Source organism: Rosa chinensis, chromosome 5 (assembly GCF_002994745.2).
Source record: "Rosa chinensis cultivar Old Blush chromosome 5, RchiOBHm-V2, whole genome shotgun sequence".
NCBI classification, from domain to species: Eukaryota; Viridiplantae; Streptophyta; class Magnoliopsida; order Rosales; family Rosaceae; genus Rosa; species Rosa chinensis.
Genome location: NC_037092.1, coordinates 75412330 through 75483729, shown reverse-complemented (window position 1 = coordinate 75483729; position 71400 = coordinate 75412330). Strand labels below are relative to the sequence as shown.

Genomic DNA, 71400 nt, shown 5'->3' with positions numbered 1-71400 from the left:
TAAAGTCAAATGAGTCAAGTCAATCTTATTCAAGCTCGAGCTCGTCTAATAAATCAAGTCGAGCCGAACATGAAAAAAAAATTCGAGCTCGATAAAAAGCAAATGAGTCGAACATGATCACCTTGGTATTCTCTCCAACTCGGCTCATTTACACCCTTATACAACATGTGCATTATGTCTATTCTGCACAGCATGTTGAACTACCGACAATTAGGGAAGGTTTAGACTTTGTTAAACAGATGTAGCTTCAGCAAGTCACAATTGAAACTGATTGTTAGCAAGCTGTCAATGACATCACAGGTATTGTTTCGAATGTGGCTGAGCTAAGTGGTCTAGTTCATGATATTCAAGTTGCCATGCGCACTAATGCTGGGTGTCCAAATTACTTTTGCTCCTCTTTCCTGCAATCAAGTAGCGCACAGGCTAGCAAATTTGGTTTTCGAATATGAACAACGAGAGACATAGTTTGGAAATAACCCACCTTGTATTCTTGACATTGTACAAAAAGAGTGTAACTCTTCTTCAGATTCAGAAGCACCGATGTCACGGTGTTTCGCTGATCATCAATGCATCCCATGTGTAGAATATTCTGTAAATATTTAGTTTCCTTGTAGATGTAGATTACAGACAGGTTTTCTGTATAATTATAGGAGATCTTTTTCTATTAGGACTACTCTTATATCTCTTTATATACCTCCTATTTTTGGAGATGAATAGTATTGAAGCATAACAAACAAACACCGAATTCTTATTTTCTACTTGGTATCAGAGCAGGTTCAATCATGTGAACTTGCACTATACTTTGAAACCCGAAATCGAAAGCCGAAAGACACCCAAACCTTGAAGTTCGAAATAAGTCTTGAAGGTCACCATCAATTGCCACACCTTTTGTTTAATTAAAAGGTGTCGTACCCCCTTGTTTAATTAAAAGTTGCTGGGCACTTTTTTGTTTGATTGAACACCAGCCGACAAGACTCCTGCTGCACTATTGTTTGGTCATGTCCCACTGACAATTCTGTTGCAGCCAACAAGCCAAGCTGTAGCCATCCTAGCCAACAAGTTCTGCTGCTACTTTTGCTTGTCACGTGCAAGTTTCTCTTTTCTGCTAAATGGAGGATGATGCTGCCACTCTCGCACTCCACAACATGCCACCAATCATCAATCATTATCATAACACAGCTCAAGATAACTCAGCGTTTCCAACTGGCGTTGCCTTGAATGAATCCAACTACACCATATGGGCACCTTTTATGAAGATGAGGATTGGAGCACGAGGAAAGGTTGGCTACCTCACTGGAGCTAAAGCTGCACCAAATGTAGATTCTGCTGAATTTGAAATTTGGACCACAGAGAATGAAAAAGTGAAGAGTTGGTTAATTGATTCTATGAAGCCATCACTCATGAATCGGTATATCCGACTCCCGACAGCCAAAGATGTGTGGGAAGCTATTGAGAAGACTTTTTATGATGATTCTAATGAAACCGGGATTTTTGAATTAAATAAGAAGTGCTTTGGTGCAAAACAGAATGGCCAGACTCTTCCTACCTACTACAATGAATTGGTGGGAATGTTTCAGGAAATTGATTAGCGTATGGCCTCTTAAAATAACACAGTGGCTGCAGTTGTTCAAGAGACCAATGCTATGGCACGAATGCGAGTTCATATGTTCCTGAGTAGACTCGATTCAGATGGTCCTTCCTCAGGATTCTCAACTTCTCCACAACGTCGCCCTCCTGGTAAAGCAAACCCATATGCAAATACAAAGTGTCTGGTCTGTGAAGATTTGGGTCATAGCAAGCAACGGTGCTATGAAGTGATTGGCTACCCTGATTGGTGGGATCTCAATAAGAAACAGCGAAAGAACCCTGGAAAAGCTACCGTGGCTACTACAGAGGAAACACAACCATCTAATGCCTCCGCTAATGTAGCCCAGTCAGGTATGAAGGGTAAGGTGTCTATGAATAGTTCTTCGATAATTGATACAGGTGCATCTGACCATATGATTAATGATCCTAGTCTCTTAGAAAAACTAAAACCCTCTTCTCAAAATATTGTTTCTACTGCTAAAGGTACTCCCACTCAAGTTACGGAAAAGGTTCTGTTGTCTTATCTGATACATTAACCCTTGATTCTGTGTTGGTTGTTCCCTCTTTGGCATATAATCTCTTATCTGTTGGCCAAATTATTCTAGCACTAGCATGTATTGTGACCTTTATCCCTCTTTCTGCGTGTTTCAGGACATTCTGACTCGGCGGATTCTTGGTTATGGTGTTAGAAGGGGGAAACTCTACTACTTGGATTTGACAGAGAACGGAGAGCAACAGTTGTTAGAACAAGTGAATCAGGTCAATACAGTGGAGAATGCTAAGGAAATAGTGTGGTTATGGCATCGCCGTTTGGGTCATCTATCTTTTAGTTATCTTAAGAAACTACAACCTCATTTGTTTTCGGTTGTCAGTGATTTAGATTTTCGTCGCGATGCATGTGAACTGGCTAAGAGTCATAGAATTTCGTATTCACCTAGTCTTAATAAAAGTCCCATTCCTTTTATGAAGATTCATTCGGATGTCTGGGGTCCTGCCAAGATCCCTTCTTTTTCTGGAGCTCGGTATTCTGTGACTTTTATTGATGATTGCACTCGTATGACTTGGGTATCTCTATTAAAGAACAAGAGTGATGTGTGTTACATGTTCCAAGATTTTCATAAAATGGTGTCCACACAGTACCATCAGTCTATTCGTGTTTTTCAATCTGACAATGGTGGTGAGTATGTTAATGGCCCTATGTAGGAGTTTATGCAATCCCATGGAATTCAACATCAGACTTTCAACTCCTATACTCCTCAACAAAATGGATTGGCAGAAAGGAAGAATCGACAGTTGTTTGAGCCCAAAAGTATTTTTGGCAAGATCCTTAGTGGGTTTAGCAGAACAGGCCGATACCTGCGGCCCAAAAATAAAGTCTACTTGGGTTTGGGTTACAGCTTCACTAAGTCCAAAATCTATAAGGGAAACGAGCCCTTATAGGAGTCCAGTAGCAAAGGTTGAATAGGAAACTTCAACTAATAATCCTTCTATGGTAAGAAACAGTCAAAATCCTAAGGTATAAATACCAGGTTTCAAGGAGAAAGAAAGGACAACTCTTAACTCAACTAATCGCACAAATTATCAAGCCTCCTCGAAGCAAACCTTCAACCTCATTGAAACTCGGCGACCGTACTTCTAGTCTTAGTCTCCCCAAGAGCCGACTGTTAGTGCTACTACCACCGATACTACCAGCGAAGCAAGGGCAAGGCCCTCGCAACCCAGCGAAGCTAAAGTCACGCTTTAGCAAACCCTGTGCTTTCTCACAACTTCCCAGTGATTGCTCTGCTTAGTCTACAATACTAAGTATCGATTCGGTGAACGCAAAGAGACCACAACCAAAGCCCTTACCCGCGTAAGGCAAAGAAGTCCTTTTTTGAAAGGCAAGGAAAAGAGCCTTGTGATGAGGTTGGGGCTCTCCTCGTCGACAACTCTTGATTCCAGAAGTCAGGTCAAGGGATGCCCCGACGACTGCACCCCACAGTGCTGGCACACCTGCACACACCCTCAAAAGAGACAGTTTACAAGCCAACTGGTTTTGGAGCCAAACATTTTGGCACGCCTAGTGGGACCTGTGCATAGTGTTTCTTCATGAACGTAACCATTGGGAAGTCAAGGGCAAACCCCTACCAAAAGGTTTACGTAAACTGCCCTAAACACAAGACCTCAAGTTACAGACCGCACTCTCGTACGGACTGTCGTGGTCTTTCTGAAGAACAAGTGACTCAAAGGTTTTCTCGCTCTCTCCAGTCATCAGACATGTCAACTGAACAGGGAGAAAATCACTCGCTCTCTGCTGAGGGCCAGAATGTCACTGCTACTGTTGTCTCTAGTGCTGTAGTAAGTACGTAAACAGAGAATTTCGTTCCAAAGCCTATCCCAGAAGGAGCAACTTTCGAAGAACGGCTCGCGATCATCATGGAGAATCACGAGGAGTATCGTAAAAAGGTGGCTACTGATTTCGATAGGGAAATCGCGAGGATAGACCAACTCATACGTGAACTGGACAAGCGCATTGCCCAAAGTGCTGAGGATACTAAGTGACAAATCTCGTAATCAGAGAAGGCAGTAAAGGCTCAGGCCAGGAGTATTGCGGATGAGCAGAGTAAGCGACAACAGGAAGTCATGGATTCCATCGAGGACCAAGCCAAGCAAACTGCATCAGAGTTGGCAGGTCTTCGCAAGGATGGTTCTAACCTCGCGACAGAGGTCGCCATGCAGAGAGTCGAGCTGAACCAAGCTAAGGAAGTTCTGAATAAGGCTCTGGGAGATCCTAATGCTATCCTCAGATCGCTTGGTCAAACTTCAGGCTCTGGAAAATACATACATCCTAATGCCCGAGAAAAGGGTAGCAGCAGCACGGCCACACCTGCTACAACGGCTACTGCCGCGTCAACAAAGAGTAAGGAAAAAGCCTTGGTAATTGGTGGTACCAAGACCACTCCACTGGCTCCGCAAAAGAATAAGGTTCAGATAACCGGTGAAGGAATTCCTGCCGATCCTGTTGTATTTGCTCAACATGGCATCGATGGGGCAGAGAATGTGTATCAAGAGCTTCCAGGAAATTACTATGGTATTGACCAAACTGGCAACCCGGTCAAGATAACGGCTTTGGTAAAGGATGTGACCGCGTCGACGATGACTCTTCAGCAGCCTAACATCCCCCAGACCATTCGTCTCTGGGAAGGGACGGCGACTGTTAGCCAAGCTATCCTTGTGCAAGCTGCTCGCTAAACTATGGCGATACCTCCTCCTCCTGGACCAGAATATGTGAGGCGCGAAGAGGTTAACCCTAGTGCCCAACTTGATAGAGTCTATGCGGGACCTTTCCCACCGCATATAATGCTTGCACCTTTTCCCAGAGGCTACAAGAACATTATATTCTCTACCTTTTCTGGGGAAGATACTAAGAATGCGGCGACTCATCTGGCCAGGTTTAGGGTACAATGCTGCGGCCAGTATCAGAATGATGACATCCTCAAATGTAGGATCTTTGGCACCTCTTTATCTGGTGCAGCTTTCAGGTGGTTTTCTAAACTACGCTCGGGATCAGTGGCTGATTGGCCAGCAATGGAAAAGCTCTTCCGAGAGACTTTTGGAGCTATTAAGCCTGAGGTTGATTTGGCCTCTCTCACTCAAATGGCCCAGCAGCCTACCTAGTCTGTTGTCACGTATCTCCAACGCTTCCAGATCCAGAAGGCCAAGCTGAGTTTGATTCTCCCTAAGAAAGAATTAGTCAAGTTGGCCATCAAAGGCTTGGAACCACGCCAGCGGAAGAAGCAGCATGGCAGCATGATCCAATCCATGGGAGAACTCATCACAGATGTGGCAAGCTTTGAGCATCTCCTCAGGGAAACTGATTCCAGAAAGAATGCGTCCAAGGGAACGTATGTGCCAGGAAAACACCGTACAGTGGCGGCATTGAGCTACCAACCATCTACTTATGATCCTTACTACCACCACCAAGGGGAAGAGTTGTTTCAAGACGAGGACGAGGAGGATGAGAATGATGTCTCCGCGTTTGAACTGACTAGCAAGAAGATCTCAGCCCTCAAGCAATTGAAGATATTTAAAGAGCCCATCAAACTCAAATCGGTGGCCTTCACCAAACCTAAGTTCGCAACGTATACATATGACGCCAACAAAGCACATGAGATATCAGATGAAATGATCGTCGCGAAGATGGTGAAAACAGATTTTGGCCCTTTTCCTCGCCCAGATCAGCTGAAAGGAAAGAAATATTGCAAATTCCACAACCTGTGGAATCATAACATAGTTGATTGTGTGAAGTTGAAGGACCAGATTTAGGTATGGCTCAATAATGGTAGTTTACAGGTAGAAGCACCGGCGACTGCGGCAGCGCTCGTAGACCTGAACCCTTTTCCTGAAACCGGGGTCAATATGGTCGATGTGACCTGGACCAAACCAAACCAGAGGAAATTGACTCTAGACTTGACTACAAAAGGAAAAGGAAAAGGAAAAGGAAAAGGAAAAGAAGAAGAAAGCCAGGACGAGGCCTCAAAAAAGAGGAAGGCCAGATCTGTCAGCGACGCCTCACCAGTGGTCTTATGTTTGCTATGTAAAGAGAAATGTGGCATCCAAGTGTCCCATGAAGAGGTTGAGCAGACATTTCGTTTTGGCTCTTTCCCGCCAATCAAATGGGCCTCGCCATCGAGAAATTACCAGCCGTCGAGCCCTAAAGCCAGAAACAATATGGAGTCTCTGCCATCTCCAAAGGACTCAAGCTTGTTTAGAAAACTGAGAGCGGCTATGACCAAACAAGAACGAGATAGGAGAGCTAAGGACGAACACAAAGATGTCCTCACCAAACAGTACATTCCACCTGCTTCATCATCCTCCATTAAGGAAGGCAAATGGTACACCAAAGAGAGAGGAAAGGCAGTGGAAATTAGCCCTTCCAAGAAAAGAAAGCTGCAGCGCAGGTTTGGAGAGGCTAGGAAAACATTTGAGGCTCTTGGTCAAGACCTGATTAAACCCTCACAGTTAGTCAAATCTCCCAAGCAATACCAAAGGGAGATGGAGGCATTAGCTGCTAAGCCATTGATGGCTCCTCGTGTTTTTCAAAAGCAGGCGCGCTCGAAGTCTTCTAAGCCTAGTGTCTTATGTAGGATCACAAAGGAAAGGACGCCTCCTCCAGCTAGGGACGAAAGCTCGCCAACTAGGTGGCCAGTTGTCAGGCGCAGGTTGTTTCATGTGGAACCAGAAAGTAAACCCTCAGTTTTTGAGAGACTGGGGGGCAAGGACCATGCGGCGGGGGTTTTACAGTGGAGACCTAAAAAAGTCTAAAGTATAGTGATCACGCCCCCAAAGGAAAGCACGACAGGGGAACAATCGTTAGCCTTACCAAAGCAGGTCGCCGCGACACAGAAGCACGACCAAGTTGAGGTAAAGGGTCTTACAGAAGAGTCGTTGGTAGTCTCGCTGGCCGAACACTTCAACACCGAGATCCCAGTAGATGAGCCCAAACTCGACCTGGTCGCGGACATGGATGACATAGATGCGGTCGACGCATCCTGTAACATGGTTTACGTTCTCCCTGCAAAATATGCATTGTCAGTTGCCACGCAGGAATGTGTAGAAACTAAAGAGAGTAGTGAACAGCCCTTGCGAATCACTTCAGCAGCAACAACACCTCTAGAAGAGGCTGTATTCCTTGAAATAGAGGACGCTAACAGTAAAGAATTCTTCATGAGCTTTACAAGGCCTACACCTGCTATGGTTCAACACATGCGACCTCTATATATAACGGCAGAGATTGATGGCACCAAGGTCAGTAAGATCATGGTTGATACTGGAGCCGCGGTTAATGTCATTACTACAAGAACCATGCAGTTGCTTGGAATCAAGAAAGAGAAGATCCAGTCTACCTCTCTCACTCTAAAGAACTTCGAGGGGATCGTAACAAAGACATTGGGCGTGCTGTTCCTACGCATCAAGGTTGGCCCTGTAGAGGGAATGTATGCCTTCTTTGTCACCGATTATTATGCTGCCTACAATGCTATCCTAGGTCGAGATTGGATCCACAGGAGCTACTGCGTTCCATCAACTCTCCACCAGGAACTAATCGTACGGAACAGGGTAACTGATAAAGCAGAAGTAATTAAAGTTGATCCTCATCTATTCCTCGTTTCTGCAAATTACGTAGATGCCAGATACTATTTGGAGCCAATTACTCCATTACAGGTTAGTGGCATCGATAACAAGGGCCGCCCTACAGGGGTGACAGCCTCTGAATTGGCACAGTAGGGGCTTACACTCGCAAAGGAAGGTTTGGAGAGACCTGGCCATGCTGTGCCCAGTCCCCTTGATATTTAATTGATTACAACCTTCCAGAGGAAGGAATAGAGGCCTACTACTCGTTGTACGATAGATTATCTTCGTACTTGGTAGAAAGAGAGGCCTATGATCGTATCGCGACCTTAGAAATAGTTAATGAAGAAGTCTCTGATCGAGAAGAGGAAGAAGAAGAGATCCAGCTCGCTCCAGCGACTTTGGATGACACGCCTCCAAAGGTTAGGGATCCCACTGAGAAGGTCAATCTTGGAACAGCTGATGAGCCTATTGAGGTGGCTATCAGTGCTTATTTAAAGCCTAAAGAGAAACAAAGGCTCGTCGACTTGTTGCTGGAATTCAAGGATTGCTTCACTGAGAAATATGAAGACATGCCAGGTTTGTCACCGGACTTGGTATGTCATCAGCTCCCCACACTGCCTGATATGAGGCCTGTGAAATAAGAGCCGCGAAGAATGAACTCTGAGACCCAAGTTTTAGTCAAAGAGGAGGTCGAAAAGATGCATAAGTCAGGCATTATCAGAGTAGTCAAGTACAATCAGTGGCTATCTAATATAGTGCCTATTCGCAAAAAGAATGGCAAAATGTGGGTCTGCGTGGACTACAGAGACCTCAATCTCGCTACACCAAAAGACAACTACCCCATGCCGGTCGTGGATATGTTGGTGGACGCAGTAGCAGGACATGAACTGCTGTCCTTCATGGACGGAACTGCAGGGTATCATCAGATTCCGGTCGCGGAGGAAGATCGGCATAAGACCGCATTCCGCTGCCCAGGGTTCGCAGGAGTGTTCGAATATGTGGTCATGCCATTTGGTCTAAAGAATGTCGGGGCCATGTATCAGAGAGCTATGAACCTGATCTTCTACGACATATTGGGAAAGATCTTAGAGGTTTATATTGACGACGTGGTCGTAAAATCGAAAAGACAAGGGGATCATATCGCGGATCTCAGGATGGTGTTTGAGCGCATGTGCCTACACAAGCTCAAGATGAACCCAGCCAAGTGCGTATTCGGAGTTCAGGCAGGTGACTTTTTGGGATTCATTGTCCACCAAAGGGGCATTGAGGTGCCTGAGGATAAGGCAAATGCAGTTATCAATGCATCTCCCCTATGAACGAAGAAAGAGCTACAACGTTTGTTGGGGAAGATCAACTTTTTGTGCTGTTTTATCTCTAACTCCGCAGGTAAAATCCAGCCATTTTCTCCCATGCTAAAGTTGCAGGGACAAAGAGAATTCGTGTGGGAACCTAAACATCAAGAAGCTTTTGACAAGATCAAAGCCTACCTCGTGAACCCACCAGTGCTGGTTCCCCCCGAGCTAGATTTCCATTAAAATTATATATTTTAGCAGCTGAGGCTTCCATTGGCAGCCTGCTCGCTCAGGATGATGAGGAAGGCATCGAACACGCCATCTTCTACCTCAATCGGACACTGACGGATTGCGAAACAAGGTATACTCCTATGGAGAAGATGTGTCTTACTTTATACTTATGTGCATGCAAGTTGCGGCACTACATATTATCTTTTACTACTTGTATCATCGCTCAAACCGATCTTGTCAAGTATATGCTCTCGCGACCTATTTTGAGATGTCGTATTGGCAAATTGATGCTAGCTTTGTCTGAGTTCTCGCTCCAGTATGTTCCACAGAAAGCAGTTAACGGTCAAGCCATCGCCGACTTTTTGGCACATCATCCTATGCTGGATGTCCCCATGGTGAGAGAATTAGAGATCGCTGCTGAAACTGTGGGTCGCCCGAATTTAGCATGCTTGCCTGAATATGCCTGGCTGTATCAAGCCACCGTTTCACTTCAGCCCTGGGTATTATTTTTTGATGGCTCAAGAACAGAGACGTTAGCAGGGGCAGGGGTTGTTCTGGAAAACCCAGCTGGCGATCGTTTCTCATATTCTTTCCAATTAGAGTTCTGGTGCACTAATAACCAAGTTGAATATGAGGGCCTCATTATAGGCCTAGAGTTGTTGCTTGAACTAGGAATAAGAGACATCCAAGTGAGCGGTGATTCTTTGCTCGTGATTAACCAGCTTCGCGAAAAGTACAGGTGCGACAGCCGTTTGCTTGCTCCATATTTGGATTGCGCGCTTGAGTTTTTGGTCCAGTTTGAGGATGTGGACCTGGAATACATACCTCACGAGCGCAATTTCGCTGCAAACGAGCTGGCTCAGTTGGCTACTGGCATTACTCTGAAGTATGGGGTTCACGAGCGTATTCTAAAAGTAAAGCGGCGCACGCTGCCTTTGTGGCTCGCGCGGGCTGATCCACCAGATGCACCATTAGTCGCGATCTTAGAGCCTATAGACGCGGATTGGTGGATCCCTCTGATGGCTTATCTAAAGCAGCCAGGTGTTTCTACAGATAGGAAGATCCGTTTTCTGGCGCTAAATTACTTTCTCAGAGGCGACGAGCTGCGACGACGTGGCGAAGATGGCATAGACTTCAGGTGTGTCTATGGTCGTGAGGCAAAACGCTTAATGCTTGAAGCGAATGTAGGCATGTGTAAAGCCCATCAAGCAGGCCCAAAAATGCGATGGCTTATCCGGAGACATGGGTATTATTGGCCTAGTATTTTGAAGGATTGTATCGCATTCACAAAAGGGTGTCAAGACAGCCAGGCACATGGTCCCGTTCAACATATCCCTAATATCCCCATGCAACTTATTATCAAACCCTGGCCGGCGCGCGGTTGGGCATTGGACTTAATTGGCATGATCCAACCCCACTCTTCGCTCCAGCACAAGTTCATTATTGTTGCTACGGACTTCTTAACTAAATAGGTGGAGGCTGAACCTTTAAAGGAGGCTTCAGTTGCCACCATTCGTCACTTCATATTTCAGCATATTATCTACAGGTTCGGCATCCCAGAGGTGTTGGTTTCCTACAGGGGCAGCATTTATGGGCGGTGAAGTAGAAAAGCTTGTCAATGATTTGGGCATCTAGTTTATCCATAGTACTCCTTATTATGCTCAATCCAATGGTCCAGCAGAGGCTAGTAACAAAATTATCATTACCCTATTGAAGAAGATGCTTGTTGAGAACCCTCGTCAATGGCATGAAACACTATATGAAACGCTTTGGCCCTACCGTACCTCTAAGCGGAACCCTACTGCCACGACTCTCTATGCGTTGATGTTTGGCCATGACGTTGTTCTCCCTTTGGAAATTAATGTGCAATCCTTGCGCGTTCAAGAGCAACATCACCTAATCGGGGAAGATTATGTTCAAGCAATGTGGCAAGAGCATTATGCCCTCGGGGAGCAGCGCTTGGAGGCGTTGGACAGCTTAGTCATGGAAAAACAGCGGATCGAGGGAGCATATGATAAGAGGACGCGGGGTCACAGTTACGCGGAGGGTGATCTTGTGTGGAAGGCCGTGTTGCCCTTTGGCGAGAAGTTGACCGGCCGCGGTAAGTGGATTCCGCGATGGGAAGGACCCTTTGTTATTCACATAATTTTGGAGCGCTGGGCTTTTCACCTCAAAGATTTGGATGGTGACCTTCACCGCAACCCCATCAACGATTGTTTCCTGAAGAAGTATTACCCAAGCGTTTGGGAGTTTGAAGATCCTCCTGATACTTCCATTCCCGACACAGGGGGGCAAGCTTAGTCTTCCTTGGCTCTCCTCAACTCTCATACCTCGGCCAATTTCAGTGGCCTCACTCTCTGGTCTTCGTTCCCACAGTCAGACTAGGGGGAAACTCTCTATGACTTCTGGCTTGGTTTGAGTTCAATTTTTTTTTTTGGTATCTTTTTTGTTTATTATCCCTGACAACGGTGTTGGGAATGTATGTAAGGGCCTATCCCAGAGGCCTTATTATTATTATATGAGATTTGTTTGACATAATAACAAAGTTAGTATTCATCAAGTGGCTTTGCTGCCAAAGCAATACAAGTACATTCGCAACAATTAAACTTGCAAATTACAAAGCCAAATGTGGCTGAAAGACAGATTACAGATCTTCTAAGAGTTTCTGGATCTTATATTGAGGAGGAGGCAGGGAGGTCATCAACTCTACTCTTGCTCTCTTCACCCATTTCTCTTGAACCCGGACTGCAGCTGCTATCATTTGTACTAGGAGGAGAGGGAAGGAAATAATCCATCACAGCCCTCGTAAGGAGTTATCCTCCGAGATGGAGATGGAATCAGTGCTGGAGTGCAGCCCGGTTGCGTGATCTACCTCTAGGGGAAAAACGGAAGCCCGTTCGTCAGCACCCGGAGGTGAACCGCAGAAGAAGAACGCTCGGCCTCAAGTGGCCTTCCGCCCTTCTTCGAATTGCTCCACGTGAGGAAATCTGAGGAGAAAGAATCCCCAGAATCTGGTTCCCTGTGTTAGGAGCGCCACATGTTCTTCAGCCTAACTGAAACAGGTGAATCCCATCCAAACTTTCTGAGGCCAAAGACATGCGGCTGGACCTGAGATTAGGCCATGAGGCCTATCCAGGTATTGAGATTAAGCCATAAAGCCTAGGTGTTAGAGGCTGAGGGCGAGACATGAGGAGAAGATTTCAAGAATAGAAGGAAAAGAAGCAGGGCTTGCAGAGTTGTTTCTGGGAGAGCCATGTTTGTATAAGTTTTCCTTTCCCCAAAGTACAGCTATATATAGGGCCAACTTCAGTGGCTTCAACCATTTGATGGGTAGTTGAACTGGTTTCAACACTATCAATGGGAATATCAATGGAATTGAATGCTGAGATCTCCGAAATGAAGGAGGTTTGGAGACGCGTGGGAAGCGGGGCGGTCTTCAAGGAGATAACAGCTCCATTTCGAGGTTATCTATTTCAAACTGTTTTAATGGCAGTAAAGGCAAGTTTAATCACTTGGTTATCTATAAATTAAAGCGATATTTGGGCCAAACAAAGTGGGCCGAATATTAGATAAACCATAAATAAGGATATTAATTAATATTGTTTATACAAAAAGAATGGGCCTAATGATACAGGCCTAAAGTCCTCGGCCCGCATAAGTTAGGCGGAGGAAATGCTGATCCAGGCGAAAGCTGGCGTCGGCAGCGGCTCACTCTGCCTGTTGGGCGTCTGCATGAGCCTGTGCCAGGTTTTGAGATAGTGCCTTGGAGGCGGCCAAGGGTTGGTCCAGTTGAGGCTCTTCTTGGGCAAGTCGGGCGGTCACTGCAGCTAGTTGGGCCTGGAAATCTTGAATTTGAGACCGAAGGTGGTTCTGCGTGAGTCTCAAGTCTCTAATAAGGACGGCCCGATCACCCAGAAAGTCGCGAGAGGAGTCCATTTGATGGGCAAGCCCCTGTTAGTGGGCCTGGGCTTGCCTGGCTTGCGCGGTCGCGGTTGCCTCTGCATTAAGCCACTGGGGAAGATCATCCAACAACTTGTCTATGTCGCGAAATTGCTCTTCAGTAATAGCATGCTCGCTACATAGCACTCTAAGATACTCCAAGGCCCTTGTGATGGCACCAGGTGTCAGGATATCAGGACCCAGGAGACGGTGAAGTTCTTCTCGGGCATCATCTACAACCCCAGGAAGGGACACTTCAAGTGCGCGAGCCAACCTCTCCAGTCTAGAGGGAGGGGCAGGTGGGTTCGAAGTAGCAGTGGTAGGAGCCTCAAGGGGTTCCGCGACGGGAACGGCCTCCGACGCTGGGTCGAGGTTTAGGTCATCCCTTTCTTCAGAAATTTGGGGGGCATGTTCTTGGCCGGCCAAGGTGGGTTCAACGAGGTTCTCAACAACTGTTTCCTCAACAGCGACAACCACTTCCTCATTTGAAGCGATGTTTTGATCCTAGGAAGATGCGTTTATAAGATGACCAAGTGGAAATTGAAAAGGGAAATAGTTACGGAGAAGCATACCTCTTCAGCAGGTGGCTCGCGAGTACTTTCTGGTACTCTTTGTGCCAGGGTGGCTTCAACAATGTCTGGAATTGAGTCAGGTGCTACTTATTCCAGGAGGGGCATGGCAGTTAGCTGCTCGCGGGATGTATCTGGTGGTGGCACACTTTCTTTAACCTCCGGTAAACTATCGTCTAGGATCTGGACCGGGACCAATGCTAGTTGCAAGCCACTAGAAGTGTTGGTAGGATGTGGAGGAATCGCTGCAACAGGAAGCGCTTGGGAGTTCGAAACAGAGACGTCTCCGCCAACTGGAGCGGAGGAGGATCCTTCCCTAGCTGGTCTTGAAGACCTATGATGAACCTGCAAAGGGAAAGCGTTATGAGGTCGCATAATAATAAAAGAAGATATCAGTGTATGCATTGAGCGTATATTACCAGGCGATCAGTGAGTGGTTCATCTTCTTCCCATGGGTCAGTTCGAGGGTCAGCGCGACTGCGTTTGAGAGCCAGAATGGCTACGATCTAAGAAAAGGACAGGTTCAAGAAAAACCATGGAAGAAAGTATGCATTAAAGCATGAAGCGATTAAAGAGTGCCTTACCGTTTGTAGATCTTCATCATCAGAGGAGTCCTCAACGACTTCAGGCGTCAGCGCGATCGCTTTCTGTTTTTGTCTCGTGGCCTGCTCAGTTGCCGGAGCAGTAGCGCTCGAGGGTGGCATGCATCCCTGTTGTTATCCAAGTTAGAGGGAGAAAAGTAATAAGAAAAGGAGTGTTCAATCTGCCAAAAAAGGAATTACCTCTTGAGAGGGCTCTCGGATTACAATTCGAGCTTGAACAGGATGCGAGGCTCGCGTGAGTCGCAGAGTCCGTTTAGGTGGCGGAGATTGTGCTCCATCTTTAGGAAATCGAGCGAGCAATTCAGTATCAGCATCGTAAGGATGCCTCAGTTCTTGAAAGATAGTCGCAAAGAGCTCATCATCCCTTTGCCTCCAGCAGTTGACGGAAACTTCTGTCCACCATTGCTCATATTCTTCAGCGTTCCCATCAACGGAAGCGATTTCATTAGCCCAGTTGGGAAGATCGACCAGCGCAAGCATGCTTTGGGCTGGCGGAGGTCTTGATGGAGGGCCAATTATGCGCCAAGAGGTGTTATAATTCCAGGCATCGTAGAGGGGGAATGGTACTAACTGGATCAGGCCAAGCTGGCGAGCAAAATGATTAGGAGCATAAAGTTCATAACTGAGCTCTTCAGCAGCAAGTCTAATATCTGAGCAGGAAATCGCGCGGCGAAAAGCCAAGCGCGCGCGATCATCATATTGTGGGTGTCCAGGGAGAAACCCATTTTCAAGTGGAGGCGGGAATCTTCTTCCAAGTACTAAGTCGCAATAGGGCATTTCGTGCAGAAGGTACAAATATGAGAAACACTCGCAATAAGGAGGGGGTGTGTACCTTGCCTCGCGGTTGAGCCACTCGCCCAAAAGCTGATAAATGGGTGGAAGTGATGGAATGTCATCGCGGCGGAAGTACGGAAAGTAAGTTTGGATCCAGAAATCAAGGATCCAGAAGGGGCCAGAAATGCTAGTCTCAAAAGAATGCATGATGGCTTGGTACAGCAGGCAGTAGAGAGCGCCTAGTACTGGTTGGCCGAGTCCAACGCGGCGGCCATTGTAGAGGGCTGTTGCCAAGGAAGTCCAATGACCAGTGGGCTTGTTGGTGGAGATATAGAAGATGAATTTGCAGAGTCAATACTCCAAGAAAGCAATTCCCCCGGTCGGGTTGTGTTCTCTGCGATAATAGGACAACCACCAAGGTTAGAAGCTGCTATGGGCGTTGCGACCGGTTTGGGCCATGCTCGAAGTAAAGGTGGTAGAGTCGAATTGACCGTGCACATAGGGCTCGCCATCAATGGGTAAGCCGGTAATGGTGAGGATGTCTAATAGCGTGACGTTCATTTGGCCAAATCGGAAATCGAAGGTGTTGGTGGCAATATTCCAAAAACAAAGAAAGGCAGCAAGCGGCGAGCGATTGCCACCGCGCGGGAGGCAAAAGCACAGATCAATGGTGTGGGTGATACCTGCCGCGTTCCAACAGGCCAGATCTCGTGATCACGCTTCGCGATACCAGGAAAGCTCCCTGTGGTAATGTGCGATGGCCAGTACCCTATTTTGGCTCTTTGTTGTTGTGCACCCCAACTACTGAAATCTCTAGGAGTCCTTTAGAGGACTGGAATGGGTCGACAGATAGGTAGGCCGTAGAGGGCGACAGCATCGGCGGGATGGAATCTTGCTGTGCTGGGCCCAGTCCGGCATGGCGATGAGGGAGTCTAAGAAGCAGAGGTCTTTGGACACTGGTGTGGATAAGACAGTGAGCGCCGATGCCAGTTCCCCAAGTATGGGCGGCGTTCTCATTGAGTTCATCTTCCTGATCGATAATTATCTTCTTTAGAGGGGCCATTTCTAGGTTGCGATGAGGAAGATGGTCTGGAAAGAGGGTTTTTCTGGGTTTAGGAGACTGAAAGGGTTTCTGATGTGACAGGTCGGGAATGACTGCGGGTTTAAATAAGAGATTTTGTGAGGGAAACGATGCATCGAAAAGACGTTTTTCAAGCGAATGGACGCGATCCTCATTAATCACATCGTTTTGATTAATAGGTGTGTCGCTTTAGTCCCCTTCAATCAGTTACATTTTTGCGGGCCTGATTTCGGGGCTTGGGGAGTAATGTTTGAGCCCAAAAGTATTTTTGGCAAGATCCTTAGTGGGTTTAGCAGAACAGGCCGATACCTGCGGCCCCAAAATAGAGTCTACTTGGGTTTGGGTTACAGCTTCACTCAGTCCAAAATCCATAAGGTAAACGAGCCCTTATAGGAGTCCAATAGCAAAGGTTGAATATGAAACTTCAACCAATAATCCTTCTATGGCAAGAAACAGTCGAAACCTTAAGGTATAAATACCAGGTTTAAAGGAAAAATAAAGGACAACTCTTAACTCAACTAATCGCACAGATTATTAAGCCTCCCAGGAGCAAACCTTCATCCTCGTTGAAACCCGGCGACCGTACTTCTAGTCCTAGTCTCCCCAGGAGCCGACTATAAGTGTTATTGCCACCGATACTACCAGCGAAGCAAGGGTAAGACCCTCACAACCCAGTGAAGCAGAAGTCACGCTTTAGCAAACCCTGTGCTTTCTCACAACTTTCCAGTGATTGCTCTGCTTAGTCTACAATACTAAGTATCGATTCAGTGAACGCAAAGAGACCACAACCAAAGCCCTTACCCACGTAAGGCAAAGAAGTCCTTTTTCGGAAGGCAAGGAAAAGAGCCTTGTGATGAGGTTGGTGCTCTCCTCGTCCACAGCGCTTGATTCGAGAAGTCAGGTCAAGGGACGCCCCGACGACTGCACCCCATGGTGCTGGCATGCCTGCGCACAAACTCAAAAGAGACAGTTTGCAAGCTAACTGGTTTTGGAGCCAAACAACAGTTACTTGAAGTTGTCTGTGCCTCCTTGTTTGGCATGCATGTACCCCATGAATATTGGGGAGAAGCTGTGAAGTCCACCAGCTACCTCATTAATCGTACTCTTTCTCGGGTCATTGAATTTCAAAATCCTCAGCAGAAACTTCGGCAACTTCTGTCAATTCCGTCCCTACCAAACCTTGAACCTCGTGTGATGACTGGGATTTTCATTATTTAATTTTGGTAATTAATAATGGACCAGTTGTACGAATAATTGTTATTGTGTGTTATTTGTAAGTTGTATGTGAAATGGAATGGTTTTCGTACGTATAATTATTCGAATTTCACAGTTTAGAGGGTCATGTGAAGTTTGACTTTTTATATGTTGAGATTCTCAGAAAACTTCCTTCACAAAAGTGGTAGAGCGCGTCGATACGAGTTCATGGACATGTGGAACGCGTCAATCGGAGTTCTTATGAGGAAGTGATGGCTTTCGGAAAAAGTTTCTGTTTTAGTATAAATAGAGAAAATCAGAAAATTCCTTCATAATTCCATTTCCATTTCCATTTCCATTTCCGGAAAGCCCTTTTCTCTCACTCTTCTCTCTCGGTTGACACCTTTACTATCGAAGAAACCCGGCCCGACTTTTTCGGCGGTCTCCGGCAGTGAAACTTTCTAGATCTGCTTCTCTCTGCCCTGCACTCCTCTCTGTGGTGTCCTTTAGAGGCGACTCGTAACGGTGATAGCGCAACAATGTGGCGAAGTTTTGAGTATTCAGACCTGATTGGTTCTCCGATCTCCGACTTCTGTGAGACTTCAAATCAAGCTTGGGGAGCTTGTAGCAGCCGCCTGGATCGATCTGTGGTGGTTGTTTGGATCGATTCACGTGAAACTTGGTTCAACTTGGATTGAACAGTAATCCACGGCTTGAGAGGTAGTTTTTGACCCTTTATGCTTAGTTTTTGACTTTGTGCTAGTTATGAAAATGGTTAAGCATGCTGTGGTGAACATCTTTGATGTTGGAAGTTTTGTGAAATATTGAGTTTTGGTCGGCGGCGGTGCGCCACCGCCTGTGGAGGCGTTCTGGGGGCGTTCCGATCACGTAAAGGACTGTTTCTGGTATTATATGTCTTCTACTCGTCGATACGAGCATTTCGATATATAATACTCAAATTTTCGAGTTCGTATGAAATTGTTATGATTTTTACTGTTTCATACCTGTTGATTTATTCTATCCGTGAGGATCCAAGTGTTCGATTGTGAATCGTTACTAAGTTGGAACCGTATGTGATTAGGTACTTGACGAAGTATTTTTGGACGGTTCTTTTGTGGATTGGCTGCTTTGTTCTATATTAAAGACGCAACGGGAGTTTCGAGGTGAGTAATCTCACAAGGTTCATTTACGAAAGGAATTACCATTATTGTTTTGGCATTATTTGTTTAACTGCAAACTATAGTTGGTATTAGTAGGCATTCCTGAGCGAATGACTACGTTTATATATATATATTTATATTACGTGAAATATATATATTCTTGTGAGTGATGTATAATATTCATGATGGTGTTCATATTATTGTTGAAGACGACTTTTCAGGAAACAATATTGTGGAAAAAGATGTTTTCTATTGTTTGAAAAGTATTGAGTTTGATGTTACACTTTTGAGTCAAACGTGACTCATTTTAAATGTATTGGTCCTTGTACCAAGAGCTACAGATGATGAGCAGGGATGGGGAAAGCCGAAACTAGATGTTTGTAACATTTTTAGGTCAGGTACGACTTACTTAACATTTGATTTTAAGACCAGACAGGGTCTAAAGATCATATGTCACAGATGGTGACAGGTCGCAGAGGGTGACCTTGATTTTTGATTCTAAGACCAGACGAGGTCTGAAAATCATATGTCACAGATGGTGACAGGTAGCAGATGGTGACAGGTCGCAGATGGTGACCTAGGCAGGAATAGGTAATCACGTCCTTGGCCGGACGAGTGGTTACGATTTCAGTAGAGCTCTAGTCTGTCTGCGATTATAGCTTATGGGGGTAACAATAGAGGTTGCTGGAGACTCATAAGTATGTAGTTTAAAGGAGAGTTCCGAGAGTATTCTTCTTTAATTGTCTAGATGAGACTTGATTTGCTTCTTGATGGTTAAGTTAGCAAATAGAACATTGTCATAGTGGTGACTTATGTTGTCCCTTCGGCAGAAAGGATATGGAATATTAGAAGGAATCATGGTTTCATGGTTTCCTTAAGTTGATTTGTGTGAGTTGTTGATTGATGTTCATGAGTTACTCATACGAGCTTTCATAAGATTACCGGGTTTGTTGTGTGGCAACCCGGTGCACCATTCAAACGGTGTAGGGGTTAATCCTGAAGGTCAGGGTAATCGTGGCTGAAGCTGAGGTAGCTTGTTGGCAGCAGGAAGGGTAGGAAGCAAATTTTGTTGGCTTTGCCACTGTTATGACTTCCGCTATGTAGTAAGCTCTGAGGAGTATTTACGTTTTATTTTGTGATGAGAATTTAATTTGTAAGTTTGTGTAATATGTGACTCTGTGGAGCGGGTCAATATTGGAATTGTGGGTTTAGGGCATCAATATGTACTTGGTTTTTAGAGAAGATATTTTCAGGTATTTTGTATTGATGACTGAACGATCACGCATGTATAATTATGAAATTGTATATTGATTTTTATTGTGTTAAAAATCAGGGGCATGACACCTTGTGTGTTTGGATGTGTAGCTTATGTTCATATTCCCAAGCCTTAACGCAGTAAACTTGATCCCCGTGACTGTAAGTGTATATTTGTTGGTTATGTGGATTTCCAAAAGGGTTACTGATGTTATGATCCTGTTACTGGCACTATGTATATTTCTCTTGATGTTGCTTTTCGCGAATCTAAGCCTTATTATTCAGGGGGAGGTTCAAAGTCTTCCCTTCAGGGGGAGAGAGATTGTGAAGAAAATCCTCGGGATTTGTTTGCATTTGAAGAATTAGAAGCTTTGGAGTATATTTCTCTTGATGTTGCGTTTCACGAATCTAAGCCTTATTATTCAGGGGAAGGTTCAGAGTCTTCCCTTCAGGGGGAGAGAGATTGTGAAGAAAATCCTCAGGATTTGTTTGCATTTGAAGAATTAGAAGTTTTGGAGTCAAGATTTGGAGTTGACAGAGAGGGGGCAGGAAAAGAAAATGAAGGAAAAGAAAAAGAAGCAGGAAAAGTAGCAACAACAAACGAAAAAGGACCTGCTGAAGGTGAACTCACTGTGGGGTCGGCAAGGAAAGAAAGTGCATGGATGGGAGAGAGAGAAGCTCATCATGGGACCACAGGAGAAGAAAGTATATGGATGGGAGAGAGAGAAGGTGAAGGTGCCGTGATACAAAATAAAGAAGGTGGACAAATGGATGGAGGTGGTCCCGTGTTGGGAGGTAAAGAGAGTGGACATATTGATGAACCCGTGGGTCCCTCAGAAGAACAAGTTTTTGGCTCCAGCCGACAGATTGTCGTGGGCCCTACTTGCGAGACTAGTAAAGATGCTGCCAACAGAAATTCCTTTAGTCCCAGCGATGGACCATTACCAGAGGGCCCGCTACCTGCGAGAAAAGCACAAAAGATGCTTTAATGCGTCCTCATCTATCAGAGTTCTTCCCCCTCTCTACATCGTCAACTGAAGAATCTGCTGTGAATGTTCCTCCTCAGGTACCTTTAATTTCGAATGAATCATCTAGGGTAGATAATGTTGAGCCTAGGAAATCACAGAGGGTTATCAAGGGTATTCCTAAGAAACAATATGAGCCAGACATCAAAACCAAAGCTAAGTATCTTATAGCTAATTACATGTCTAACCATAGGTTGTCTGGGTTACATGTACTTATTGTTTATCAATTATCCACTATATCTATTCCTAGTAGTGTACAAGATGCTTTGGCATATCCGAAGTGGACTCAAGCGATGAATGAAGAATTAGAGGCCTTGCAGAAAAACTTGACTTGGGATGTTGTGACTATGCCGGCTGGAAAGAAGACTGTTGGATGTCGATGGGTGTTTACTGTGAAACTTAAAGCGGATGGGAGTATTGACAGGTATAAAGCAAGGTTAGTTGCCAAAGGGTACACCCAACGCTATGGAATTGATTATGAAGAGACATTTGCCCATGTGGCAAAGATCAATATTGTTCGGATCTTGATTTCACTTGCAGCAACTAAAGATTGACCTCTACATCAATTTGACGTGAAGAATGCTTTCCTTAATGGAAACTTGGAGGAAGAAGTGTATATGGACATGACGCCAGGAGTCAAAAATATGCTTTGCGATACTGGCAAGGTTTGTAAGTTGAAGAAGTCTCTATATGGTTTGAAGCAGTCTCCTAGAGAGTGGTTTGGAAGGTTCTCCAAGTCTATGAGGGTGTTCGGGTATAGACCTAGCAACTCGGATCATACCTGGTTCATCAAGCGTAGTCAGGGTAAGATTACCACACTGATAGTATATGTTGATGATATGATTGTTACAGGAGATGATCTAAAAGAGATGGAGGCTCTACAAGACTATCTGTCTAATGAATTTGAGATGAAGGACCTTGGACAATTGAAGTACTTTCTTGGAATTGAAGTTGCAAGGTCTAAGAAGGGGATTTCTTTGTCCCAACGTAAGTATGTACTTGACTTGTTAACTGAGATCGGAATGATTGACTGTAACCCAATTGAGACACCGATCGAGATGAATCACAACCTCACCATCTATCTGGATCAGGTTCCAACTGATAAAGGAAGGTACCAACATCTAGTAGGAAGACTTATTTATCTTTCTCATACTAGGCCTGATATTGCTTATGCTATGAGTGTGGTCAGTTAATTTATGCATTGTCCTAGTGAAGAGCATATGGATGGAGTGTATCGTATTTTGAGATATCTTAAAATGGCACTTGGAAGGGGTTTGTTGTTTGAAAAAAAGGATGAGTTGGAGGTTGTGGGTTACATAGATGCAGACTGGGCTGGTGATAAGATGGATAGATGGTCCACATCTGGGTATTTTACCTTTGTTGAAGGAAACCTTGTGACTTGGCGCAGCAAGAAACAGAAGGTTGTTACTAGGTCAAGTGCTGAAGCTGAGTTTCAAGCTATGGCACATGGAGTCTATGAGATGTTGTGGATTCGTAATGTGTTGAAAGATTTGGGTAAGCTCAAGAAGCCTATGGATTTACATTATGATAGCAAGTCTGCTATTGAAATCGCTCATAATCCTGTTCAGCATGACCGGACTAAGCATGTGGAAGTAGATCGACATTTCATTAAGGAAAACCTGGACAGAAAAATCATCTGTTTCCCTTTTGTGTATACAGAAGATCAATTAGCAGATGTTCTTACGAAAGGAGTGTCAAGGAAAGTGTTTGACAACTCGATTGACAAGTTGGGCATGATTGACATCTATGCACCAACTTGAGGAGGAGTGTAGAATATTCTGTAAATATTTACTTTCCTTGTAGATGTAGATTACGTTTTCTATATAATTGTATGAGATCTTTTTCTATTAGGACTACTCTTGTATCTCTTTATATACCTCCTATTTTTGGAGATGAATAGTATTGAAGCATAACAAACAAACACCGAATTCTTATTTTCTACTCCATGCACATGCTTGCATACTACTCCACAACATCAAAGATATGGACGGCTCGATCAGGGCAGGCATGCTTCTACGCTTTGGTGGAGTTGCTTCCATTTTTTGTGGTCACAATTCACGAGCACGGCTTAATCCTTAGCACCTGGATAGGGTGCAACTCTAGCATAACAATTCCCTTGTAAATTTATCATTATTATTACTTGAGGTACTCTCTGGTTCATCAAAGCTCTAAAAGAAAATGTCCCCCATATGATTGGAGAGCATCTAACCTAGTACATTTCTCAACTCACAATCCAGACAGGTCAGCTGGCTCTGGTACAGTTTGTTCGTACTTCCTGTTCAAATCATTGATTAAAAAAAAAAAAAAAACAGAAAAAGAATCTCCCAGAGCTCTTAGGGAGGCATATATGTACTCTTCCTGTGATTACAGTGATCAAAGTGGCACAGACAAATTCCAATGCCCTACCCTATGCAGATAGTTCTTCAATCCCAAAAAGAGAAATTTAGGTGGCGCCAAACTCGTCCACCTAGATTTCTATGATACAATCAGGCAACTAGCATAGCAGTTACAGATAAACAAGACCATCATTGTCTCATCATTTGTAACAGAATTGGGAAATGAATTAAGGTTTTGAATCAGGTCCTTTACTTGAATACAAACAAAACATATCAAGACCTTTACTTAAGGAGATCGAGTAGACCTTAAACTTTCCATATGCTAAACTAAGGCCAAAAAATCTTTTAAGTTAACCTTCAATATTACTAACAAGTCAAACAAAATCAAATAGAACTTCAATCACTAGAAGCGATGGAATTCCTGCTTGTTAAAACAGAGAGCTAAACAAGTCGATGCACATTGAGGAACTATATATATACATGTCATTCCATCTAGTTCAACCTACTGCCTTGCCTTAGTAGTCTACTCAGTCCTTACTCGCTTTGTTCTTTCCTTGAATAATTCTGGATTACCAAACTTTGTAGCCAGTGCACTGCTGACTTGGTTCATAAACTCTTCGCAAGCGTACGAATCGTTGTCAAGTAAGGGAAATAATTGGACCTTAGTTTATCGTACCTCGGGGATTAGGTGTTGGACCTAACCAAGATAATTTGCGGTAGGATACTAAAAGCACACAAGAAAAATAAAAAGTAAAATAAGACTATAAACAATCAAGGCACCAAGCCTTGGCAATGCTCGGCTTAGCTCACACCAAGCCTATTCAAAGCCACTAACTTGTAGCCTCAAGATGGGTATACACAAATGAGTCGATGGATTTAATGTTTGAGAATGGATTTGAACTTAACAAAAAGTAATAAAATGTAAAGCGAATAATAAAAATGCAAGGAAATTAAACTAGAAAAGTATGAACAATATAATGGGAATGTCGGGTGCTAGGGAGGTTCCTTCACCCAAATCTCATGTGTCGGAAACTAATCTAATGTAGATGCAAATTTCCTACTTTGGCGGTAGTCGTATCCAAGGCGGTTCAAGGCTCAAGGACCGAAATTCCCTTTCATGGTATTCCTACTCCGGTTCAAGAGTCGTAGGAACTCACTTGTCATGAATTAGAGCCGGTTCAAGGGTCTCTAATTCACATCAAGAGGCCTAAAGATAGAAGAATTAGACTACTAAGCGACCCGCCCGTGCATTCACGCAACAGGTGTAAATCACCATGCTTATAACCCCTCGAATACGAAATTGAAGGTTTCTAGCTTTGGAATTAGAGGGGGTCAAGCCTCTAACTCCATCCTAGACATGCTCAAAATACACACCCTAGAGTTGACTAGGCTCCTAGACATGCATTTTAACCCAACAAAAATAGATATAAGCATCCATCATATGAAAATTGCATCATTACATTAAAATAAGCATATTTTACACAAGATTTGGACTAGGGCACACAACCCTAGCCCCCAACAACAAATCTACTCACTACACATCATTAAACAAACATCAATATACAAAATTTAAGGAGGAACAAAGTGAAGAGAAGTAGGAGTAACAAGAACAAGCCACAAATTGCTATAAAGCAATTATGGCTAGTCTTGATTTATGGCTCCACACTTTTACCCAAATTTAATGGTGATGAAGTTCTTGATGCTTGGGCTTCCCCTTTGAAATTTGTGGAATTGATGAGAAGATGAAATCTTAGTGAGGTGAAGTGGATCTTAGTGAGGAAGTGTGAATCTTGGTGAGGTGGGAAGAAAATATGAGAAGGAAGGAATTGTGGTGAGGTGAGGTTTTGGTGAAGAGGGAAGAGAAGAGAGGGATCTGATGGGATTTTGGTGTGTGGCGAAATTGAGGTTCAGAGGTGAGAGAATGGGGTGTGCCGCGGCCTGTTCTGATAGATAGAGAAAGGGTTTGATTGAATATATATGGCTACTGTGCGAGAGAGAGAGAGAGAATGGGTTCTAATGGTTAATTAAGTGAAGGCCACGTGTCAAGTGGCTAATGGATTAGAGGGGGGAGGGCTGCACGTGCACAGTATAATCTGAGTGGAAGAGAATGAAAAGCTAGGTGCACACGTGCTGCACCATTCCTTGATTAATCAAGTTAATCAATCATTTGATTAATTAGCCTAATTAATAAGCATGCGTTCTTTTCGCTAAAACTTTTCACTTTTTTTCCATGCACTTCCGCACATATTATCAGACGCACTTGAATCTCGCTCTCTTGCTGCTTTGACTACGGTTGACCCGCATTGGCTATTTTGTCTTCTTTTTTTGTCGGAAACTCCAAATTGTTCCATTTTTGCACCACTTATTCCGAAATTCACAGCTCCGCTTATTTACTACAAAATAAATCAAAATGAATTAATTACATAATAATTGACTTGAGCATTAACTTAATTCTAGTGTTTTAGATATAATTACACGCATAAAAATGCTTGTAATCGCACCCCCACACTTGAACTTTGCTTGTCCCCAAGAAAACTAAATGAGACAAAATCTGAAAATCTACAAACTCACAAACATCAAGATAGTGTAGTATTAGCCTTTCCAACCATAACACTTGGAGAACTAATTATGTAAATGATCATGAGGTCGACAAAGCATAACGTAGGAATAATGAATTTGTAAGGCAATTAAGATGCACATGTGAAAAATGCTCAAGTATATGCATGTGTTGACCACGTGTCAAATCAATCCACCATAATCAAACAGGCATATAGAAGACCCGACATAACCCACTAAACTCACAAAGGTTCACTAAATATTACCGCTCAAGTGTTTAGGGGCTATAAATGTTTCACTCAAATCAAACAGGCATATAGAAGACCCGACATAACCCACTAAACTCACAAAGGTTCACTAAATATTACCGCTCAAGTGTTTAGGGGTTATAAATGTTTCACTCAAAAACAATTTCACAACACGCGCCGCCATATGCTTACTTTTCGATCTCATCTCCGCTAGGTAGCCCACAACATTCAAGATCAAGAGGTCTTTTGGGGCTAAAGGCAAGTGGCTAATAGAAATGAAGGATAAGGAAAGACAAAATCCATGGAAATTGGCGAAGCAACTCTCTCTTGTAGAGATATACGACTTTTGCTTTCAAATGCTAACTCACTCACTCTAATCCCGATGTACAACCCACACTACACTATACTATAAACAAAAATAATACTAGCTTTTTTTTTTTTTCCAACACTTTTTTTTTTTCAATCACCTTTTTCTTTTTCTATTCTCTTTTTTTTTTTAACCTCTTTTTTTTTTTTGGAATTCTTTCGAAACTTTCTTTTCTATAGAAAATCACTCACCCCCGCACTTATTCTTTTGTAAACTCACACTTTTGACTTTTTCTTTCTTTTGAAGCACTCAAACATAAAGTCATTCTCTCGAATCGCTTCACCAACTACCATGGAAGGGTAGGATAAAAGTGTATAGGCTAGGTAGGAATTTGTGGTGGTAATGAACAAAAAGGCTAAATTATATAAATAGGCTCAAAGTGGTAATTTAGTGGTAAATATTTTTGGGCACATGCTTCTTTGGCCATGGTGGTATATAGTCCTAATGCCTCTATCCTTTCTATCATGTCGCAAGCTAAAAGTAGCCTCGAGAGGTCTCAAGCAAGTTCTAGATACGCAATGTCATGAAATTGTACACACATGAAAGAAAAAGTGAATGAACGATGCATACACTATAGATATAGGCACAAAAGCTCACAAATAAGGGTATGCAAGTCAATCAAATCATCTATATGCTTCTCTAATTATGATGAACCAACCTAACCTTAGGCTATGTGCACACATATAGTCAAGCATAGATCATATATATATACACTTAATCACAAAACAAATTCAAAGTCCTAGATCATGCTTAGTCTATTCACAATCACAACAAGTTAAGTCCATGGCTCGTCATTGGGGTTGGAAAAGGCATTAACCACTAAAATATAATTACATAAAGCTAATCTAATTTTAATTTTTTTTAAGTGATGAAAATAGGGCACCCGAGCCCTCACCTCGACACTTAAAACCAACATTGTCCTCAATGTTGTAAAGTGAGCTCGAAAGCTAAAATCCGTGTCGGATTTAGGCATGAGAGTGAAGTTCGAGCGAAGGCACAAAAATTAACTATGAAAATGAAAATCTAAATGCGGAGAAAAGTTACGGAAAACCCCCTTTTTCGACCACTCCATTGCTCACGACCTTCGGAGAAGACTAATATGAGACACCAACCTCAAGGTGCAAGGTCTTGACTTCCTTCACATATGCTCCATAACAGCTCTAGGTACTCATGAAAATATCAACTCCATTGAGAAATGTGTAGTGTCCAAGAGCAATGCATCACAAATTGCCCATCAAGAAATAAGGACAAGGGTCCTCCACTAAGTTCGTGGTCTTCATCCCATCAACTCACAACCCAAAATCATCCTCCATGACCTCCACACAAGAATTGTAGCTCAAAATATCTCCTTATTCTCCACACTCCAAGCACCTCCCAACCTCCCAAAAAATGGCTAAATAGCCTTATTGATGCAAAATGAACAAGAAAGAACATCACAAGTAATGCTAGGGTTGCCTCCCTAGCGAGCGCTTTGTTTAAGGACTTCATTGCCGGTCCATATGTCAAGGATGAGTCAAGGGACATCTTGGAGGGTGACCTCCTCCGCTTGAGTGTCAAATGTGGTGTCCAAGTAAGGTTTCAATCGATGCCCATTTACCTTGAAGGGCTCCCCCCCATGAAGATTCTTGATTGTGATTGCACCATGAGGGAAAACTTCAACTACCTCAAAAGGTCCACTCCATCTAGATCTCAACTTTCCGGAAAATAACTTGAGCCTAGAATTGTATAGGAGAACCTTTTGCTTAGGAAGAAATGTCTTCTTCACCAATTTCCGATCATGTATCACCTTGGTCTTCTCCTTAAACAATTTGGCATTCTCATATGCTTCTTCTCGGATCTCCTCCAACTCACAAAGATCAAGTTTCCGCTTCTCACCACTTGCTTCCAAGTCAAAATTCAAAAATTTAATAGCCCACATAGCTTTGTGCTCAAGCTCGACCGGAAGGTGACAATTCTTTCCATAGCACAAGCGGAAAGGAGACATGCCAATAAGAGTCTTATATGCGGTCCGGTAGGCCCACAAAGCATCATCAAGTTTAATAGCCCAATCCTTTCTAGAAGAGTTGACCATCTTTTCCAAAATTCTCTTAATCTCCCTATTTGACACCTCCACTTGACCGGAGGTTTGAGGGTGGTAAAGTGTGGCAACCTTATGCTTTACCCCATATTTCCTCAATAAAGCATCAAAAGTCCAGTTGATAAAATGTGTACCACCATCACTAATAATAATCCTAGGAGTCCCGAATCGAGAGAAAATATGCTCTTTCAAGAACTTGGTGACTACCTTAGAATCATTCTTCCTTGTGGCCTTGCCTTCAACCCACTTCGAAACATAATCAACCGCGACTAGGATATACTCATTCCCATGAGATTTTGGAAACGGTCCCATAAAGTCTATGCCCCAACAATCAAAAATCTCAACCTCCATAATGTTAATGAGAGGCATTTGGTCCTTGGAGGATATATTCCCGGTCCTTTGGCATCTATCACATTGAAGTACAAAAGAATGACAATCTCGAAACAAAGTAGGCCAAAAGAAACCTGACTGAAGAATCTTAAAAGCTGTCCTCCTTCCACCAAAATGTCATCCACATAGAGATGAGTGACACAATGAAATAATCTCAGGGGCCTCCCATTGAGGAATACAATGTCTAATACAGTAGAGCCCTAGCATAAGCTGTACCCTTGGGCCACCTATAGATATTGGGCTGACAGATCATGCATGTTTATTAAACACCAACAAAGGAGTACCTATTATGAACTGCTATGAACAAACGAGTCCTTACAAAATTCTGTACGTGCAGGTATCCCATCCTTGCATCGAAACCTAGCGAGGATATAGCTCCGTAATCATATCCATATCCTGTGCTGAAATTTGGATCAAGTTTCTGGATTTGTTCTCCCCTCCCGACGATGTGTTGGATGAGGATCCAATGCCCCCAGGCATAAAGAATGCTGGTTGTGAGGGTGCTGGGAGATTGAGAGAATTGTTGCTGTACATGTGGTTAACTGCAGCCATGGTTGGCCTAGCAGCTACATTTTGTTGCACACACAACAATGCAATGTGAATGGATCTCATTATTTCAGGTCCTGAAAAACCACTTCTTAGCATGGGATCTATTAAGTTTAAGGCTGTCCCCTCCCTCCAACTATTCCAGGCCTGCATATATAATTTAACATTGAGATATAATCAGTGCAGAAAAACAGAATCAGAGACAATTATGCTAGTCATATTTTCTTTCTTTTCTTTGCAACCACTTGCGATAAATAGTCATACTACTAAGATTTAAATGTAGCCCAACTTTTTTCGTGATACTTACGTAGCTTAGAAGAACCTCTGCACTTTCTTCATGCCGAAAAGAACTATTTTTCTGTCCGGTTATTATCTCCAAAACCAGCACACCAAAACTGTAAACATCGGACTTCACCGAAAAGTGTCCACGCATTACATACTCTGGAGCCATATATCCACTGCATATCAACAACAAAAAGGTCGACTGCAGTTAGTGAGGATTAAAAATTAGTGGTTATGGTATACAGTGCTCATCAAATAATCCTATTGTTTGTAATGTTACTTGTACCGTCTACTTGTCTAGCATACTAATAAATTTATTACTATATTACCATGCATAACACAATTATATTATGGTCTAGAACTTACTAGGTCCCCACAATTCGATTAGTTTCACCTTGTGTTTGATCCGTATCAAATAATCTTGCCAATCCGAAATCTGCAATTTTGGGGTTCATTTCTGCATCTAACAGAATGTTACTAGCTTTTAGATCACGATGGATAATTTTTAGACGGGAATCTTCATGAAGGTAAAGGAGTCCCCGCCCAATGCCTATTATGATCTTGTAGCGAATATCCCAATCCAACTGTTCGCGCTTGATTGGATCTGCACATTCATTCAAAAATGAAGTTCTATAATGACTAATGATTTTTCTTGCATTCCGCTCTTTGGAAGCATGTCATGAACGTAACTGAACTTTTATTTTTCACTTTGAAATAGTAGAAATTCCAAGTTTCCAACCATACCAAATATGAAATGATCGAGACTTGCGTTTGGAACAAACTCATAGATAAGAATTCTTTCGCTTCGTTCCAGGCAGAAACCAAGGAGCCTAACTAAATTCCGGTGCTGAAGTTTGGCCACGAGTTCAACCTCATTTTTGAATTCTATATCTCCTTGTGAAGAATCTCTAGAAAGCCTTTTCACTGCTACATCTATTTTGTCCCAAAGCCTGCCCTGCATTCAAGAGTATTTGAACTTTAAGTATTTAACTTATCATAATTTTTGAGCCCCATAGATCGAATGACATTAATTTTAATAAACTGATATTGTATTACTCTGTAAACAACACCAAATCCACCCCGTCCGAGCTTGTTTGATTCAGAAAAGTCATTCGTTGCATCTCTAATAGACCGAAAGGGGACTTGCAGGCCATATGTTTCTGCAATTCTCACTTCGGATGAGCCTATGAGAAACAATTAAACAAGAATCAGTTAAGTTCATTTCACATTATATCTCATTTATGTGTCAACTATAGCTCTTCTAATTCAATAGTTCACTTTGTTTCGCGGGGGGGGGGGGGTGGTTTGGAAGTAAAACAAACTAATCTCAATTTACCTTCAAGGTTTTTCTTCGTCTTCCTGATTCTCACGTAAATACAAATGCATGTAAGTATAACCAATACCAGAGAAACAACAATTGCCACTACAATAACGATTATAGTCCGAGCTTTATTACTCTGCTTCTTTCCTGCAAAAATGAGAAATGTTCTTCACTGTTCAAAGCATTCTATGATTGAGTTATCAAATTTGGTCAAATCAAATGAGTTGGATATAGTTCAGGACTCAATAAATTCCGCAGGGGTAATTAGCAGCTAGGATAGAAACATCTCTTGTTGTGTGGAAGACAATTAAATATTGAAGTAACATTCTACATGCAGCACACTACAATCACTTTTAGGACTCGACTACACAAACCAGAATCTATTAATTATTTCTCCAATAAGGAACTTATTTATGTTAACAAGGATTTTTTTAATTCCGACATGAATTGTCAAATTGGTAACATGACCTCTTACAACTGGTAAATAATAACTGAAAAATATGTATGAAAAATATGCATATATCACATAGGAAAATCTTCAGTGGGGTGGTCTTGCCCACGAGGCACGACCTTCTCACTAATCAAACTAGAAACATAGAATCTCATAACCCAAAATCCTAAAAACCCCTGTTTTGCACATGAAAAAATCCAAAATACTCTTTACCTCCTAAATTATACACTTCACAAATTTTGTATTTAGTCGGACAGAATTGTTGCTCTAGCCGCTTGATAGAAGAGTGTCTTTTACAACATTTTTACACTTTAAATAAAATCACTTATAATTGTTAATATACGTTCCTCCTGAAGTTGTAGTAGTATTACCTGGACTTCCCCCTGGAGCTGCAGAAGGGTTTACTGAAGTTGGACCATTTGCTGGTATTAATAGTGCCTGTGGAACAAGGGCTTCGGCAGTAAGAACTTACACAAGTAGTTGCAGCTTACAAAGAAAAAGTCCAAATTTTGAGAAAACCATTGCTATGGATTGAGACTTGATCGACTTCAGCTACTCATATCAATAGAACATATATATATATATATATATATATATATATATATATATATATATATATATATATATATATATATATTGGAATGATAAGAGCGTCCAATTTATTTATTCATCCTCATTATTTAGAAACTAAAAGCCATACATTTTTGATAATGAAGGAACTATAACCACTTTGATCATCATCATGCTTTGACCACAACATCACGCCACCATACTTCGACGACTTCTTTATCACCGGAAGTATCTCAGAAATCAGCACCGTAGCCGGAATGAACCCGCTTCCAGCAGCCGCTGGAGCCGCCGGCAACCCCAAGAATATCTTCCCTGCTTGTATAGACGTAGTCCATTCATTCCACGAGTTCAAAATATTGCCAGTGTTTCCTGAGCTATACTGGCATGGAGGATTGTCGTAGAACTGAACCCAAACATAATCAAAAAGCCCCGTACTAATCGCACCGCCGACGAACGCATCGGGAAATGGACACTGAGGAGCTGCAGCTAAGTACACAGCTCTTCTTGGATTGCTATACGCCTTGAGATAACGTGCAAGGTCATCCCAATATGGATTTGCAACTGATAAGATGAAATCTATCCCATCCAAAACGGCATCGCCGAAGGGACGTGTAGTAGTAGACTTGTCTCTGCCGTTTCCTTTTTCCCCCAGGAAACTGTTCCATAGATAATCGGCTACATCTTTTGCGTCAGAAGCAGAAGATAGAGAGTAGTTTCCGGTTCCGCCGCCGAGGGAGAGGAACACCTTGACTCCTAGGCTCTGGCAGAATGTGACTTCGGGGCCGACGGCTGCGCAACCATTTGAGACTGGGTTGCAGTGGCCTGCTAGGTTGATTTGTGGTATTTGGCCGCCGCCGAAGACGTTGAGGAAGGCTATGTTCACGTTCTTGTATGTTCCGGTGGCGCAGGTTTGTTTTAGGGTACCTTCGTTCCCGTTTTGTCCCCAGTAGATGCCTATGCCACCACCGTGAGAGGGTTGGACTAGGACCAGAAATGAGACTAGGACAAGGAGTGAGAGAAGAGGAGACGTGACCATTTTTGCTGAGGTTGATGATAGCGGTTGCTTCTTTGTTTTTTTTTAAGGGTTTGGAGTTGCTCATAGACTGGAAAATTTGACCAGATGATCTGGCTTAAGGGCAAACCCATTAACCGTATGTGGCTTTTATTAATTGAATAGGGACGGTTGTTACTCTGTCGTGGCACATATCTGCTGTTTGCTGACCAAAATTATAGTTTAGCAGCACAACAGCTACGCCCTCTGTGCCTAGTTCAGCGGATGAAACGATTTGCTTTCACATGGGGTTGACCTAAAGACAAGAGGAGTGCTGCTCCACTTTGTCCATATACATGATGCGATCATCATCAAGAAATGAGAGCCATTACCATCTGATATTATATGCTACATTGATTTTTTCAATGATCAAGAAAACGTTGTCCCAACGACTAGACTTTAACGGGGCCGGTTCATTTACGCCATAAATGGGGTATACTAGTATATCTGACTGTGGGTGGTTAGCTATAATTACGCAGAGTCGTGGTGAGAGTCAAAATGCGGGGGAGCCAGAAAACTTACGTGCTAAACACGGTACTCAGACAGTCAGACTTTTCTTTTTTTTGAGAAGAAGAAACGAATTTATTCCTTAAACAGAAACATTACAACCATGGGGTTGACACAGTGTATGCTCTCCAACCTCCCTGGAATCTGAAGTCGAAGAAATACTCAACTCCCTAATTGATAACCCGGCTAAAGTCTTATCATTAACGATAAGTGACATGAGCCAATCAGGCCCAACCTCTAACCAAACTAAACGCCCATTATTTCGGGCTACATAATTCGCAATTGCATGAGCAGCCATATTCCCCTCACGTCGAACATGATAGATGGTAGTAATATTGAGAAGAGCCATGGTACTTTGAATGTCTTCAACAAGTCCGCCTTCAGGAGCCAAACATCTCTCTTTTGAATGAAGTAGATCAATAGCTTCCAAGCAATCAGACTCCACCACTACATTCCTTAGTCTTCGTTCTACCACCAAACCCAGGCCAACCTTAATTGCAAGTAATTCAGCCACCAAGGAGGACACTGGGTGTTGAGACTTATCCCCACCAGCCACAATTAAAGAACCAAACTCATCCCTTATAATCGCCCCACCACCAAAACATCTATCATTAACATTAGCTGCCCCATCACAATTTACCTTCAGCTGGCCACTTCTAGGAGGCAGACAGTCAGACTTTTCTTGGCTTTGCGTAAACCATAGAAAATACGTTACGTTCAGAAAAATAATATTTGGGTACATATACTACATAATTAATATATGTAAATTAAAACATAGAAATCCATATAGACCAGTTTAATTTCCCACTCTCGTTCCGTCGAGGTTTACCCACATAATGGTTATTGAAAATTCAGCCACATAATGCTTTCAGTTCAAGTAGAGAAGTTTATTCATATCATCTTCACTCGACTCGAGTATACTCTAAATGGGTCAAGTCTATTCCTGACTTTTTGAAAGTTTCCACTGTTGAAGAAAATCACATGCATGGCCGCTCATTTTGGTGGCCCCCGCAAAGGAAAAGTGGACCACTGCTTAACGTGATGTAGGTGTTAAGTTGGAAATCATGGTACAACCACTCACGCACAAAGGTCTCTGATTACTTGCATTTTTATGCGTAGGGCTGGGCATTTAAGCCCGAAAACCCGTAAACCCGAACCGAACCGTTAAAGCCCGACCCGAACGGGTTGGGCCCAATTTTTTTTTTAACCAAACGGTTCGGGCCCGGGCCTTGATCTTCAAACAAACGGTTCGGGCCGGGCCTTGTATTTCAAAGCTGTCAAAGCCCGTCAGGCCCGTCATATATTAAATAGGACAGATGTTCACGTAGTATTGGTCCTCATATAAGCCTCAAAATTTTTATAATAGGATCATACACACAGGATTGCATTCTCACTTAAATACCTAATAACCTAAACCTAATCCTCATTCCTCACTCCTCAGCCTTCATTTCCTTCGTGTAGCCCGATCTGAACCAAATAGCAATGAGAGGCGGCCGCCTCCTTCTCCTCCGCTGAGACGCTCAGACCCCCGCCGCTGAGACGCCCAAACCCCCGCCGTTGAGACGCCCGCCGCTACTCTCTCTCTCTCTCTCTCCCTACTTCACCTGCGGAGCTGTAGGCCCGAGAGCCGGCCGCCTCCTTCACTGGAGAGTTCACATCGCACCAGAGGCCGCCTCAGTCTCTCAGTTTCTCCCTCTCCTCCGCCATAGCTGTGAGGCCGAGACACCAAAATAGGAGCTCGTTGTTCTTCAGGTCTGCCATCTCATTTTAGCTTCATGGGTTCCTCAGTTTATTGATAAATTTGATCTCTTTATGTGCTTATATGCTTGTGAGTTGTGGTTCCTGAAAATGGGTTTTAATGTAGCTTGTACTATGTGATTGCAGGCTTGTACCACTGCTGAACACAACGATCTGTGAGTTTCTTTTTCTGGGTTTTTGCAACTATTTGTTCAGTTGTTGTGATATTCTGATACAGTGATTGTTTTTGCGTCTGATTGAGTTATTGTGTTTGTGTTTGTCAGTTTATGTTTGCTGATAAAATGAGGCTGAAATGTGATGGAATTGTTGCATCCTAAATTTAAATTTTTGATTTTTAGTGACTGCAAATATGCTTGTGAGTTGTGGTTCCTGGTATTTGATTTATTGCCTACTGCATTAATTTTTACTTGCTTGCTGCATATTGCTATTTTATTTGCTACCTGCAGTTTATGAAATGAATGAGTAAAGTTGATTATGTTGAGTTGCAGTTTTTTGTATTTGTTTATATATTAAGAGATTTGCAGTTTCTGGTATTTTTGTATATTGACTTGTTGATAATCTTGAATATTGGTATTGAAGTAGCTTCTGTGTGTACTCCTAGTTGAGTAAAGTTTTGGCTCTTGAATGGTTCTTTGTTATTGAAGTAGGTTCTCTGTGTAGTGCTATTAATGGTAAAGTTGCAGCTTGAATGGTTCTTTGTTATCTAAATCTATTTATGATGGCTATTGTAGGGAAAACTATGGAAGCCAATTGATGGATGGCCGCATTGCTGCTGGATAGGAGACTGGAAAAATGGCTTGCTAAATTGCTGCATCTGAATTAGGACTTTATATTTCATTGGATATTTGTATTTGAATCTGGACACTTTGAATTTGAATTGTACCTTCAATTGTTCTTGATGAGTAATTGAATTTGGACACTTTGAATTCGAATTTGCAGCTTGAACTTTGTATCTTGATATTGTGTTTTGATTCAAATCTTCAACAGCTTGAAATTTGCAGCTATATATGAATGAAATCTGGATATATATATATATATATATATATATATATATAGGCATAAGCAAATGGTCAAATATAGGTTTTTGGGCCCGAAAGCCCGCAAGCCCGGCCCGAAATGAAACGGGCCGGTTCCGGGCCGGTTCCGGGCCGGTCCCTGTTTTTGTCAACACGGGCCGGGTCCGGGCCTAATGAAAAACGGGCCGGGTCCGGGCCCAGTGAAATTATAGTTGGGCCCGGCCCGTGCCCAGCCCTATTTATGCGCGTATTTTCATTTTAAACACTAAAATTAAGTTAATTTTCAAATCAATAATTATGTAATTAATTAATTTTAATTTATTTTATAGTAAATAAGCGGAGACGTAGAGTTCAGAAGGAAATTGCTAAAAATCGGAGTGAATAATCAAAAAATGAAGAAAAGAAGAATTTCTGCTAATTAATTTTTAATGTCATTAATTAATCATTAGTTGATTAATTAATTGAGCATTGAAGTTTTGATTAATTAATTGAGCATTGAGGTTTAATCATTAGAGCAAGTTCACCCGTTGGGTTACCGGGTCACTTACTATTCACTGCTTTTTAGTGTATATTTTCTGTTTGGCTCCAGTTTTGTTGCAGCTGGTCAACAGTCACTTTTCTTGCACGGGAGTGCCAGCACCGTTCGGGTGCGATCGTCGGGGGTGTCCCTTGACCTGACTTCTTTTGAGCGATTGTAGACGAGGAGAGCACCAACCTCGTCGCAGGATTCTTTGTGCCTCGTGGTGAGGACTTTGCTGTCGTTTCTTCTTGTTCACACAATCGATACTCAATATTGTAGATTGAGCAGAGCGAAATCACCGGGAAGTGTTGAGATCTTGCTAAAGCGTGACTTTAGCTTGACTGGGTTGCTAGGGCGTTACCATTGCTTGGCTGGTTCTGTAACCGTTGTGGTTGCGGCACTACCGTCGGCTCCCGAGGAGACTAGGACTGAAGTACGTTGACAGAGGGTTTGGTGGCACTTAAAGTCGGCTCCTGAGAAGACTAGGACTAGGAGTGTGATCACCGGTAAGAGAAAGAGAAGGAGAGGAGTTGCTCTTAGAGAGGTTGCTCTAGAGAGAACTTAGATCATCTTAGAGATGTTTTGATGTTGTGAATGTGTGTGTGTGGTCGTGGTACTACAATCGGCTCTCGAGGAGACTAGGACCGAAGTACGTTGGCAGAGGGTTTGGTGGCACTGAAAGTCGGCTTCTGAGAAGACTAGGACTAGGAGTGTGATCACCTGTAAGAGAAAGAGAAGGAGAGGAGTTACTCTTAGAGAGGTTGCTCTAGAGAGAACTTAGATCATCTTAGAGATGTTTTGATGTTGTGAATGTGTGTTTGAGAATGAGAAGAGAAGGTGTTTATATAGGGAAGAAAAAGAAGAGTGAAATGATGAGTGGAAAAAAAATAATGAAAGTGGAGTATGGAAGTGATTTGTAAAATATGGAAAAGATAGAGTAATGATGAAATGAAAGCAAAGCATGAAGGTGCAGAAACATGGAAGTGATTATGATCTATTAAAGAGATTGTAGTAGAAAAATATATCCAAGGAAAAAGAGAAAAGCATCTAGCTTTCTTCATGTGGGTAGGAAACATGAACATGATGAATGTTGAGCTGGTTTTAGGTCAGTTTCTGCCCCTTTATTCCTTCAATTATTTCTCCACCAAAACTTCAGAATGAGCCTTCGACTTCTTCATAAAAAATGTTCCACTATGAGTGTAGATCATCCTGGTAAAATTTCAGAGCTTTTAGTAAAGTGGTTGGGCTAAAAACGCTGCTGGACCTCTTACAGGTCCAGTTTTCCAGTTTTGCTTCTGTAGAAAATTGGGCTGATTGTTTGAAGGCTTTCCACTTAAAACTAGATCTTGCACTCTTCATAAGAAATTATCCTTGGGATGTCTAGTATTAATCTGGAAAGTTTCAACATCAAAACATCTCGTTTGGTTAGTCTTCCGCCCCTCTTTCCTTGTTTATCTCAGTTTCTCCTAGTCGAAGTAGGAAAATGTGCTAAAGTTGACTTTTCATTTCCATGTTTCCATCATTTCCTTTTCTTGCAGCTCGCATAATCTTCCATATTGTTGCAGGTAGGCTTTATTTAGCCTCTAAATAATATATCTCGAACTTGTCGACAATATATAGCTTGGGCCACTGATATTGGCTCAATTTCTCCAAGACACGCTTTGTTTGGCCAAAATGCTCATTTTGGGTTCAAACATTGCCCCCCAGACCTCGAAGTCAAAGGTCTCCGTCTTGACTGAAGAGGTCTTGAATCAGCACTGCTCTTATAATATTGTTTCTCAAAAGCCACTTGTTTTGGCTTGACTGATTCCATATAGGCCTCTAAATAGGCCATAAAGCCACAATCTGAATTGCCTTTGCCATGAATGAGGATCAGAACTTTAGCGTGCCCCCCATGCGAAGGAGACTGCTTTTGATTGCGAATGAGGATCCTTCTCTTCCTTGGTGGTAGCTTCGCCATGTGTATAGCAGCAAGTATCTGCCTTGTTCGTTGGCTCTTTATTGAGAATGCGATTGTTGTAGAAGAAACCCAACTTGATGAACCTTTAGCTACTTCTGAAGAAATGGGCCACAACCTGGCCCGTATCAGAGATAGGGCCACTCAGGCCGAAGTTGGTGCTATTGCAGCGAACCTCCGCGTGGAGGAACTTTGCTTGAAATTGAGCTTCACGGGTCGATTTCTGTAGGCCTCCTCGAAAACCGGTCGGTGTCCTCAAATGCCAATAATCTCTTCTTTTGATAGCTAACTCCTCAAAAACCGCTCCTCACATGCTACTAGTCCCTTTTTTCCCGAGATTTGGAATCACTAATCTCGATTTACTAACATCGGTTTGACTCTTTAACCATCCATCCAAGGGTGGGGATTTTCCTGAAGTCCCTTTAAATAGTTGTATTTTGGGCAAGGAATACTCACAACAAATTTTCTGAAACATTCAAGAAATGGCCTTTCAGTCCTTGCTTCTCCTTCTCCTTCTTCACAAATCTTCCCCTCATGAAATGACCTTTAGCCTCTAAATTTTAGGCTTTATGGCGTAATCTTAAGCCTGGGTTAGGCCTTATGGCATAATCTTAGGCAATCCCTTGTTTCGGCCTTCTGGAAATCTGGATGAAAATGCCAGGCTTCAGATTGGTTTAGAAACACGAGGGGGCTCCGAGTGTGAGATCCATGATCATGCGAGTCATCGTTGTCATAATCCTTACACGCGGAGCGAATCGGGGAAGGGAGGAAAGCCACTTTGAGGCCAAAGATCCTTCCTCGAACCCTTCCTTCTAGAGTCGGAACCTACCGAGTCCTCCAGATGAGAAGGGTTTTGGTGGTCGCCCTCTACTCATGCTCTCTCTTCCGAACATTGACAGAATCTTGGAGGGAGAGCAAGGATTCGCAGAAGTGATGGGTATGAGCCATTTTATAGCCGTTCCCATAGGCTGCCAAGGGTGAAGAGGGCGCAGAGATTCAAGCCGATATTTGGTTCTTTCACTCTCTGCCCCTTCAGGAGATAATGGCGCGGCTCAACCCGACGTTGGATTCCATAGCTACTTCTACTTGAGCAAAGATTCAAAAGATATCCACAGATTCCTGTTTTGTATTCTAGCCACTTTTGGCTTTGTAATGAATGTACTGCTTTTGGCTGCAAAGCCACTTTATGAATACAATAATATTTTCTTATCCTGATATTCAAATATCCGTGAGAAGCTAATAATTGGATTCCATAGCTACTTCCACTTGAGCAAAGATTCAAAAGATATCCACAGATTCCTGTTTTGTATTCTAGCCACTTTTGGCTTTGTATTGAATGTACTCCTTTTGGCCGCAAAGCCACTTTATGAATACAATAATATTTTCTTATCCTGATATTCAAATATACGTGAGAAGCTAATAATTGTGTCTCGCAAGGCCCCAAATATAGGCCTCCATAGTTGCATATTGCCAATAATATGAACTTTTAAAATATGCTCCGCGTCAAAAAGAGCCTCGCGGCGAGGGTTTTGAGAAAATGTTTATATTTTGGATCCACTTGCTGGCCCCAACTCAAAACTCTTGGTTTTATCTTCTTAATGAGTCTTTAACTTCGCATTAACTAGCTGTTGAAAAGTCCACCGTGAGAAGATAATATTGAAAATGGAACAGTTACCTCCTCGAAAACCGTTCGGTTCCCCCAAGCGCCAATAATCCTTTTTTTTCCTGAGATTTAAGGCATTAATCACGATTTACTGACACTTAGTTTGAATCTTCGACTGTTCATCCAAGGGTGGAGATTCGCAGAGAAAATACAAAGCTGTAAAAATTTTCCGGAGCCGCTGACTCGGCTTAGTATAGTGTAGTGTTGCCCTCTAGTGTTGCTAGGCCTAACGAAGAAATGATTATGGGCCTCAAAAACAGGCCTTCATGAATGGGCTTCGCGAGTGTAGGAACACTAGAATTGTCCACGAAGGCTTATGCGAAGAGACTGGCTAATAAATTAATCCCTCAGTGTTTTGACTCCGCAGTAATTTTTGGATCGCTCTAATTTTTTTTTATTTTTTTTTTATTTTTTATTTATTTATTTTATATGTAGCTGAATTCAATAAGACAAAGTGAATCAAGGTTTAGACATGCAGCCCAAGTATAGTCGCCTAGACACAAATTTTCTTTCAAATCTTTTGGGCAACCTTACTGAAATGGCCAGGTGGGGGAGGGCGAACAAGAGAGAGAGAATCCATTTTGGCATGAGCTACTCCCACATAGTGGTTTAGGCCCATTTGCACGCACTTCTGGATTCAAGAACCTGTCATGAACGTTGTCCCCTTTCTAGACACCATTTCACATAGGCTATACTTACTGAGATGAGAAAGGTCATAAGTGTGAAGACAGTTCAACAAGTGTTAATAAAAGCCGCCCTTAACCTTAAGGGACCTGAACTAGGCACCAATAAGGAGTTTAGGCCAATATTAACAAAAGAGACTTCACCTATTCCGTTATGATTTACAACCCCTCACGACCACTTGCTGGTCTAAATTCTCCATATCAAGAGCTTTAAAGGACTTGTACTCCTGCATATTTTGCGGGCGTCGAATTCCTTCTATGCGCACAGACCTTAACTCGACATCAAAGTCAAATGGCCTCCAAATATATATTAGAAATTAGGTTCAAGCCACAGCTAGGCCAGACACTACCTTCGCATCTAGCGATGCACAATCTTAGAACTCTTTTTGTATTATATATATATATATATATATATATTTTTTTTTTTTTAAATTTAATTTTATTTATTTATTTATTTTTAACGAAAAGAAAGATGCAAACTGAAAATTGACAGAAAATTAGAAGCAAAGAAAGAAGCTAGCAGCACCTTGTTTGGCTAACTTCTAGAAGACCACGGGGGAGGCCATCTATGCTTCATTCCAAGCTCCGATGTATCAAAATTTGTAGGGTAAAAATCCCTCCTGTGAGAGCTTGTAGGAAAAGAACAAAGATACTTCTCGTTGAAGAATTTGGCTCGTGAGAGGGGTATTCTTGCCCCCCAAATATCTTTGTTGGTTGACGAGGCATGATCTTCAATTGCACTTTTGGAGATGAAGATGTTCCAAGATCGGCTTTGTCGCCAACTACCATGTCATAGAACATGGTGTCTTCAGGATTAGCCACAGATTGGCCATTATAGAAGACCACTTGCTGGTCTGAATTCTCCACATCAAGAGCTTCACTTGCTGGAAAATTGTAAACAAGAGTTAACTTGTATTGATGATACTCAAATTTACAGTTGCGAAGGACAACTTGGCCACTAGAATAATTGTTCTGGCCATTCATGCAACGTGGGTTGTAGATGTGCCCTCCACATATATCAAAGCCACCGCTTGGCCTTGAAGAATATATGAAGAACTTCAAGTTGAATTGATTAATAAAGCCACAAATTGGCTTCTGTAGACCACAACTTAATTGATAATTAAGTTGGCTCTGATTTTGATCACCTTCACCAAGACGTCCAGTAGCAGAGTCACAATTAAAATGATCATGAACTTGCTTCTTTTGATCAAAGGGAGGATCATGGGCCATATCTTGCCCCCCATGCATCTGATCAGTAGCCACGTATTTGGCTTGATCAGTGGAGAAATCAGATATTTGTTCAGAGACAATTGTATTGTCAGAAGAACATTCTTGTTGATGACCTTTTCCATGCACAGCCTCTGTGTAAGGCTGTGACTCACCAGTGAGACCCTTAAGTTGATTGCCACCTATAGGCAAGTTAGTCTCAGAAATGACCTCTTCGCGAGCAGCTTCTTGATGTTCCAATTTGTCTTGATGCGAACTGACTTGAGTAGCCAAGCTGGAACCTTCTTTGTGCAAGGTCGCGAACTCTGATGAGGTTTGTTTGTGCTGGGTCACAACGACATTCATCGACTGCTGGTGGTTTTCTTGGGCTAGTTGGGTCACGTCGGCCAACTGCTCCCAGGTCTGCCGCGACTCTTGTTGGGCTGATTGGAAAAGTTCATCCATCCTCTTCTGCTGCGCTGCTAGGACCTTTTTCAAATTCGCATAATACGAAGCAGTGTTCTGTTGAAAGATAGCAAGTCGCTCCTCTATGCTCGCATTCTCCGGGATAGGTATGCGCATGAAGACATGCATGATTTCAGGAATTTCTTTTGGTAAAGATTTTCCTCTGGCATCCCAATGGTGGTGAATACAAAAAGACTATAGTTTAGTCCCACTAGGCGAGCCAAAATGTTTGGCTCCAATTTTGTTGCAGCTGGTCAACAGTCTCTTTTCTTGCGCGGGCGTGCCAGCACCATTCTGGTACGGTCGTCAGGGGTGTCCCTTGACCTGACTTCTTTTGAGCGATTGTAGACGAGGAGAGCACCAACCTCGTCGCAGGATTTTTTGTGCCTCGTGGTGAGGACTTTGCTGTCGTTTCTTCTTGTTCACACAATTGATACTCAATATTGTAGATTGAGCAGAGCGAAATCACCGGGAAGTGTTGAGATCTTGCTAAAGCGTGACTTTAGCTTGACTGGGTTGCTAGGGCGTTACCCTTGCTTGGCTGGTTCTGTAACCGTTGTGGTCGCAGCACTACCGTCGGCTCCCGAGGAGACTAGGACTGAAGTACGTTGACAGAGGGTTTGGTGGCACTGAAAGTCGGCTCCTGAGAAGACTAGGACTAGGAGTGTGATCACCGGTAAGAGAAAGAGAAGGAGAGGAGTTGCTCTTAGAGAGGTTGCTCTAGAGAGAACTTAGATCATCTTAGAGATGTTTTGATGTTGTGAATGTGTGTGTGTGGTCGTGGTACTACAATCGGCTCTCGAGGAGACTAGGACCGAAGTACGTTGGCAGAGGATTTGGTGGCACTGAAAGTCGGCTTCTGAGAAGACTAGGACTAGGAGTGTGATCACCGGTAAGAGAAAGAGAAGGAGAGGAGTTGCTCTTAGAGAGGTTGCTCTAGAGAGAACTTAGATCATCTTAGAGATGTTTTGATGTTGTGAATGTGTGTTTGAGAATGAGAGGAGAAGGTGTTTATATAGGGAAGAAAAAGAAGAGTGAAATGATGAGTGGAAGAAAAATAATGAAAGTGGAGTATGGAAGTGATTTGTAAAATATGGAAAAGATAGAGTAATGATGAAATGAAAGCAAAGCATGAAGGTGCAGAAACATGGAAGTGATTATGATCTATTAAAGAGATTGTAGTAGAAAAATATATCCAAGGAAAAAGAGAAAAGCATCTAGCTTTCTTCATGTGGGTAGGAAACATGAACATGATGAATGTTGAGCTGGTTTTAGGTCAGTTTCTGCCCCTTTATTCCTTCAATTATTTCTCTACCAAGACTTCAGAATGAGCCTTCAACTTCTTCATAAAAAATGTTCCACTATGAGTGTAGATCATCCTGGTAAAATTTCAGAGCTTTTAGTATAGTGGTTGGGCCAAAAACGCTGCTGGACCTCTTACAGGTCCAGTTTTCTAGTTTTGCTTCTGTAGAAAATTGGGCTGATTGTTTGAAGGCTTTTCACTTAAAACTAGATCTTGCACTCTTCATAAGAAATTATTCTTGGGATGTCTAGTATTAATCTGGAAAGTTTCAACATCAAAACATCTCGTTTGGTTAGTCTTCCGCCCCTCTTTCCTTGTTTAGCTCAGTTTCTCCTAGTCGAAGTAGGAAAATGTGCTAAAGTTGACTTTTCATTTCCATGTTTCCATCATTTCCTTTTCTTGCAGCTCGCATAATCTTCCATATTGTTGCAGGTAGGCTTTATTTAGCCTCTAAATAATATATCTCGAACTTGTCGACAATATATAGCTTGGGCCACTGATATTGGCTCAATTTCTCCAAGACACGCCTTGTCAGGCCAAAATGCTCATTTTGGGTTTAAACATTTTCATTCCCTGGATCACGAAATACACTGTGCTCGTGACCCAGAGGGTGAAATTAACACTAAAAAGCAGTGAATAGTGGGTGACCTGGTGACCCAACGGGTGAACTTGCTCTTAGTAGCAACATCACGTGCAGAGCAGAGGCATGTTGCAATCAAGCAATTATTTGTTTAATTGAACTCAGCCACGCAGAAGATGACACATGGCAGCTGTACAATTAATCGATCACTATGGTTTAATCATGCAAAGAGGGAGCAGCCTTTCTCTCTCTTTTGATGCCAAAAAGCACAGCACCACGTGCTCTTCCTCTTTCATTTTTTAACGTCACTTTCCTCCCCTCAACCATTGTAGCCTTGCCACGTGCCCCTTATCCTTCCTCTTTCTCACGAAACCATTCTAGCCGCACACCCTATTAAGCCTCTCTCTTCGAGTAGCCGCACAGCCTATATATGGATTCAACCCTACAGAGGGACAAACCGAACTACAGCGCCACAGAGCCAAACGGGGAGGGCTGCTGCCCTCTCCCATCAATCACCTTCCCATCATCTTTTCTTTATTATTTTCTTAGTAATCTTGTGGGTATTTGGAGGATTTCTCACTCAAGCTTCAAAGAATCATCATCAAGAGCAGCACACTTCTATTTTGGGTAGTTGGGTGAAGAAATTACTTGGTTCATACTAGCTCATAGCTAGAAGTGACCAAGCTAACTCTCCCATCTCTTCCTTATTATCTATTCCATAATTTTATTTGCTATTGATGATGTATTTGACTATGGATAGTGAGTAGTTCAATTTGGCAGTTAGGGTTGAGAAGCCCTAACGCATCTTGTATAAATATTAATGCTTTATTTAAATGAAATAAATGCAATTTCCCTTGTGTATGCTTTAAATCCGAATTTATTGGTCCTTAGAAGCATGTTTCTAGGCTTTGTCAACCTTTGAAATTATGTTGTGGGCAATTGTGATGAATAGATTGATAAATTGACAACTTATTAGTCTTGTGGCATCTATGATTTAAGTGTGGTGACCATTAGCTAGCTTAATTGTCGCTAAGCTTGCTTGGGTCTCTATTATCTTGCTCTCTAGGTCTCTAATTTTGGATATTGCGGCCTTAACCGGCGTAATGCCCAAATTAAAGAGTTGATTGTGGCCTTAACCGGCATAATCAATACACCGAAAGGATAATTGGTTTAGTAGCCTTAACCGGCCGGTACTAGATACGGGACTCGACACATATAGGAAATGCATGCATTTGTGAAATTGGGATCGATATTTGAAAAAGAGTTAGTGTGAATCACCCGACACTCCCATGTTCCCATAAATTTAATTTTCTAGTTCGTTAATTAGTTGTTTAGTGTAGACCCCCGTATTCTTTTTATTTTAATTATTGTTTATTTTAATTTGTCGAATAACGTATGAAGCTACGTATTCGTGGTACACAAGTATTCGCGCTTAGGTTAAGACTTTGAGGCCATTTAAAGGATTAAGAAATTTAGAGAAAATCCAATTTGGGTCTAGGAAAGTATTTTTAAAGTATCGAGGCTTAGGACAAGCCCGGAAAATTTTCCCGAAAGGATTCGGTGAAGAATCGGAGAAATAAGGATGATTGAAGAGGTAATTTCGGAGTGGGCTTAAGGAAAAATTAAAGGAAAATGAAATAGTAGCAGCCCAAGCCCAATGGCCCAAAAGGAGGGGCAAATTTGACTTTTCACAAATAAATTAGGTAGAGGTATTTAAGCACCTCATTCACCCCAAAACCCTAGCCCCTTCCTCATTTTCTTCTTTCCCTCTCTCTCTCTACCCGGCACTCTCTCTCTCTAGCCCTTCGCCTGAAATCGTCGCCGCCGTACCGCCGCCGCACCGCCGCCGTCGCCGGAATCCGGATTTCAACCAAAATTTCCAGATTTTCTTCTCTTCATCCCCTCTTTCCATTTCTCCAACCAAAATCATGAAATTTAGCCATTTAATCCCCCAAAAACCCTAGAACCCGAAGCTAAAATTAGGGCTTTTGTGATTTCTTCTTTCCAAGCTCAAATCAAGGTATTTTCCATCCTAATCTAGCCTCTATTCCTTCGATCTATACATCTTTCTTACCAAATTCGAGTTTTTGATTTCCATTTTTGATTTTTGGTGCATGAACCCGATTTCTCCTTAAACCATGAAGCTAGGCTACGGGTTTGGCAAGGATTTTTGGTAAGGATCTATCCATGCAACCTTGTTTTCAAGTTTTTGGTTGAGATGTTGATGTTGGACGGATTTGTAGGTGAAGAAGGCCAAGGAGAAGGATTAGAACGTGATTTTTGAAGAGGAAAGGGTAAGGAATGGGTTTTGGACAAACCCTAGAATTTTTGGAATTTATATGGTTGATTTGGTTTATGTTGAGCTATTGTTGTTGTTGGAAAAATTGTGAAATTAGAAGATTTGAGGATGGTTTAATTTGTAGGATTTTATTAGCATAATTTTGAAAGTGTTGGAATTTTGGTGTTGAGGATTTGGTGTTTATTGTTGTGTATTTTGGCCAAAAGAAAAAGAAAAGGAAGAAAAAAAGGAAATGGCTTTATTTTTGAAAGCAAATAAAGAAAATGAAGAAAAGAGTAAAAGTTGGATTAAATGAGTTTTTACCTTGGTAAAGTGGTAAAAAGTGAAGAAGGTGAAAGTAAAGGTAAATTCGGTAAAAAGGAGGTAAAAGGTAAAAGTGAAAGTGTGGAGGTAAAAGTCATGATAAAAGTGAAAAGGTGAAGAAGGAGAAGTAAATGGGTAAAAGTAAAAGTAAAACTTTATTTATAATTATTTATTTATTTATTTTTAATAAATAAGAATTATTTACTTATTTATTTTTAATAAATAATAAATAATGGTAAATAAAGGATTACTTGGTCAAAAGTCAGAAATCAAAGTCAAAAGTCCAAAAGTCAACTCCGAGAGTTGACCATGGTTGACCGACCTCGTAAAACGTGAGGATTGACTCAACTTTGGTCGCTCGGATTGGCGAAAGTTTTGAGGAGCGATAAGGACGTTTTTCCTTTTTAGGAAAGAAGTTAGTTTCCCAAATTGGTAAAGGTTGAAAGAAATAATTAATGGCCTAATTGAAATAAAAAGGATTAGTATGCGCGATTACTTTAAAGTTATCATGATGTTTACCTGGATAATTACTTACCAACTAAGTAATGGTTTAGGAAACACGATCGTTAAGGAAGTTTAAGCGGGAAGCATCAGAGTGTGGAATACGCCGGCATATTCCAGGTAGGGTGAGCTGTCCCTTCCTTGTTAGAGGCTTTTTGATATATGTGGAATGCTCTAGTATAATATTATGTTGCCTGCAAGTATGTTTTTAGTTGTTCATTAGTCGATGCCTCGTGATACATGTGTTTTCAAAACTGATAAGTGTTGATTGCGAAAACCGAGGCTAGACTTGCATGTTGAGATACTGTACCCTTATGTATGTTTGTGTTTGTGACCTAAAAGTGAATGGGACCTAGACGCGTAGATTCCTAGGGATCCCACGGTGTCGATAACCGTGAACCTCCGGAGGGGGCTGTGCTCCTATGTTTGTCAAGGAAAGATAAATACAGACAGTGAACCAGTCATAGGAGACTCAGAGCCAGGAAATGGACACTTTCGCTACTTGTAGTCACAAGGACTACAGAGTAGTTGGCTGGTTCTCGAATTCAGGACGAACCAGGTCGGTCACCGATTTATTTTGCTTTAGTGGGCAGGTAAGTATCTCGGAGCTCCAAATTGTGTGAAGCATGCTGCATATGATTTCCTGAAACGAAACAACTGTGATTGTTTTTGTTTGCATTTGTTTTACTTGATTTTACAAATGCGCGCAACCTATATTCTAGTAGCTATGTTTTACCTATTAGATTTCAAACCTAACTAAGGTTGGGTCTGCCCCTATTGGGCTAGCGAGGACGAAATGCTCACCCCTACATTTCAGGTTACAACGAGGTCGTTCCAGACGATTTGGATTAGAAGTGGGTCGTTGGCCGAGTCCGTGTATTGCTGTTCCTGTTGCTTGAAGTTCTTCCCATTTGGTACTCTATCGATTTACTAGCTTCTCTTTCTATGTTGAATTCTGTGAGGTCCGCCTACCTGGGAGCGCGCCTCACCCCTTGTTTTATTGTTATTGTTGAACTCCTTTCATTTCGGTTATGATGTAAACCCTAAGGCATCACAGTGCACTTGCCCACTTTATTTTGTTGTTTTTTTTTCAGACTTGTTGATTTAAATGTTGGGTTGTTGACTTAGAGTCCTTTCTTAAAAGTTTTCTTGGTCTCCTATTTTCTAAAAATTGTGTTTTCAAAAGGCCTTGTAGTATTAAGTTGGTAGGTCTACGGTACGTCTACTACGTATCGAGCTCCTATTGGCTTAATATTACGGCGCTGTGGTATACCCATTCGGGTCTCTACATTTAGTTTACTTTTCGGTTGCGTTTAATTTAGTTAATTCACAATTCAAAACTTCCTCAAATTTTCGACTCATTTGTGCATATCCACCACTAGGCTCTTAGTTTTAATTAGGCTTTGATTTTCACCAAAGCCGAGCATTGCTAGGGCTTGGTCCCTTAGAATAGCATTTTTATTTATTTTCTTTTTCTATTTCTTTTGTTTTCTTAGTGACTTTAGTTCCAACTACCCAAGGATGCACTATACTACAACGACGTGGAGTTCGGAAGGAAATTGCAAAAAATCAGAGTGAATAATCAAGAAATGAAGAAAAGAAGAATTTCTGCTAATTAATCTTTGATGTCATTAATTAATCATTAGTTGATTAATTAATTGAGCATTGAAGTTTTGATTAATTAATTGAGCATTGAGGTTTAATCATCAGAAGCAACATCATGTGCAGGGGCATGTTGCAATCAAGCAATTATTTGTTTAATTGAACTCAGCCACTCAGAAGATGACACATGGCAGCTGTACAATTAATCGATCACTATGGTTTAATCATGGAAAGAGGGAGCAACGTTTCTCTCTCTTTTGCTGCCAAAACGCACAGCACCACGTGCTCTTCCTCTTTCATTGGTTTGAGCGTTTTTCATTCGCTTATCGCGTAACAATCAACACGGTCATCAAAGATGGGAAGTATTTACGTCTCGGTTTATCGTACCTCGGGGATTACGAGCTAGCTAAGAATCATATGGTTCTAGGTCACCGACAATCACTTGCACAAACAAATAAAACTAAAAAAATGCTAAACAAGGCATTGAGCCTCATTCAAGCATGACTTTGCATCACACAAAGTCACATAGACGGCCTTGCACCGAGCAAGACCTAGATAGGGTCGTGAAACACACAAAAGTGCTTGTAATGCTCATGCCCACATGGATTCACAAATGAATGGTAGTGGGAAAGTCACAATGTTTTTGGATTTTTATAAATGATAAATAAACTAACTAACTACGACATAAAAATAAGATAGATAGAAGGATGGGATGCATCGCATCAAAGGTCACCATGGAATTCAAGGTTCTTCACACAAATCTAAAATCACATGGAATGATGATGATTAATTCAAATGATGCTTCAAATATTTTGTCAGATTTCCATTTAGCATTAACAGGTCGAAAATAAAGCTAAATTGATTGTCATAAAATAGTAGTCAAACCCTAAGCAAAAACAAGAATAAGAAAGAATACTTAGTTTTTGGCTACCCTATACTAGTCTCAAACCTTATGCCTTGTTAGGGCCATAAGTGCTCAAAACTAAATGCTTTCTGTTTCGACAATCGATTGTAACACACTCTACCAACCATCACAACAAATAATAAGGTCGAAAAGAGTACTTGTGATAAGAATTACCCTACCTAACAATTCTGAATACTATTCCGACAATCAAGGGTAATAATACTCAAAATTGGCTGATTGGAGGACCACAATCTAAGAAATCCAAATGTAAATAGAGATATGCAATGGGCAAATTCCACCATACTCATGCCATAATCTAAATTGAAATATAAATTCCCCAATTTAATATTCCAATTCTAACACATCAAACATAGATTAAAGAGGGGAAAACCTAAACCATACATCTAGAGTGAAGAAATTAAAGCACGAGTACACAAATCATATGAATAAACATCAATTTTATTAATTCCTCAACAAAACCATACAAAACTAAACTTGGGTTTCAAAACCCTAAAACCATGAGATATCACACACAAGTATATATCAATACACATCAAACAACACCATAAGCAAGAAATAAGAGAGGGAAAGAGAGGAGAAATCCATGAAAGTTAAGGCAAAGCTTGTCACTAGCTATTGCCATAACTTCATAGCTTCTCTTGCTACCCTTATGAAGCCATGGTGTAGAGATGGTGGCCTAGATACAGGAAATGTATGTGCTTCCTCCTTGTGCAAGCTTACATGTGAAGAATGGGGGATGAAGAAGAGAAGAAGAGGTGAGAATGGAGAGAATTCCCAAATTCGGCCAAAAGGCCTAGCGTGTAGAAAAATGGGTCTTAAGCTTGTAAAATGTGTGTGCAAATGTGCTTAAATACCCCCTTGGGTTCAAGGGTCAAGATTAGACTTGTACCATAGATCTAAAGGCTAAAAAACAAGTACAAAAAAGGTAAAATGAAAAAACTAAAACAACTTAATAAAAATGTAGAGAATTAGAAGTTTAGAAAATATTTTGGAGGGCAAAAGTGTAAGTGAGTGTGTGCCTAGTGTGAACACAAATAAATATCTTTTTCCACATGTGTGATGTGTGTGAGGTGTGTGGTCCACTAATTATTACTGTCATTACATCAATTTTGAATTTGAAATTTGAATACAAAAATGTAATACAAATGGGCTTGGATCTTCACTTATGTGCTTCTTTGGTCTTGGGCCTTGGACTTTATGCTATCGGGCCAAGTTGACTTAGTTGACCCGATGGTCAACCAATTGACTTTTTGTCCTTTAGTCATAAGTTGACTTTTTGCTCAAATTCGCTACTTCTTTCATTTTTTTTTCTCTCTTGACCATAATTTCCTACAAATGAAGAAAACAAAGTAATACTACAAAATAATGCTTGAGTATTCGCTAATTTCAAGGTAATTAGGGCTAGAAACACACATAAATTGCGTGTGAATCAGTTTCAAATTTTGGTTTCGGTTTTGATTTCGATACTTTAAATTTAATAAAATTTTGGAGAAAATTTCGATTTCAGTGGAAATTTCAGTTAAAAATAAAAAAATCATATTAATTACATTTATAAAATGATATTTTTGAATGAAACTTTTACATAGACTAAATAACTAACAACTATAATAAACCTATTTACAATTTAGATTCTCTAAAATTATACATTTATAATAGAATTGTGATATTTAATATGTACAACTAATTAACTAATAGAATCGCATCTTTCATCTGTGATTCAAAATCAGATCACTGTTCAACAATGAAAATTGTAAGGAGTGTTAAAAAAATCGTTATTAACGAAATTCTCATTCCAAAGAATCCACAAACCACTGGAAAAGCCAATACCATCAACAACATAATGACTAGAAAAGCCCAGCTTCTTAAGAACATCCAAAGCTTGACCGGTCTGGACTTCAGGCGCTTCAGAAACCACTAAAACTTCAAAGTGATGAATTCTCTTCAAATCATGGATTATACCAGGGATATTTTGATCTCTGGCACCCCTAACATTCCATACTAATAACTTTGACATCATAAAAGCTAAAATAAGTGAGGCGTCAACGACCAGCTAAACCCTAACAAACAGCCATCATAGCCTTTTCAGTAGAAGAGGCTGCAACATCATTTATCCCAGCTGGAACAATCTCATTCTCCTCAGAGACCATATCTTGCACACACACAGAGGCAGCTTGATTCTCAACATCAGAATCACCAACAACTAAGCTAGCAATAGCCATTGTAATGGGATGACTCTCAGGTCCAAGATCCAATGGATCCGGAGCTTTAGGAGGAAGAGCAGAAATCCCAGGATGAAAGCGAATCCCATTCCCATCATCTGAAGGTTCACAAGGCACATCCACATCAGTCTCACCTTTCTTCACACTAACACCATTAGTGATATCTTTCATAATTTTTCTTGGCATTTCTTCACGGGTTTAATAATGGGCCTGGCAACGTTAATTTTACCAACACTAGCACTACTCTGAACAGATTGTTGCAAATTCTCAGCAACGGCAGAGAAGAAGTGAGATGGTAATTAAGCGCACATAGGAAGGATAAATCTGGGCTTTACTCACCATAGAATATAAAATAGAATAGAATAGATCGAGGAAGCAAAGAGAAACAGAGCGACCAAGCTAAAATCTCCCAGGAACCAAACCAGGGCGGTGGGGAGAGTGAAGCTGTAGGTGAAAAAAGCGGAGGTGGTGCTGGCAATGGCAGTGTAGGTAGGGATAAAAAGAAAAAGAACAAGGGTCGAAACGGGAAGGACAATGGTAATGCTGCTGAGGGTGAACCAGCTGGGGATGCACCGCCAAGCACTGGATCGCTTGTAGCTCAGCACGAGCCTCCGCCTCATGGGCTCCCAATGTCTCGAGCTGAATGCATAATGTCCGGAGCCTAATTCAAGTTCCAGCCTATGACGGCCCTCCACCTCAGCAGCAGGGGTATGAGCACCCTTACCCAAGGCAGCAGCCACTATGCCAATAACATCATCAGACGACAGACTATGACTGTCGTCTGATATGTAAAAAATCTGTCGTCTAGTAAGCTGATATCTGATTGACATTCAGACGATGGGTAAAGTCCGACGTCAGAAATTCACTCAGACGACAGACACCTAGAAAAAATCTGTCGTCTGAATGTGCTTAAATATGCACAAATTGTAAGTATATGTGGTTAGATATGAAATAGAACGACAGTCAAATGTTGTTGTTGTCAAACTCTAGCAACAGACTTTACAAAAAATCTATTGTCTGTTTTAATGTGAGACGACAATAAAATGTCGTCTGAATGTGTAGAATTTTAAAATTTCTTTGTTACATCTGTCGTGTGAAATGATTTTACACAACAATAATCTGTGGATTCTGGTTGTTTCAAACAACAGAATTTTGCTTGAATTCTGTTGTTGGATGTTCAGTTGTTTTCCTTTTTATGTTGTGTGATTTAGTTTACAATCATAGAATTTGGCTTCAATGTGCTGTTTTTTCTTAATAAAGCAACATACATTCTAAAACCAGGAAACCACAGTAATGTAGCATACATTCATCAGAACCTGAAAATATAAACCAAAATATACCATTCATATAGAAAGTGGAAATCGCTTTGTACCATATATTCATAAAAAACCTGGAAACCACTAACAACATATCCATTGATAAACACTGCAAAAACTGTACTACCACTTCAAGCAGCCACCAAACTACATCAATTGTTTCAAATATTCAACAAAGTAAAATCGATCTAGCCTGAAGTAGCCTCTTTAACGAATCCATGAAGTGAATGGTTTCTTCATCCAGATTCACAACAGCCAACGTCCAATGACCACTGTTCACAATAGAAATAAGTCTAGCTCTCATTCAACTGGTTGACACAGAGCATAATGATATGTCTTATGTCTTCTTCTCTGAACTTTATCATCAACACTCTGCCTTTTGAACACATGCAACAGTTCAATATGTTTATAGCTACTATAAGATTGTATAGCTACTATAAGATTGCAAGGTGAAGATACTAATAATTGCCTACTAATAATCATATATTCTAAACTTAAAAGTACTATTAAAAGATAAAATGACCTTTTCACAATTCATCTTCCCTCAGTCCATATGAATGAGTAGAGGCAAGCCAGTAATAGGTAATTTATTACCTTCACTGCAAGCAAACAAGTGGAGAACCTTCACTGCAATAAGTACCATTGCATTAGGCATGCCAAGGTAATTTATATCAAGTTGTTTCCAAAATAAGTCTTCGATCCAATTCTGTATGCTGTAGACACAAAATCAATTATTAATCAACAAACAACATGGGACACGTAAAGCCTAAGAAAAAAATAATTGACCTTTCTGGAAGTATGAAAGGAGAAGAAGAGGCTCTTGCCTCAAATGGTCTTCTGTCCAAGATTTCAGAAACATGCTTTCAAAATCTTCAATAAATCCAATCTACAAAACCCACAAACACAATTGAATTGAAGAAAACATGACAAAACTAAATTGACCCATCAATGAGATGCTAGCAAAACCAATGAAAAATGGCCTTTCCTTTGCTACTCTTATCAACTGGAGCAGCAACCTTTCGTTTTCCAACTCTCCTGAAAATAGTAGATCTCCAGGACCAAATTTTCTTATTCATAAGAAGCTCTTTGTTGTTTTTCATTTTCATTAGGAATGCATCCACAAAGGCACCATCATAAAAATGAGATGTGCACAAAATCCATCCAGTGAAAATCACAAGGTTTCCTTTTCTATTTGATCTCTCATAGCAAAAGTTAAGTGACAAAATACCCAAAAAAACACACAAACCAAGGTGACAATATCTTCCCAAATAGGAGAAAATAGAGAAACAGCGTAAAGAAACATACTCTTGCTTGACTTGGGTACTGTAACCTGCTGTACTCTGTCCACCCAGTCCCACAGTAACAGCCTTTCCTGAGTTCAGCTATATACCACATTGACCAACCAAGATTACACCGATACTGTTAGACCCATGAAGAATGTATCAAATACATAGACTAAATAAATATGTACAAGATGATAACCTTAGTGGAGGATGTTGGGAGGAGTTTTTGAGCCCAACCACGGCTGAAGATTGAAATCAAACGCTTTGCCATGTCTTCTTCCTCTGTTTCATGACAATTAAAATAAAAAAAATTCCACCATGAGAAATACATATATATGTTATAAGAGAAGAGGACTGGCAGGGGTATCAATTGATTTAAATCTGGTTTAGGCTAAATCAGACCAATGTATTGCTGGTCTCTAAGACTAAAATGTAAAGTTTGATGAAACAATCCAAACAAACAAAAGAATGTAAACAGATCCTTGCTGGTCTCTAGTGGCAGTAATGTTTCTGCTCTAGCTAGGCGGCGAGTTCCTTGCGTTTGCAAATGGTCGCTGCCTCCTAGTGGCAGAGTGAAACTGCGTGTCGTAGGAGTTCTCTCCCGACGGCAACATAACAGAAAAGTTGTGCCTATGGTAATTATGCTACGTAGTCATCGAGTTATCTTTCTGTTATGTCACCGCAATGTTAAAGCAAACGGAGAAGCCAGTAGTGCGCTCTTTGCTAATTGGTGCTTATTTGAATACATGTTTTTTGTAGAGTTTCCTGATATCATTTCGGGTCGTACTCTTTATGCTTATTGTAATCAGGGGTTTAGGCTAAATGTCCCCCCCTTGTATTCGACAGTTTCATTAATGAAGGCGTGAGGGCAGCCGCACCGGCCCTTTTCAAAAAAAAAGAAAAAAGAATGTAAACAGATCCAATGTTATTCAAGGATTGCACATTACCATAAATTGGCATATTCAATAATCAAATTGGGTTTTGTGGGATTTTAGCACTGTGTTAACGTCAAACAGGACCCAAATAAGGGGTTTTAACTGATCTTGGAACCCTTTTTTTCTGGACCCAAAATGAAAATCTAGAGTATCAATCTACTCAAGTAATATAACACTAATTTATTACTCGTAAAAACACCCGAAACACTTATAAGATGCACAGAAGTCACCCAAAGAAACTAAGAGAACTATATGCTTTAGTAGGCTTTTGACATATATAACAAGTGCTGCAGCTTGGTTTCAAAACCTAACAAAATGGTGCTGCTTTATGCATCTTCCCCTCAATCAATACTTCTTTGTAATTGTTTCAAGACTCTTTAACTTTCTTAACCAAAATGAATACAAAGTCCCGAGACAGTGAGAACGATTAATTCACAAATAATGGAGATATACAACTTGGCAAAATCAAAAGCATCCAGTCAAATCTCATGAACCAGCAATTGCAACCACATTCAAAATATCAGAACAACTCAAAACTATAAAGCAATCAAAACAAAAGTTATACACATGCCTAGAGGACTAAAGCAGTCCATGGTTTGTGCTAGTATAACTGAATCCATTAAATTAGATTTGCAACAGTGAAACTTGCTTCAATCTTTTCAACTCCCAACTTTCAATCTTGAATTTCTCGGGTACCAACCAGAAAGACCCAGAGAAACTCCATCAACGACTAAATCACGAAGTGGGATGTAATGGGTAGTATAAAAGAGGAGTCTTTAATGCTTTTAAGTTCATGGGTTCAGCCAAAAATTCCATCTTCCACCGCAACCAAACAGAAACAAGAGCCGAAGATCAAGAAAACGTAAGCGAGAGAATTAAAAAGCTCAAACCTTGAGGTGTGCTTCTGAAAGGTGAGACTTTCCGAAATGACTACAACTCTGAAATGGGATTTTGGTATTTAAAGTATAGATTTTCTGGCGGGTTTCTCAGCAACAACGCTTGAAACCCAGCAAAGAGGTGAGTGAAACACCAAATTGAGTGAAACCCAGCAAAGGTGCACCACAAAGTTTAGATAGGTTATGACCCGAAAAGTGCAAATGCAAATGGAAATAAAATGCTAACTAACCTATCATCTCCTTCTCCGATTCACGAACACCCTGCAATTTGAATCCAGGGGGTTGGTTAAGCTCCTTCACCGATTTCAAAGACAAATCGTACCTTCGAAAAGGAAATTTGAACATAACCCAGAAAAAAGATAACCTTGTATCCCCAATTCGAATATAACCCAGCAAACACAAATCAAATTTGAATAGAAATTTTCAATTAAAACCCTAAAACCCAATCCAAAAGAAACTCTAAATAAATTGATTAACAGTGAATCGAAGGGCTTACCCAACAATAGTGAAACAATAAGGATTGAAAGCGTTGAAATCTTCTTAACACTAACAAGAACTTGTGAGAGGGATTGAGATGGTTTGGCTGTATGGTTTGAAAAAGTGATTGAGATGGCCGGGTTCTGTGTTTGTCGAAGAGAGATGGGGGAGATTGAGTTTTCAGTTTTGATTAGAGGAGAGTTTAATGGGGGAGATCTGCCAAGAAATTTGTGTTGAGTTGGGGCTGCTGGGTTCTTCTGTGCCTAAGTGAGAGCGACATAGATAGGGTTTCTCAGATGTGGAATAGAAAATTTTTCAAAGGGTTAAATTTGTCGGGGAGAGAGAAATAGCTTTAAAATTTGGCATATATCCCTTCATGCTGTGCCAAAAAAACAAACAGCTATGAAAAAAAAATTATCTCCTTTTACGAGACGATAGTTATCTGTCGTCTGAACAAAACAAAAAAAAAACCGGTACAACACGAATCGAAATCAAATTTATCTCCTTTGATTAGACGACAGATAAATGTTGTGCGAAGACAAACCTAATTCTCAAAGCTAACTTACCATGGTATGTTGCTATATTCAGACGACATTTACACTGTCTGTCGTTAAAATATATCAGACGACAGAAACCAACATGTCTATCGTCTGATCTCTGTCGTCTGATAAGGTTATTGGCATAGTGAGCTGCACCTGTTCTCTGCTCTAGTGCATGCGATGAACTACAATGCGGCGCACCCCTGCGTTAGCTACGGCGCGGCTCGCTATGCTACACAACCTGTTTATTCTCAGACATACACGTATGCACATTGGGGTTTGGGGGGAATTGAGGTTGAGCCGCCATTGTATCATTTTGAAAACCATTCGCCACCGCCGTCCCATCCACCACAAGCCAACTATCCACCACATCCCTACTATTCCGCCGATTCTGATACCTTCGCCTTGTTCAGTGATGAAAATGAAAATGGATGCCATATTATGTGAAGTCTTGGTGCAATGAGGGCTTAATGGACATTGTAGTATATGGAGGGAAGCTTATACGGCTTGTGTAAGTGATCAAGTGCATGGCAATGGTTTGTGGCTTTGTGCTATGGTATCAAGTAATGTGGATATATATAGGAAGATGATCAAGTTTAATCTAGGGGGAAGAATAAATTTAGGGGTTTAGCATTATCTAGTACTTTAAGTATGTAGCTAGTAGGACTCTAACGTATGGTTTTCATTTTCAGTAGGTAACCCAATTGTAACTGATTGCCTTTTTTGATGTATAAATTGGATTTGGCATTTTGGGTTGTAATGAAATGGTGACTTAATTAAAGCAAAACATGCATTAGCTATTGTTGGAAAGAAATTAAATAACTTTCGAAAACAGTAACTATACCTTTAAAATCTTCACTGTTTCATATCCAGACCTGAAAGCACGAAGTAAATGCTCACATGCATACATTATTACTGGGAAAGCCAGATACATCCATGTCTGCGATGACCATTCATGAAAATAAGCATGTTATAAAGTGATGAAGCAAAAAGTAACAAAGGGCTTTGCCGTTTATAAAATTTGCTACACTGGACTAGTACAATAATTTGAAGGAGCACTTACTGTTTTCTTGTTCTAGTTCTTAGAGAGGTAGAGAAAGTATCCATGGATAATAAAGAGGATGTACTCTATGACAAAGAGGTGGTGGGAGTACCAGAAGGCATTGAACCCGGCAAGTTTCTTTAGGGTTTTAGGGGGGTTTCTTAGTCTATTGCGACGGAACCAAGGTTGAGCCAATGTGTATGCCATGACCATTAACACCACCATAACCACCTCGGTCCAGCCCTCAGTGCCTTTCAAGAACCACTAGTAGTCGTCTGGCCAAAAAAAACAGCTTCATCTTGTCGTATTGATCATTGGTCGAGTGTAGCAGCTTAAGGAAGTCGCATGTCAGATGGTAAAAAATTCTATGAGTAAAATCATGGGTGTTGGTACAGTGCAATTAAGGATGTTTGATGGCATTGTGAGAATGCTTGAAAATGTGAGGCATGTTCCGGAATTGAAGAAAAGCTTGATTTTACTTTCGGAGCTTGATTCTCGTGGCTACAAATACACCGGGCAAGGTAGAGTTATTAAAGTCCCCAAAGGTATTTGGGTTGTCATAAAAGGTATTCGGGTTGGAAACTTGTATAAATTGCTTGGAAGCACGGTTGTTGATGGTGCACAAATGATGATAGAACATGATGAATTTCCGGTGCTATTATGGCATAGAAGATTGGGTCACATGAGTGAAAAAGGTATGGGGATCTTGATGAAAAGGGAACTTATTCCCAAGATGTGCTTTGGTGACAAGGAATTTTGTGAGCATTGTGTATATGGGAAGCATCATAAGTGAAGCTTCAAGGCCGGGAGTCACACTAGTAAAGGCATACTTCACTATATTCACTCGGATTTATGGGCCCGTCTCGCACTAAATCATGTGGAGGTGCATCATACTTCATATCTTTCATTGATGATTACTCAAGGAAAGTGTGGGTAAAATTCTTGAAGTCAAAGGATGAAGCTTTCATGACATTCAAGCATTTCAAGATCGAGGTGGAGAAAGAAAGCGGAAGGTGCATCAAGGTGATTAGAACTGATAATGGCTTGGAATTTGTAAACAAAGTCTTTCTCAAATATTGCAAGGATGAAAGAATTGTCATGCATAATACCATTGTTCGGAGCCCTCATCAAAATGGGGTGGCAGAGCGCATGAATAGAACTTTGGTGGAACGTACAAGGTGTATGTTGAGCAATGCGGGTGTTGGTAAAGAGCTTTGGGCGGAAGTCATCAACACAGCTTGTTATCTAGTGAATAGGTCACCTTCGGCGGCATTGGGAGATAAAAGACCTCAAGAGGTTTGGTACCAGAAAAGTGTCATCCGTTTTCCATAGGACAGTTGCGAGAAAGCAATTCTCGATAGAGGAGAGTACGACAGAAGACAGGGCCAGACGAGATATTGAAAGGCTTGAATGGACAGGTAAGGGGCAGCATCATTTCACCTACCAGAGGACTTATTGGCTTAAGAAGCAAACCAAAGCTTTAGAAGAGTCACCTAGTCATCCTTTGTTGCTTGCTTTGGGCTCATCTTGGTGCTTGGTCTCTTCGATATGCTATGAAAGATCTCTCCTCCCAGTAGACTGAGGAGTTAGAGGCTGCAGGCAGTAAACCATTCGCTATGTGGAATTCCTTTTCTAAAAGTATGATTCCCTCGGAAAGGGTATCCACTCTTGCAACAGTCGTAATCGGTCTTTCCTGTATTCAGGAATCGGGCTATATGCCCTCTTTTTGATAGTGAAAAGCTTTTGAGAGCTCTCAAATAGGCCTTTTCTTTTAGACCAGATCTCTCATTGGTCTTGTCAGTTTGGTTTTGCCATGAACAGTTTATGCTCGCGCGGGCCGGGAGTATTACATAATACATAATGGGGGGCCCGTTTAGGCCCGTTTAGGCTCGTATCAGGGAGCTTTTTCCTTAAAGGGTAGTAATATTTCAAGAATAGAGCATTTGTAGGAGGAATAATTTGTTCGTCGTCCATGGTGATGAGCAGGTATGCTCCATTTGAGTATACTTTTTCGATGATGTAGGGGCCTTCCCATTTAGGCTCTAACTTCCCCCGGTCCGTCAGTTGATAATAATCGGTGTTCGTACCATGCATAATAAACCGGAATATCAATTCGAGATCGGCTTTATTATTCACCGGTGGCTCGTTGGAGGAATGCCACTATGAAGCTTCTTCTCGGGCAAACTTTCTAGCCGTAACCAGAATACTCCCTCCCGGGCAAGTGGATCAAAAGAGAAAAGAGGAATACGACTAGCTGAAATGCACCCAGCAGTTTTCCAATGGTGGAAAGTTCTCTCACCGCTCCCACAGGCCTGCTAATAAGATCTTGTTGACATAACATTAATCTGAAGAACTATACAGGGGACCTATGCAACAAGTAAGGGTTAGCTTAAAATGTTCAAATTAAGAAAGATCTTTATTGAATAAAAAAATTTGCGATCTTCATTAGATGTTATTGTAAAGATTATAGGTATTGGCATCTACTTTAACTAGTTTGTTGCGTTCAGGGCATCAGAACACATCTGCACTAGAAAGAAAGAATAGTTACACTGCTGATAGTATTCTACGCAAATGAATGTGAAATAATGCTCCTAATATACATCTTGACTCTAGTAAGATATACAAGTTTTGTGCTATCTGCAAGGTGCAAGGTGAACTAGCAAGGCAGAGTAAATTTAATAAAACCCTTATTGCAAAAGCGGCAAAACCCTTATTATAATACATGGCCAGCAAATTCAGCTAATATTGGATAGAAACCAAGATATAGCATTGTGTTTTCAAATCATGCACGAACAAGTAACATTCATAATTCTTCTTTGGTCAGAGGAAACATAATCATAAATAACATTCAGAATATATCCAAGGATGCTAAACAGCAGCAGTTTCAAGTTTTCTTGTTGTATGGGGAAAGTTCTGTTTCAAATATGCAGATTACCTTTACAATGATTTTTTCAAAGATTTCCTTTACCAAAAGCTGACTCTACTAGTCTATTATGAGTCGACAGTCAAATAATGAAATAAACGACCTGAGGCAAATTGATCAACACCTCACTTGTGGTATAGTGCTATGGTTTTAGAAGGCAGATGAGTTCAGCCACTGGGTACATGCAGGAGTTGGATCTTGCCACTATTAAAGTGACATTTTGTAAGAATGATCAAAACTGTCGATCATGTTCACTACAAAGTATCCGGTCGGTTTAGGTTTAGAAAACATGAATACGTTGTTCTTAGAAATCACGGGCAAATCTCGTGCACCTTAACACGTGCCTCTACCTTTGCCAGAATGAACTTAAGGCCTCAACAAACTTAGATTTCAACGAAAAGCTACAACAAGAGCCAACAGCCATGACAAGAAGTTGCTTACTCTGAAGGCCAACCACGAAGAAGTTGCTGAACCGGAGTTTGCTACTGGTCTGTATTGGTTGTCAGAAAAGAACGCTCAGTACAGTTACTTTCCAGTTCCTGTTCAATGATTCGTTGATACTCTTCAACTTGTATAAGACCATCCTTTACTTTCTGAGAAATGTTTTTGCAATCTTGCACCATATTGCATTTCCCATTGCATTTAACTGCCACTTAATTAAGTTGGACTCAAAAAGTCTAAAGTTCTCTTTTGTTCTCTCCATCAGCATCACTTATCACTTCCTGCACAGATTTGGGAGCTCTGATGAATACCAATGACTGATATTTGAGAACCTTTCCTATCAAAAGAAAAAGAGAACAATCAGAAATTTCCAGTACAAGTGCCACTACTTTTACATTCAGTAGGTGTAGATAAAGAACTAGATAGCAGTAATGAGAGACGGGAAGAAAGTAACACAATATTCAGATACCACACCGCCACAGATTAAATCCTGAAACAAAACTCTTCTTACTCTCCCATTTTTCTAGCAAATACATCCATGCAACTATGAATATCCACAACAAGAAAATTAATGAATACGGTCAGGGTAAACAAAGAAAACACTAAAGCAACACTTGAAATACCAAAGCAAGGAATCATGTAGGTTTAGATTTTCCCTCAATAGTTTAGCTCAGAAACATCTACAACTAGCTCCCTAGGCCCTTGAGAGTAAGTATGTTTTCCAATGCTTAATAGGGAGCTGTAACAACTTTCTGAGACTAAATAACTAATAAAAACAGTTTTCACACCATAAACACTCCGATGACAAACTCCAAACCCAACATAAGATTTCCATCTAGAGGAAAGAACACTTTTTAACATTAGTGAGAAAAAAAATGGCAAACTAAAACCAGCCGCAATCAAATTCAACGGGTCAAAGAACTAGAAAGGAGGAGGGGACCAAGAGCTACACTATAACGAAACAAAATCACTGCAAAGCTCTCCACAGCTTCATACAACAAAAACAGAAAAAGCACTTTCTTGGTCTCTTGAAACATAGAAGCTTGAATGTAATTGTCTTATGTCCTCACAACAAAGCCAATGATCATTAAAAAAGAGTGCAGAAATGGTGAGACAGTGTCACAGTGCTCATTGGTCATTGCTGAACAAGCTCTCTTAAAGCCACCCACCTGCCTCATGACCTGACGTCACATTACCATCCATGATCACCCCAAGTGCCCTGGAAACATGGCTGTACATATCTAGTAAATGTATCTGTGCAATGAAAGCACCGAATGGAAACTCTCATAAGCATGAGCAGCTCTCGGTAGTTTTTGTCCCCTGTTACCAAAAAAAAAAAGAAAAAAAAAGAACATAGCTAGACATACCTTTATAACCATACTATGGAATCTTTATAAATAAGCACTCTTCTATGTACAGGTAAAGGTTGCACGCTTAGACATACCTTTCGGGACAAACATTAGCAATAAAACTGGGTTGCCCGAAAATGTTCAAGTTAGAACCTATATCACCATTGAAGCATTACAGAAATGTTCTAACATACAGTAGAATCGAACAATGAAGAGATTAGGAGACAACTGTAAAAAGATGGGTGCCTATTCCAATATCAAAAATTTTTTGGATATAAAATTTACAAACTAAAATCTAAACTCATAGGGATTATGGTACCTACTTTCAGAGAAGAATCACACCAGTATATAACAATCAGAAAAAAACCGTTACCTCTAGAATGTAACTATCAAACACTGGTGATCTATAAAGGAAGACTAATCATCATAGGTCAAGAATTTATTTCAAATATTCAAATAACTTCAGACTGAATCTTTGAGCAATGCTAACAAAGCAGGATCTACTATATCCTTTGACAATAAATCAACAATCAATTCCATAGTTGATGCATCGGCAGAGAAACCCCTCTCAAGCATCTCTTGAATAAGTCTCGTAGCCCTTGATGTCTCATTGTTATTGATAAAACCTCATAATTGTGTTATAGGTACAATCATTTGGAGAACAGCCTTTCTCTTCCATTCCTCTTAGCAAATTTTCTGCTTCACTTAATAGGCCTCTTTTACAAAATCCGCTAATCATTATGGTATATGTCCTCACATCAGGCTGTACTCCTTTTGATGACAAACCAGAGAAGACATCTATAGCAGAAACCATTTCCCCAGCTTTGCACAAACCATCAATGATAATAGTGTAAATTACAATATTTAGTTCCCACTTGTTGCTTTCCAACTCTCTAAGCAATTCCAGTGCTTTAGAAAGTTGTTGGTTGTTACATAGGCCATCAAGTATACCAGCGTAAGTATTAACATTTGGAAGCTGGCCACAACCTTGCATCTCACAGAACAACTTTTGTGCATCTTTTATCCTCCCCACTTTGCAAAAACCGTCAATAAGAGTGGTAAAAGTAATGGTATTAGGAACAAGTCCCATACAACGCATTTCCTGAAAAACCTTATTGGCCTCATCAATCTTTTTGTGCTTACAGAATCCGTTTATCAATATGTTACAACTCCGAACATTAACCATGGAGCCCTTGCTAACCATTAGATCAAAGACTTGTTTCGCCTCGTCCATTTCTCCTCGCAAACAGTAACCGTCCATAAGTGAGTTGTAAGTACTGATATCAGGCTCAATATGTCTTTGAATCATCATCTCAACCACACTTTTGGCTTCCACAATCATCCCTTCCTTACACAGTGCATCAACCAAGACAGTGAAGGTGCGTACATCTGGAAAGATATTTTTACTCACCATTTCATTTAACAGCCTTTTAGCTTCTTTCCACTGGCCTATATTGCAAACTCCTTGAATCAAAGAGGTGTAAGTAACAACGTTTGGAGCAATGCCTCTGGTAATCATTTCTGTGAAGAGGTTCAATGCTTGATCAACTAGTGTATCCTTACAAAGACTGTCAATGACGGTGTTATAGGTAACTATGTCAGGCTCGCATCCTCTTTCTTCCATCTTCCCAAGTAACTGAATAGCTGCCCTGTTGTTTCCAATCATGCAAAAGCCCTTCACTAGTGTGTTGAAAGTAAACACATTGGGCTGACAATGACCTCTCCCCACCATTTTGCTGAAAAGTCTTGCTGCCTCAGCCACTCTATTATGGAGAACAAAGCCGTGGATTAGAGTGGTGAAGGTGGTGACACTTGATTGAAGACCCAATTTGAAGAATTGGCCCAAGACAGACAAGCCGAACCCCATACGATTCAAATGGCAGTAGCAATTAATGATGATGTTTAGAGTATAAGCATCCGAAGCGATTCCAATGAGACCCATCTGTCTATTCAAAGAGAGGACTGCTGAATAGTGCTTCAGTTTGGCAAGTTGGCCCAAGAGTTGATTGAAGCGGACAACCGAAGGCAGAGGACGCCTTTGAAGCATTTCATCCAACACCTTCGAGGCATTCTCAACATTACTCACTCTGGGCTTCCAGGGTCGATTTCCTAGATGGGTTTCTCTAGGTGTGGTTGGGTTTTAGGATTGAGAATGAAACAAGGCCATGAAATTGCAGACGGAAGCAGCACGAGCAGTAGAGCTAAGGCAAGAAAGCATACCTCTTGGGCTGTTGCTGCTGTAATACGACGTTCTGCGCATCATCTTCAGACTCGATTCACGAACTGCTTTCTTGGAAAGAACTATGCTCGAACCTCTCAACTGATTTCCAAGACGAGTGGGTGCTCTGCCAATCCAATAAAATTTTGCCCACTTTTAGCGTTTGTTCAGTTTTCTAGACAAACTGGAGTGTGTGTGTGTGTTTTTTTTTTCATTTCGGTAAAAGAAATGACTAATGAGTTGAAATCCTATTGAGTCTACAATTTAACCCACACGAGTCTTTCTATTGTTTATTGCAGCCTTACATGTGCTAAGGCACCAATGAATCAATGCATGCACGCATGTATAATAGAAGTTCCGATACTTGTTTCGTTAATTTATTGGTTTTAATTTCTTCAATGATGGGAATCATGGCTCGATAGGTAGGTACAGTAACTAAGTTTTGTTTTTCTTTTATTGAAGTCTTCGTGTCTTTTTTGTGATTAGATTCATGGCATCTGTTCGGTGTGTTCATCCTAGTTCCGGTGTTGGTGCTCATCAAGGCATTTTGTACAACTTTGTCAACAAATTCATGATGAATGTTCCGAGACACTTCATGTTGAATTGGCTAATTTAGGGTGAAACTGCCCTTTTTATGCGCTTCTGCAGTTCTGGTTCTTCCAACTTGACACTTTTCTTGGTGGTTTAGGCTGTGATGTCATGAGGTGGTTGAGGATGCATGGTGGTTTAGCCAGCATTAGTACAGTTAGTTTGTACTTTCTGTTCAAATCATTGATAATAAAATGAAAAATAGAAAAAATCCCCCAGAGCTCTTAGGGAGAGGCATATACTCTGTGATTACACAAGTGATCAAAATGGCAGAGACTGTCCAATTCCGATCCACTGCCCTACACTATGCAGATAGTTCTTCCCCAAAAGAGAAATTTATGTGGCGCCAACCTCGCCCACATAGATTTGTATGATACAATTAGCACAGTACTTATAGATAAACAAGATTATCATTGTCTCATCGTTTGTAAGAGAATTGAGAAATGAATAATGTTTTGAATCAGGTCCTTTACTTGAACACGAACAAAACATATCAGGACCTTTACTTAAGGAGATCGAGCAAACCTTAAACTTTCCTGATGCTAAACTCAGGCAAAGACCTTCAAAATTACTAACCAGTCAAACACAAATCAAATAGAAATTCAATCACAAGAAGTTTAGCTCTTCGCAAGTACATGCACATTGTGGAACTACATACATGTCGTGCACTCTGGCTAAGTTCAGCGGCTTCAGCCTGCTACCTTTCCTTACTAGCCTACTCAGTACGTTCGGACCCACTTTGTTCTCTCCTAGAATAATCTGGATTACCAAACTCTGTTTGCAGCCAGTGCACTGCAATGGTAGCTTGGTCAGGAATGCTTGTATGACAATATAGAATGACAGGAGAAGGGGCCGGGCATTTGCCTTGATATTTCTCAACGATGTTTCAGTAGATATTTAGGCCAAATCAAGTGCAAAGCCATCAGAGTGGCTCTCGTACGGATAACTTTAATCATACAGTTCAACTCTCTTTTTTTTTTAGAAAAAGAAAAAAACTAAAGGAATAAGCAAGAGCCAACTATCTAGGAGCACAAGTATTCTTCTCCTTCATGGAAGGCATTCTACCGTGAGATGAGTGGCTTTTATTGCTGCGTTTTCTTTCACTAAACTGGTGTAGGATTAAGTAGGACCTAGAAAGGAGATCAACAAAGTGACTGCTAGTAAGTATCAGATAATAAAAAGCATTTAATCATACATGGGAGTCTGCATAACCTAATGCATATGCTGCTCCAAATTAAAGACACGATTAGTTATCATCTCTGGATAATACATGACATAACATTCTTCTGAAGAACTAAACAGGGGACCTATGCAACAAGTAATGGTTAGCTTAAAATGATCAAATTAAGAACATATCTTTATTGAATAAAGATAAATGTGATGTTCATTAGAAAATACTGTAAAGATTACAGGTACTGTCATCTCCCTTGCCCTCAATTCAGCACACTAGTTTGTTGAATTGTAAAGCAACTATTCTCTTTAGGGTATTAGAATTCTACCACATCTGCAATTTCATTAATCAAGGCTTGAGGGCAGCCGCACCGGTCATTTTTTTTAAAAAAGAAAAGAATAATTACACTGCTGATAGGCGTTTCTCTACCCAAATGAATGTGAAATAGTGCTCCTAATATACTTCGTGAAATATGCAAGTTTTGTGCTATGTGCGAGGTGAACAGGCAAGCCAGAGTAAATTTAATAATACCCTTATTGCAAAAGCGGCTGGAATCACGATTAGGTAAACGGAAGAAGACATGATGAAATTATAGACTTGGAATGCAAATGCATCATAAGATGATAACGAGCGTACTAGTTATTATAAGAGACATTTCCTTAATAGCCTATGTAGCGTAAACGTCTGTAGAATTCTAGGTTTCACACAACTTGAAATATATATTTACTTAATACCCTCAAATGTTAGATAGTTCCTCATATGATAGTACTGCTAAATTTCTCTGGCGATATATGAGTAATATACTAATGCATCTGCCAATCTGTCACCCAATACTTAAATGCAAAAGTCAGGATCACATACAAAATGACAGTATAATTTCAATCGATGGTTAATAAATAAAATATATAAAATATCCAAAGCTACGGCTAAGACCGGTCATCAACTCATAACTCTATTCCTCTTCAGAAATTGCATCATATAACTAGCAGTTTATCAATTTAGCTAGAATTAGTAAACAGCAATAAAAGTTCTGAGTTATATAGATAAGGGCATGATAATGCTAAAATGCTATCTGATATAGGAAATGACATTAGGTGTTCAAATGATGAATTAATAGATAACGTGTACAGTTAGATCCAAGGTTTTAAAAGGTGCAGAACTCTCACATTTCCTCCTCAAACTAAGAAAGTTCTGTTTCAAACATTCAAATCAACTTTATCATGAATCTTTTAACAACGGCAACAAAGCCGGATCTACTATATCCTTAGACAATAAACCAACTATCAATTCCATAGATGATGCATCTGCTGAGAAACCCGACTCCACCATTTCTTGAATAAGTCTCATAGCCATTGATGCCTTCTTGTTATTTAACAACCCTCGGATAATGATGTTATAGGTCCAACCATCTGGAGAGCAGCCTTTCTCTCCCATTTCTCTCAGCAACTTTTCCGCTTCACTTAATAAACCCCCTTTACAAAATCCATGAATCATTATATTGTATGTCCTCACATTAGGCTGTACTCCTTTAGATGACAAACCAGAGAAGACCTCTACTGCAGAATCCATTTTCCCAGCTTTGCACAAACCTTCAATGATAGTAGTGTAAACTACAATATCTAGTTCCAATTTCTTGTCTTTCATCTCTCTAAGCAATTCTATTGCCTTGTGAAGTTGCTGGTTGCTACATAGGGCATCAAGTAAAACAGCATAAGTTTGAACACTTGGATATTGGCCACAGCCTTGCATATGAGAGAACAGTTTTTCTGCTTCTTTTATCCTCCCCACTTTGCAAAAACCATCAATAAGAGTTGTATAAGTAACGGTATTAGGAACAAGTTCCATACGACGCATTTCCTTGAAAATCTTGTTAGCCTGATCGATCTTTTTACCCTTGCAATATCCGTTAATCAATATGCTACAACTTTGAACATCAACCATGGAGCCCTTGCTAATCATAAGATCAAAAACTTGTCTTGCCTCGTCCATTTCTCCTCACAAACAGTAACCGTCCATAAGGGAACTGTATGTAACCATATCAGGCTCAATTCCTCTTTGAATCATCATCTCAACCACACTTTTGGCTTCCGCGACCATCCCTTCCTTACAAAGTGCGTCAACCAAGACAGTGAAGGTGCGTACATTCGGAAAGATATTTTTACTCACCATTTCATTCAACAGCCTTTTAGCTTCTTTCCACTTGCCTAGTCTGCAGACTCCGTCAATCAAAGAATTGTAAGTAACAACAGATGGAGCAATACCTCTACCAATCATTTCTGTGAATAGGTTCAATGCTTGATCAACTAGTGTATCCTTACAAAGACTGTCGATAATGGTGTTATAGGTAACTGTGTCAGGCTGGCATCCTCTTTCTTCCATCTTCCTAAGTAACTCCATAGCTGCACTGTTGTTTCCAATCATGCAAAAGCCCTTTATTAGTGTGTTGAAAGTAAACACATTGGGCTGACAATGACCTCTCCCCAACATTTTGCTGAAAAGTCGTGCTGCCTCAGCCACTCTATTTTGGAGAACAAAGCCGTGGATTAGAGTGGTGAAGGTTGCAACATCTGGTTGAAGACCCGATTTGAAGAATTGGCCCAAGACAGACAGGGCATACCCCATTTGGTTCAAATGACAGTAGCAATTGATGATAATGGTTAGAGTATAAACATTAGAAGCGATTCCTAGCAGACTCATTTCTCTATTCAAAGAGATGACTGCCGAATAATGTTTCAGTCTAGCAAGTTGAGTCAAGATCTGAGTGAAGCGGATAGCAGAAGGCAGGGGACGCGAGTGAAGCATTTCATCGAACACCTTCAAGGCATGCTCAACATTACCCACTCTGGGCTTTCCTCGCTGGGTTTGTCTAGATTTGGTTGAGTTCGATGATTTAGAAGGAAACAAAGCAACAATAGGAGTAGTGTGAAGAAACAGCATACCTCTGGTGCTTCTGCAATAAGAATAAGAAGAAGAAGAAAAAGATGTCTTGCCCATCATTTTCAACATCTCTGCGACTCGAGTTTGTCTCGAATGGGTGTGGCTTTGCTTGAGAAAGCTCAAGTTTTCAAGTCTCTGTTATATATGTTGGGAAAATTTTATAAATGGTCACTCAATTATGACGCATTTGACACTTTGATCACTGAAGTTTCATATATATCACTTTGGTCACTCAACTATTACATTGTCAATAACTTAAGTCACTTTGTTAAATTTTTTCATTAAAAAAAATTATAAAAAATACTCTTTGAGTGACTTAAGTGATTGATAATGTAATAGTTGAGTGACCAAAGTGATATATTTGAAACTTCAGTAACCAAAGTGTCGAATGAGTCATAGTTGAGTGACCATTTGTGGAATATATGTATGTATCCTTGGATTCCAGAATAGAAGTTGCTTGCTTTGGGGCTCCTCGCTTCTTTGGTGCTCCTGTACTAATATGGAAGGTTATAAATATCAGTATCTTCATATGTATCGATACATTGAAAAAAAGAGATATCGGAAATATCGGCGATACAGGGTAACAAAATGTCATTTTTGAAATTTATTAGAAATTTAGAACTACATATAAATACATATGAATGTCAACTTCATCTACCTCCAAAAAGAGACTCTAGGCGATTGAAAAGCCGCTCGCTGGTCTACGAAAATGCAATAATCAGACCAAGACAGATGATCCATAT

At 41.1% G+C, this 71400-nt stretch overlaps 2 protein-coding genes and 1 pseudogene across 3 annotated transcripts; all 3 read right to left on the bottom strand.

The window, feature by feature from the left end:
* Nucleotides 1-24843: 24843 nt before the first annotated feature.
* LOC112202595 (cysteine-rich receptor-like protein kinase 15) lies at nucleotides 24844-33138 on the bottom strand. Of its 2 annotated transcripts, XM_040506397.1 has the most exons (9): nucleotides 32115-33138; nucleotides 31786-31852; nucleotides 30979-31110; nucleotides 30699-30826; nucleotides 30387-30597; nucleotides 30009-30246; nucleotides 29668-29818; nucleotides 29134-29507; nucleotides 24844-25569 (listed from the first exon to the last, which is right to left on the bottom strand). In XM_040506397.1, the coding sequence occupies exons 1-8, from the start codon at nucleotides 33018-33020 to the stop codon at nucleotides 29175-29177; spliced, it is 2166 nt and encodes a 721-aa protein (XP_040362331.1). In that variant the 5' UTR covers nucleotides 33021-33138; the 3' UTR covers nucleotides 24844-25569; nucleotides 29134-29174. The 2 variants fall into 2 exon arrangements, with proteins under 2 accessions (XP_040362331.1, XP_024199360.1); XM_024343592.2 differs by lacking the exon at nucleotides 24844-25569 and having other exon boundaries at nucleotides 28919-29507.
* Nucleotides 33139-61862: 28724 nt separating this feature from the next.
* LOC112201399 lies at nucleotides 61863-66193 on the bottom strand (annotated as a pseudogene).
* A 2613-nt stretch (nucleotides 66194-68806) lies between these two features.
* LOC112167697 (putative pentatricopeptide repeat-containing protein At1g12700, mitochondrial) lies at nucleotides 68807-70765 on the bottom strand. The gene is given in 1 exon segment (XM_024304741.2): nucleotides 68807-70765. A coding segment is annotated over 1 exon segment (1788 nt). The 5' UTR covers nucleotides 70727-70765; the 3' UTR covers nucleotides 68807-68938.
* Nucleotides 70766-71400: the final 635 nt, after the last annotated feature.

Coding starts and splice junctions, on each gene's coding strand:
- LOC112202595 (XM_040506397.1), bottom strand. CDS start 33,020: ATGGTCACGTCTCCTCTTCTCTCACTCCTTGTCCTAGTCTCATTTCTG. Junction 29,819..30,008: donor AATCGAATTGTGGGGACCTA/GTAAGTTCTAGA, acceptor GTTGATATGCAG/TGGATATATGGCTCCAGAGT. Junction 29,508..29,667: donor CAGAGGTTCTTCTAAGCTAC/GTAAGTATCACG, acceptor TTATATATGCAG/GCCTGGAATAGTTGGAGGGA.